The sequence below is a fragment of the Varanus komodoensis genome, unplaced genomic scaffold (assembly GCF_004798865.1).
Source record: "Varanus komodoensis strain SLA01 unplaced genomic scaffold, ASM479886v1 scaffold8, whole genome shotgun sequence".
In the NCBI taxonomy this organism is placed as follows: Eukaryota; Metazoa; Chordata; class Lepidosauria; order Squamata; family Varanidae; genus Varanus; species Varanus komodoensis.
In genome coordinates, this window is record NW_025336481.1 from 18961605 (window position 1) to 19026352 (window position 64748).

General features: G+C 42.0%; 4 protein-coding genes across 7 annotated transcripts in view; 3 read left to right on the forward strand and 1 right to left on the reverse strand.

The window, feature by feature from the left end:
- The window catches only part of SEPTIN3 (septin 3), an 11494-nt gene extending 1425 nt beyond the window's left edge, over window positions 1-10069 (forward strand). The window contains exons 3-9 of the mRNA XM_044455177.1: window positions 964-1045; window positions 3053-3190; window positions 4906-5023; window positions 5140-5235; window positions 6733-6829; window positions 8128-8179; window positions 9934-10069. Of these exons, the coding sequence (XP_044311112.1) occupies window positions 964-1045; window positions 3053-3190; window positions 4906-5023; window positions 5140-5235; window positions 6733-6829; window positions 8128-8179; window positions 9934-10069 (719 nt within the window). The remainder of the gene's footprint in view (window positions 1-963; window positions 1046-3052; window positions 3191-4905; window positions 5024-5139; window positions 5236-6732; window positions 6830-8127; window positions 8180-9933) is intronic.
- Window positions 10070-20090: 10021 nt separating this feature from the next.
- WBP2NL (WBP2 N-terminal like) lies at window positions 20091-33259 on the forward strand. Its single transcript, XM_044454801.1, has 8 exons — window positions 20091-20174; window positions 23693-23801; window positions 26718-26853; window positions 27709-27801; window positions 28116-28328; window positions 28980-29114; window positions 29888-29964; window positions 31488-33259. The coding sequence occupies exons 1-8, from the start codon at window positions 20116-20118 to the stop codon at window positions 31533-31535; spliced, it is 870 nt and encodes a 289-aa protein (XP_044310736.1). The 5' UTR covers window positions 20091-20115; the 3' UTR covers window positions 31536-33259.
- Window positions 33260-35014: 1755 nt separating this feature from the next.
- NAGA (alpha-N-acetylgalactosaminidase) lies at window positions 35015-49810 on the reverse strand. 2 transcript variants are annotated; one of them, XM_044454800.1, is made up of 9 exons: window positions 49741-49810; window positions 46474-46648; window positions 43744-43918; window positions 42607-42784; window positions 39825-39919; window positions 39195-39356; window positions 38831-39028; window positions 37988-38131; window positions 35015-37229 (listed from the first exon to the last, which is right to left on the reverse strand). In XM_044454800.1, exons 2-9 carry the CDS (start codon window positions 46629-46631, stop codon window positions 37047-37049), a joined length of 1293 nt encoding a protein of 430 aa, XP_044310735.1. In that variant the 5' UTR covers window positions 46632-46648; window positions 49741-49810; the 3' UTR covers window positions 35015-37046. The 2 variants fall into 2 exon arrangements, with proteins under 2 accessions (XP_044310735.1, XP_044310734.1); XM_044454799.1 differs by lacking the exon at window positions 49741-49810 and having other exon boundaries at window positions 46474-46898.
- On the forward strand, window positions 38114-60431 carry PHETA2 (PH domain containing endocytic trafficking adaptor 2). Of its 3 annotated transcripts, none has more exons than XM_044454803.1 (2): window positions 38114-38212; window positions 56780-60431. In XM_044454803.1, the coding sequence occupies exon 2, from the start codon at window positions 56796-56798 to the stop codon at window positions 57600-57602; it is 807 nt and encodes a 268-aa protein (XP_044310738.1). In that variant the 5' UTR covers window positions 38114-38212; window positions 56780-56795; the 3' UTR covers window positions 57603-60431. The 3 variants fall into 3 exon arrangements, with proteins under 3 accessions (XP_044310738.1, XP_044310740.1, XP_044310739.1); XM_044454805.1 differs by lacking the exon at window positions 38114-38212 and adding an exon at window positions 54275-54530 and having other exon boundaries at window positions 56781-60431; XM_044454804.1 differs by lacking the exon at window positions 38114-38212 and adding an exon at window positions 54556-55987 and having other exon boundaries at window positions 56781-60431.
- Window positions 60432-64748: the final 4317 nt, after the last annotated feature.

The window sequence follows — 64748 nt, forward strand, 5'->3', positions numbered from 1 at the left end:
GTGGTGGCACCCTGATTGTGGAATGGGCTCCCCTGAAAGGCCCACTTGGGACCTACATTTTGGGGGATGGGGGCATCAGGTGAAGACTTTTTTTGAGGATTTTTAGTTCTTCAGTTTGCTTTAGTTGTTGTGTTATGTCTTTCTCTGCCAGTGGTTCTTGCTACAGTTTTATTTTGTTTTAAACTTTAGAAGGTTGTATATTATGTTTTATGATATTGTATTTTAGGATTCCAATATCTGTAAAGGCTAAATGGGTAGGAAGCTTGGGAGACATTCACAGGTCTCAAAGGCGTAGCTGGGATAAATCTTGAAAAGGCCAATCTGCTTCATTGCATAGAGTCAGTGCACCATTCTGCCTCTATCATCTCCAGCTGTACCCTCCGTGGAGATAGTCTCCTTAATAAAATCCAGTTTTCATTGACCATAGCTGTGCAGTCAATACCTGGATTTTAAGTCAGAACTACTATGTGCTTTTTTGCCTACCTGGGCAAGATTTTATGGACATGGTGGCTGTAGTAGCACAGACTGTCCTCAGATGGATGTCTAGACATGGCACAGTAGCTCCATGTGATGGAATTTCTCTGTTCTTTGGGGTATTATCCAAACTGGTCCAGAGTGCTAAAGTCAAGATTGTCTCAGTGTGCTGAGAACTAGTGGCTGTTCACTTGGGCCAGCTGCGGTCTGGAGTGGCTAGCTTTCTGGACTTAGCCTAATAGTAGTACGTGTGTGTGTGTGTGTGTGTGTGTGTGTGTGTGTGTGTGTGTGTGTGTGTAAAAAGTTAGACTACTTATACTGTTGATATGAGGTGTCACACATAAATGTTTGAGCATGTTTGAAAATTCAGGATATTTGCTTCTTACTTAGGGAACTTCCAAAGGCTCCATGCTTCACTGAGCTCCCCTTTCCTTGTGCTCTTTTACCAAGAGCAATAGTTCTGTAGTAATGGGAACATTTCTTCTCCAGTTATTGAAGAAGGGGGAGTGAAAATGAAGCTGACCGTCATTGACACACCTGGCTTTGGTGACCAGATCAACAATGAAAACTGGTGAGTGCTTTGCTCTTTCTCCAACTCCCAGTGTCAAGCCTGCCCCCCTCCATTCACTCCCCCACCTCTTTCCCCTGACACGGAAGTGGAGGGAGCAGGGAGCAAGATGCATGCAATGGCCTTGCTTGGGGTGGGGGTGGAATGAGACCAGTGCATGCCTTGCAATTCCAGTTATGCAGACCTATGGTATCATTAGGTACCAGTCAAGTGCCAGCTAAGAATCTGTACTGACTACATGTAAATTTAAACTCTAAAAGCAGACTTGTTGGCTGTACAAAAATGGTAAGGTGATACGTTGCTCAGCAATTCCTTTAGATGAAGTCAGGCCCCATTGGTGTGCTCCAGGGAAGCTTCAGTGGGAGTCATTATGATGCCAAGGTAGGGAGGGCTGGAAAATCATAAATCTTCTAAAGACAAACTTACACTGAAGGATCCTCCTCAGGTATTGAGACTGTTAGTTTTGTTATTTTGGAAGCAGAAGGCCTGCAAGCTCAAACGAATCCTGGCAAATTTGGAGATGGTTCTTTGTTTTCAGGTCTGGGAATGCTATGCTGCTATGAATACAGATGGTCTGAATCAAGGCAACCCAAATTCTATGCTCTGTGTTGTCAGAAGGGCATATTCTCATTGATTAGGGGAGTTTCTAGCTGGAGGGCTCTTAGCAATAACACTCAAAATAGCCTTATGCAGCCTTATGCCTTACGCAGCTATACCTTCTTGTTCCCTTAACAGATTTTTTTCTGGCAATAGAAAAGTTGAAGGAAGGGGTGGGAAATTGCAGGAGGGCAACAAGTGAAGATACTATCAGCTCCATGAAGGAGGCAGTGTGGTTGTACAATAAAAGCTTTGTCTGGAAGCATCCACAGAACCCAGCACTGCTGAAAGAACACTGGCTTCTTAGACTAGCACACACATACCAACATAGATAAAGAAGACCAGATGTTATACTGGAACGTGGACAGTTTATTCAGAGTACTTCATCTTGTAGAATAAAATGATGAAGTCAGATCTAAGTATTTCTTCTAGATATCTGTTCCACAGTGCTACAAAGTCAAACAAAACTACTTTATATGCTATGCAACTTGCCTCTTGGGCCATACAACATGTAATGATAAGTGTCCCTCGATCCAAAGGGCATCCAAATGTATAACAATAACACTTTACTGGGAGGAACCTTGCAACAGGCCCAGTGACTCCCAATTCAGAATGCCACAGTTCTGGTTTCCTCTTCTCAGCTCAACCTGAAGTTCTCACTTTCCTGAAGGTAAGTTGTGGCAGGAGTGCACAACCCCCAGCTCAGGGGCTGCTTTCCAATTTGGAGTGGCTTTTGGGGACCGCACTGTTGGGTAGGCAGAGCAGAAGGCAAAAGTGGCAGGGACAAGCTACCACAATAGTTTAGGTTAGAACTCTTACTGCTGGCACGTAAGCATTGAAAGAGGCATGCCAGCCTTTCAGGATGTGGGAAAAACTGCACAAAAGCTGGGAAACTACCAGAAAATTGGTGGCTGGTGGAACGAATTGCAGCCATCTGAAGGAGCTGGGTTGGTTTCCACTCTCAGCAAGCACCAAATTCTATATTGTAGCACAACCGCCTGACAGTCCAGTAAATGCAGATCCACATACAAGCAAAAAGTGAGTAAGTCATACTATTAGTATACAGTCACTTGTATAATATTGTGGTTTAAATATGCAGAACTGAGGCTTCAAGCTCAGGTAAATGTCACACCCTCTTCAAAGAAGGTTAGTCACTATCCTACCTTTTTCAGATGTCACCTTTCCTCTTTAAAATTGTCAGGCTCAGGTTTATTTAGGATATAGCAAGGGGCAAATCTAATCTGAAAATGGTTTTGGTCTTGTAAAAATACCCATGTTTCTCTCTTCATTATCCCAAATTAGTATCCTTTAAGCTGTGAAATAAAACCCTAATTAACCTGCTTTGGATTTGTGATGAAAATATATCTGTCTACCTTTTACCTCCCAACCTCCTTTTCTGCCCGGCCCTCCTAGCTGGGAGCCCATCGAGAAATATATCAACGAGCAGTATGAGAAATTCCTGAAGGAGGAGGTGAATATTGCAAGAAAGAAACGAATCCCAGACACGAGAGTCCACTGTTGCCTCTATTTTATCTCTCCCACAGGCCACTCGTAGGTATCTCTTCCTAGTTCGTGCGCATACCCATAAGATGGTGGGTGGGGGAACTGGCACCCGTTTGCTAATTAAGCCAAAATTAATCTCCACCAGCCATTTGGCAATGCACACAGGTTGCCCAAAAATCTGCAGACCAAAGGTTAGCACAGTATACAGCATGATATCTGTGGTATCGCTTACACAAAGTGAGGGTGGCTTTGATGAAAATAAAATGCACTCCTTGCCAGAAGTCACCTCTAAAACTTACAATGATCATGGGGCCCTAGAAGAATGTTTCTCCTTTGTGTGTCTATTCCTGCCCCCTTCCATCACTGTTAGAAAGCTCTTGTGGCAGGATGCTCTTAGCGCTGGTTCAAACACTGTGCCTTCTGAAGATGGGTGTGCACTGCTGAAGGGGGTGTGGTGGAAAAGCTCAGTACGCAAAAGTAAATGGCTCCAATGGCTACTTGGATTGTGAGTAGCTACAAAGGGATCTCACCAAAACAGGGAAAATGGCATCAAAACAACAAATGTGATTCCATGTAGGCAAGTTTAAAGTGATGCTTTTTGGGGCAGCCCCTACCACCACCTTTCATAGATACTGGGCTGATCTGATCAAGAAAGAGACCTTGGGGCTGAGATGGGCTGTTTAATGAGAATGTACATCCAGTGTGTGACTGCTGTGAAAAAAGCAAACTCCATGCTAGGCATAATTACAAAAATTATTAAAAATAAAACTGCCAATATCACACTGCCCTTGCACAAATCTACGTAATGTGTGGATAAACTTGGAAGCCTGTGTACAGTTCTGATCACCACACATAAAAAGGATATTGTAGAACTGAAAAAGTACAGAAAAGTGCAACATGGTCAAGGGGTGGAACAAATTCCCATCTTGGACCATTTAGCTTAGAAAAGAGATGAGTAAATCCAGACATGATGAAAGATACAAAATTATACATGGTGTGGAAAAAGTAGAGAGATATTTTTCTCCTTTTTACAATACAAGAACCCTGGGATAATCTGATGAAACTGACTGATGGGAGATTCAGCACAGATAACAGGAAGGATTTATTCACATAACACACAAACTATGGAATTCACTTCCCCCAGATACAGTTATGGCCACCATTCTGGACAGCGCTGAAAAAGAATTGGGCAGATTCGAGGAGGCGAAGGCCATCAGTGACTACTAGTCCTGATGGCTTTATGCTTCCTCCAGTGTCAGAAGCAGCATGCCTATGTGCACTAGGTGCTAGGTGCTGTTGCACTCATGTCCTGTTTGGGGGCTTCTCTGAGCAACTGGTTGGTTACTGTGTGAGCAGAATATTGGCCTAGATGGACAGTAGTCTGATCCAGCACAGCTCTTCTTATTTTTGTATGATGGTACATTGGGGGGTGTGTGGGATTTTTGTCTTATACCTTGTCCTTTTGGCCCTAACAGTCTCCCTGCTTCCTCTTCATTTCTCTATAAGTGCATCTAGTCGCTGTTCAATGCCATGGAGAAAATGTTCAACAAGAGATGCAGACCAGCAAATGAGAGAAATGCCTCTCCCTTTCCCCACCCCGTTTTGTAACCTAGGAAATGGGGGTGCTTCCAGATGGAAGAGTCCTACCAATCAACTGAGCAAATTGAGGGAACAAATGCTGTGAAGGCCAAGAATAGCAGGATGTCTTGTCTTGTATTCAAGGTGGTGATGCTTTCCTAACTAATCTTTTTCCTGGACTGTAGCTTGCGACCTTTGGATATGGAATTCATGAAACATTTAAGCAAAGTAGTCAATATCATCCCAGTTATTGCCAAGGCAGACACTATGACTCTGGAGGAGAAGACTGAATTCAAGCAGAGGGTAAGGATTTCATTACCTGGGGAACATCCAGTAAACACATGCACATACCTTTCAGTTTTGTGTCACATAAACTTGGCTTACCATAGCTTTTCATTTTGGAATGTTTCCCCCTTTAGGTCCGGAAGGAACTGGAAGTCAATGGAATTGAGTTTTATCCCCAGAAAGAGTTTGATGAGGATCTTGAGGATAAAACAGAGAATGACAAAATCAGGGTAGGATCCTTATGACTGTGATTGCTGTGCAGATGTTGCTACCCTGCATTTGAAATCACTGGATTTAATGGGCATTTGACTTTACATTGCTTGATGTGACCCAAATGTTGAACTAGATGCAGCTGACTCAACATTATGGCTATTGAGGAGGTACAAAATGTGGAATCTCTTAAATGAAACTGTAACTCTGGTGTGGAAAACCAGTGGCCCTCCAGATGGGTTTTAACTACAAGTTCCATCCTTTCTGGCCATTAGCTTTGCCAGCTGGAGCTGATGGGAGTTAGAACCCAACATGTGAAGCCAGACAGCTTCCCTATGCATTACCTAAATAGCTATTTTTGGTGGTTCCTAAGATTAAAATTAAATCAGATGTATCTTTTGGTGACTTAATCAAGAGTTATTGTATAATCTATATCCCCATAGAGTGGGACAAAAGTAGGTATATAGTACTAATCAGGTCATGTTTAGTTTCTTAGGTGCTTGAAAAGTCCTCCATCAATGTTGCAAGATTCCTGGAACCTGCTCCTGACACTGTGACACAAATTCCAGTTGGCACCAATGTTGATAAATGCCTACAAGATGAACTCCTTCAATTTGCCCACTGTGCAAGGTCCTCCATGACTTGATCAGTACTGTACATCTACTTTTGGCCCACCCTGTATATTTGCATTTGATAAGTTTAGTGGGGGAATTTGACTCCCTTCAAGCTTTTATAGATGATGTATTATTTATTGGTTTAAATTATATTTATATGCTGCATTTCCATTTCATAAGGTTTGAGGTGGCTATTAAGTGTTCAATATAAAGAGCACCTATATGGATTCATGTTGCACTATATTGATTAACAAGGGCTTGCTAACTAGTTGTACATTATGAATATTACAGTTTTATTGATATCTACTAAGAAGCCCATCCCAGTGAGTTCAAAGGCTTACTCCCAGGTAGGTGTAGACAATTGCGGCCTATATGAATTTCAGTTGCCACTGGCCCACATTAAACTAGTCATGTAAGCAAGCTCATTGTGTTAGGTTTAATCAATATTGACTCAACTTGTTGCTCAGTCCTAATTTATAAGTCTGACATGTCTTTATGAAATATTCTGCTAAAAACAAATATTACATGCCCAAGAAAATTCCTAGACACCTACTGAATGCATAAGAATAACAGAAGTTTTCAATAATATGCAAATGAGATGACAGTCCCAAACACATTTACTAGGGAGTAAGACCCATAGAACATGGTGGAAATTATTTGTAAGAGAATATGGCTTAACGTTTTGCCGTAAAGTTATGTACAGTCTAAAGAATTGACTCTGATAATATTTTGACAAGAAGTGGCAGTGTGGAGGTCCTGTTCTATGAAGGGAAGTGTGTTAGAAATGTGGACTACTAAAAGGTCCAGAAACAAGTATGAAACAAGACAGGAAAGAAACAAACTACTGTTTTCCTTACCTGTTGCACAGAGGAGCATATTCATTTCACTGTGTATTCTCAGCAGGAAAGTATGCCATTTGCAGTGGTGGGAAGTGACAAGGAATATCAAGTGAATGGAAAAAGGGTCCTTGGCAGGAAGACGCCCTGGGGAGTCATTGAAGGTAAACAATCCTGCAGTTCTGAACAGTCCTGTTTTTAGGCACCAACAGGTTGTAGATGCTGAAATGGCAAAAGCAAGTCTTCAAATGGTACAAGTAATGTGTCTGGAGGTGCCTAACATCCTTGCCATTATCCTCCCGGGAATGGTCAACCACTCTTTCTCTCTCCTTCAGTAGAATCCATTAGCTATTAATTATTTGGATGAATGAGAAGTAGGTGTGCTTATCTGAATTGTGGGTGGTGGCACAAAATTGGAATGGAATGTGGATACTTTCAAGAAATCTAACATTTCTGTAACCAGAGAACTTAATAGATAGCAACAAAATGAAAATCTATAGGAATAGGTATAAAGTTTTAAACATAGGGAAGAACCAAACGTCTATGGTAAGGGAGTACGTTGATACATGATAACCTGATATATACTTGGGGCTCTTAAACAGGATGTGATGCTGTGAGGATATGAACCATGCCATTTATGCTTTATCAGCAGAAATATCTGCTAGAAGCCTAAGATTACTTAAGTTAATGGAAGGAAATCTTTTCATCTCCTCCTTTTGCAACCACCTAAGCTCCTTGAAAAAGCCTTTCTGGATGATCAGGGGTTGCAGATCTGATCGGTGGGGATTCTTCCCTCCCTGAACTGCTGGCCTGTGTCCCATTCCTCATTATTCAGGAGATACTGTAGGGAGGAGCACACGTAGCAAGTGGGAGGCCAGAAGCTTTATTTCTCTAAATTGCCTTAAGTTAATTTCTCTTAAGATCCAAGTTGTTGTTTCTAAATTTACCATGCAATATGATTGCTGTACGAAATGCCAGCAAGATCTCATCTATTGTTAATTTCTGGAGACCACTGTTCAAAACCTGGAATTGAGACAGAGGACTATGATCATGATAAGAAAGAACTGAGAAAGCAATCGAATGCGGAAATAAAAAAGGAGTACGTTTAGAGAGGAGACACTTGATATTGATGCCTCAATAGTTTTCAAATGTTTCAAAGAATAACATTAAGAGGGGCAATTAATGCTAAGCTGGGGATAAAACAAGACAAAGAAGTTTTAAAGTGCATAGGTCTTATATTGCAGGGAAATATTTTACCCAGTTCACCACTGAGCTTACGTAATAACCTAATTTAATTAATTAATAATTTAATAAGCCAAAATTATGGGAACTCTTCCAAAAAAAAGTTATCCACTTTCAGTAGTGCTGCTTCAGACAGGGGTTGGCCTCAATTGTTTCCTTCCAGTTGTGTGTTTTTATTACTCAACCCATTTAAAGTGTTTGTTTTGTTTTTAATTTACAGTGGAAAATCTTGGTCATTGTGAATTTGCTCTACTCCGAGACTTTGTCATTAGGTGAGTCCATTGTGCATGCTGACTAGTGAACCGAAAATAAGTTGCTTCTAAGAACTAGCAAGCAAGCTGAGAACACAGCAAAGCAGTTACAGCTGTTGAAATAGCCCAACATTTTTGTAGGCTAGCCTTTGCCCGCCTGTTTCAGCATTCCTGATCATCTGCCATACTAACTACAGCCAAAGAGATTTGAAGTCCAAACCATCTGGAGGGCATCAGGTTGGGCAAAACACTTTTTAAGTGCTTTAAAGCCATATTGTTGTTTGTTCCAGTGCAAGTAATCCAAGCTAGAGTAAACAACCTTGATGGGCTTGAACTGCTGGTGAGTAATCAGTAAAGAGCTCTTGCAGTTGCAAACAGGCTAATGAAAATATCAACACCATGTACAATGACAGTAAAATAGTAATTCCGTTATGATATCATAATGCTTCTATAGAAGTCTGTGACACAACCACATTCAGAGTAGGGTAAATACAGGGCAGGTTTGCACAATACAAAAAACCATAGTGATTTATTGTGCAGGGAGAGCAGTCTGTTTTGTCATCTGAACCCTGCTGTGGTCGTTCAGCTTGGTACATTTGGTTTTTAGAAACCATGGCAAGAAACTATCATCATTTCTACAATTTCCATGCTTCACCATGGTTTCACTGATCATCTGAACCTGTCACCATGGTTTGCATAGTTCTGGTATGTAGTTATCACAAGAATTTCATGGAAAGATTGGCAGCAGCTGCTGCCAGCCTAGAAAACACTTAATCATCTGTAAGGCACATCCAGGCAAAAAGCTACACACCATGGAAACTATGTAGGGTTTGACATGATGTGTGAAACCCGCCACTATATAGGCTGATGGGATCTGAAATAGCTGTGAATCTTCATGAAGTGATTTTGGGAATATTCTTAATGAAAACAGGCAGTTCCATGTTAATGATAATTAGGTAAGGGATTAAAAATAAAACAGCTAGTATGATATTTCCCTATTTAAATTTATAGGATTTGTGATTGGAATAGTACATACAGGTCAGAAATCTCAGAAAGAATGTCATTTCAATAAGATCTAAAAGAATTGGAAAAAGAGTGCTAAAATGGTTAAGAGGTATGAAGAAAAGCACTTTAGGTGCCATCTATGCATGCTTAGACAGAGAAAAGGTCATGCTGAGAGTTGCATACTTTTTCTTTGTCTAAACATATATATGATTGTGCTCTTAGGCTTTTTTTAAAATTCAGAAGAAACACAAGTAAGGAGGATATGATAGAAGATTATAAAATATGTGCCAGGTAGAGAAGGGAAATATACAGACATCTTATTCCCTTTGTCTCAAAACTAGAATCCAGGGCTACCCAACAAAATCTACCAATAGTAGATAATAGCACAGAAAAAAGAAGTGCTTCTTCATACATCACACCACCAACATATGGGATTCACTGCCACAACCCATCGGTTTACATAGTTTTAAAGGGAATGAGACAAATTCATTGACAGTAATCTTAATGTGTAGAGAAAGGAAATAGCTTTGTGCAGGGGGATAAAAACAGCAGAGAGATGTGTGCTGCAGTGCTGAAGGAAGCCTTCCAACTAAAGCATGTGAGTAAAAGAAAAGTTATATGAAATGGTGAACCAATGCTTAAGGGGGGAAGCCTTGCTGTTTGCTTTCCACACCCTCTTTGTTTAAATTGAAGAGCTGCCTGAGTGCTCCCACACTTGCATCATCCAGTAGTTTCCTCTCTTTCCCTTCTTCTTTTCTCCTTTTCCTCAGGACCCACCTTCAAGACCTGAAGGAAGTCACGCACAATATCCACTATGAGACTTACAGGGCTAAACGACTGAATGACAATGGGGGGCTCCCCCCAGTGACCATAGAGACAGAAGAAAACCATGAAAGTAATATGTGAACAACCCACCTTGTTATCTGCTGTCTCAGATTATAGCCACTACTATCACCCCATCCCTTTATTTGAGTTCAGGCCTCTCTTTGAAGCATGTGGGATATCCTTTGTGTGTGCATATGGGGGCAAGAATAAGGGACGTGGCCCCCCAGCTTTCCCCAAATTTCCCCATCTTGTTGTTTTATTTTGAATTTTGTATTTTGCACAGCAGACTCTAGTCTTCCATTGTGTTCTACTATTCAGTCATGCATCCTGATTGCGGGAAAGTTGAGGGAATTTTGGATGTGGTGCAATCTCTAGAGTCACATTTAGTGAGTTTGTAAGGGGAAATGAGATCAGGATAAGGGAGTTGTAAACACTATGGTGGGAACAGAGTGATGTATTTGGATGCGACTTTCAGTGGCCTGGAAGAGACTGGGTTGCTCTGCACTGTGATGGTGGTTTGTTGTCATAGGCTCACTTCTCATGTAGAAGCAGAAAAAGTAGAGTTAGATTGGGATCCTAGGTAGTATGTATGTTAGTAAATTCCATTAAAATTGGTGGGAGGGATTGGTTGCCAAGTAAACATGTTTTATTAGAAACAATGTGCCAGTGTGGAGAAGAGAGACAGAATTTGTGCCATTTTGCTTCCCATAGACGGATTGTAGGTTGTAGAGAGAAAAATAAGAATTGAGAGTTGATGAACAAGTATTGGTTTTCTCAGTGTAGAAAAAGAAGAGCATTTTATAGAGGAGAACTCCTTTCAAATTGTCATTCAAATAGTTTTTGTTGTTGTTGTTGTTGGGAATCAAGTCCACCCTTAGGACACCATAACACACTTGGATTGCTTGGTCCTGTCAGGTGCTTAGCATTGTCAAAGATGCCCTAACATAAGCATTACTGTACTAACAGATCCCCTTGGGATTGTTGCAGGAGCTAGAAACACAAAGAGTGCAGCATATTCCAATTGTGCCTTTCCTCCCTCTGATGCACTGACTTGAGGAGAAAGCTTTTTGCCAGGCAGGGAGCACCTTAGGCTGGGGAAGTTCCCCACCAATTGCATACTGAGAGGTCAAACAGCATGAAGAGGCTCCTTAGGGCACACTCTCTTTTGATCCCATACTATGGCATTCTTAGTCTGACTTTGCTCATTTCAGGTCTTGTTCAGGTAGTCTAAAATCCATGCGACTGCCAACCACTGCCAGTTACACAGTTTGGCCACACCATCCCAATCCTGATAATGTCAACTCCTTATTTTGAAAAACAAGAACAAGTGCCTAGCTTTCACAGTTATGGAGAAAGGTGTGAGAACACCTTTGGAATGCTTAAAAAGCAGATGTGGATCACATGGGACTTCCTTGATGGCCAGGAGGACTTCATTGTCCCACGCGGGTTACAAACTGTCTCTAGGCTTCTCCACAGGGGACTTTCAACCTGCCGCGTTACTGAAGCTTCTCCTGCCAAATACTCTCTCTTTGCCGTTCAGTATGCTCTACTACACAATTATAAAGTGGCAACTGCTTGGAAAGCATGAGAGAAGCTTTGGAGGAAAACAATATTGTGTAAAGCACCTCCAAACCACTGTGAGTGGTGCAGCACGCAATAAATGTCTTGTGTGGAAAAGCCCTCTATTCTTTGTTACTTCACACTGCCTCCCAAAGTGCCATAAGCAGTAACCAGTGTTGCCCCTTCTTTTATAGAAAAAGCAGCCGTGGCTCATTTTCAGATATGTATATGCTTGAATCCAGATTCAAAAGATCTTTCAGCCCAGTATAATGTACTGATTTTAAAATGAAACCCCAGCTTTCAAGTGGAAAGCTGGTCAAGAAGAAATGCAAGCTACAACACAAATAGGGAACAGAGGAATTGGCCTTGTACCTAGTCCATCTTTCTCAGTGCTGTCTATAGGCTGACTGGTTCTCCAGGGTTCCAAGCAGGAGTTTTCCCCATCGCTCCTGGAGATGCCAGTGACTGAAACTTGGTCTTTGTGAGCTGTGGCCCTTCCCTGTTACAGCCTTCATCTTCAAAATGTAAGGATAGAACAAAATCTGTTACCAGAGCTTTGTAACCCAATTCTTGGTAATTTACATATTATAGCAAATTATAAAAGACTAATCACAGAGTTATTTTTCCAGAAATTTGCCTGGAGATTCAGGTACAGGAGGTCCTCCTTAAGAAGGGAGTTTCATAAAACAATGGCCACTGCTGCATGAAGTCCACTGGAAGCTCTCTTTGGTTGTATAAATGGACTAGATGCAGTCTGGAATAGGTCTTTCTGAATGTACCACATGAGAATGAACGCACAGGGTGAGGTGCACTGTAATCAATGAACTTTAAATGGATGAGTGACAAACCCCGGTGCAACTGCCAAAATCTAGTCAACTAAAGTTGGTCAGGAAGTTATGTATCCTTGTTTCTTCCATGGGGGATGCTTCGTTTTGGAAATCGGGCAAATGTATAGAAGGTTCTGCACTCAGTGTCAGTTTTTGGGGGCACTATTCAAATCTATCCTATAAACGAGAAATAACAACCAATATTCTGAAGCCCTTCCTAACAGATTCTCCACTTCAGGGACGCAGATCCATCTGCTGATGTAACTTAGACTGATGTAACTTTACAGCCTCACTATAGCAAAAGTGAGCATGTATGGCTGTATATGGTTAAAAATAAAATATAAACTTAATTTAAGAAGAAATGCTTTAAGTTTTTAGCATTATGTTTCTTTTTCACTACCCCAGCTTAGCTACTTTGATTCCTCAAATAAATTATATATATACGGGTTGCTTCCAGATGGACAGCTTTTAGGGCCACCAATAAAAAGTCAATGTGCAGTGATTCCATCTTTTCATCTTTAACATTTTTTTCTAGTGGAAAAAAGATGGAAGAAACAGTAGAAAAACACGGGAGGGTGACAAATCAAACATGACACCTGGATCCCTCCTGTTAAAATTCGATAATTAAGACAAAGCAAAGGCATAACAAAAAATTGTCTAGAAGTGCCCCTTCCACTTCTGCATTCCTTAGCTGCTTGTTAGCAAACAATATTTGACTGAGTGTGCACTCATTCCTATACATCTTTAGTCAAAGAAGTCCTACAAATCTCAGCATTCCCCAGCCAGCTATGGTAGGAGTTCTAAGCCTTTTTTCTGTCTAGAGATGCATTGGATTGCACCCTTAGTAAACAAGTCAAACATGAGGATTACTGCAGTGATTGCTGTCTTGGTCTTTACAGTGACAATACAGAATGGTGGTATACTAATATATGAAGAGCCAAATCTTTATAACTCAGGCCAATATGCAAGGTACTTTATTTCTCATATTGCCATAGCACCAGAATAAGACTTTGAACAAATAGCTTACTCCACTTGCAGGGGAGGCCTACTCAGCGAAATGCAAATTAGCCTGACATGAAGGCAGGCTTTTCTGTGCAGAATGTCTTACCTTTCCCTCTATCTAGTTTAGCTATTGAGAAGCCAGAGAGACAGGCAGATTATGAATATGCCTAATCAAAAATAACTTTTCATAGATTAATTGAACGTGTGGACCTTAGTCTGGCCCTGAGAGGACTTCTGTGACCTAGGGTGATTTTAAGCCTTCCATAATATTGTTAGATATAATGGCAGAGTGTTTCTAAAAAGATGGGTAACCAAAAGACGATGTTATCTGAAGGGTGTTCCAATATAGCTGTATTTATAAGTGTTGTAAGCAAATGAAAAAAGTATAACAATAGCATGATGCTATGCATGTATAATCAGAAGTAAGCCCTATTAATATCATTGGGAACCTGTTGAATATTTGGTTATACACAGGTTCAGCAGAAGCATTAAATAGCGGATTTAGTTAAGAGGCTGTTGCTTGCACCTGGATCTGTTAGAATCCACATTGAAAGGCTTACAACAAAGAGAAGCTTATTTACTCACATATTTAGTATGTGACTTGCATGAAGGAGGTGTTGCTATGTTCATGCAGAATGTCTTGGTTAAAAAGAAGGTCCATTGTTAGATGGTTGGCTTAGAAGAGGAGAGAAGAACATGTTCAAGGCAAAAGAGTGAGAGCAAGAGAAAGTGAGCAAAAGGTCCGGTGACCCTTCTGCCTTTCCAGGGGAGATGGGGGAACAAAAAAAGGGCAGGACAGAGGCAGCTCAAGCAGAGATGTTGGTCTCATCTTGTCCTGCCACTCTGGTTAGTGGACAGAACCATGCAGTATTAATGCAGGCAATGTTACATATAAGACTTATATGTTCAGTAAGACTTATTCCCAGGTAAGTGTGTATAGGATTGTGGCCTAAGATGCTCTATTATCATGGCAGAAGCATATAAGGCTAGGTAGGGTACTGGCATAACAGTAAGACAGAGATGCCAGAGAACTGGTGTGCATCAGACAAGGTTATCAGAGATAGGACTTTACCTGAGAGGAGTCTTCTTCAAGATAAGCATCTGAGACAGCACTTAACATCTCTGTCAGAGTTGCTTCCATATCTGCTCATTTTTCTTTGCTGGAGGCCAGGCAGAGCAAACTTGATGAACAGGTTCTACTGCCCTTTAACCAGTGACAGCATAATTATTTTCCCCATGGAGAGGAAAACCTCAGGAATGGTACTTGAATGCATGCATATCATCTGTTTTCCACACACATGCAGGCAAAGGTCTTATCACTAACATATCCTTTTATTTCATTTGTAAGCAAACTGCAGTGCTGCTGGTGGTCATCTCAGTGTCTGTCAAATGTTTCCTACTCAGTTATTTTTAAAAGCCTTTTTGGTGGTAAATCTGTTTAGGCAAACTATCAGCCTTGGCAGTGTTGGGCTATGTTCATAATTTCCATCTTCACAATCCACAGCTGTTTAATTTATCAAAACTATTTCATAGTCCGTAATTTCTTCCCAACCATCTAGATGATGCACAGTTAGGATCGGTGCACTTTGTACAGCTGCCATCTGGAGACCACTAAAGTACTGCCTATATTGAAATTAAAAGCAAATTTTAAGGGTTCTTCTATATTATTAGTCTATAGGCAAGATAATTGTCTACAGAGTCATGCAACTTATGGCTTGTTAACCATGGGGCATTTGTGACAGCAGCAGAGCAAGCAAGTAGGCTGGTTCCCACCCGCTTGGCTACTTTTGCTTTCAATTACCAACCTAGAAATTATTATTGTGACATTTGAACTGAAGGTTTATGTTGGGTTGATCTGGGCTATTTAACCACTAAACAAGCAAGCATTTCAAGATTTGCATGTCATAAACAATCCAAGAATGGGGGCATTCCTGGGTTGTTAGTTGAAAGCAGAAGTGGTGAGAGTGTAGGAAACAGTACACTTACTTCTGTGTACTCCTGCCAGTTCCTTGGTTAAAAATAACAGAAATTGCTCATGACCTCTGAACCAGATCAGTGTTGAGGGGAGAAGCCTAATATCATTATAATTAAAGCAACTAAAATATAATTGGCCCTGTACAAAAATAACATGAACAAGTCCTACCATCTAAGATGGTACCTGTTTACAGGCCTTGCCATCTAAGATGTCTGAGATGAAAGGGAACGGGACTTGGAAGCAAATTGGAGAACTTCATACTAACTATGTAAGATTAAAAGAGTTAAGTAACAGTAGAGTAATTAACATATAAGTATATGGACAAAGTGCATCGAAGACATCTGAACACCACAAAGGAAATGCAAAAGAAAAATTGAGTTTTTAATAATTTCTTAAAGTCTGTCAAAGAAGCTTGATGAATATCTAAAAGGAGGACAATTGTGCTTGCTACTGCTTTAAAGAGTTGTAAACTAGTTTTAATTTGATGATTTTTTGTATATTATAATGGTCTTTATACACTGCTTCAGAAGGGCAATTGTGCCCTTAAATGCAGTTTATAAATAATCTAATCAACAAATACATAAAAGCCCAGAGAGGATATCCCTTCCCCCACACCCAAGATATAAAGTAATACAGAGGAATGAAGGTTTAAGAACATAATAAGCAGCATATTGGATCACACCAAGGGTCCCATCTAGACCAGCATTCTGTTAACACAAGCTGGGCATGAATGTGACAGCACCCTCCTGCCTATGTTTCCCAGCAAGTAACAAGGTTATTGCTTGATGAATTGATAAAAAGGTTTTTCTGAAAGACTGATAACATTTCCAAAGAAGACTGCACAGATCTGGCCTAGGCTATTACTGGATTTTGCTTAAAGCAAAATCGAGAGGCAATTGAAAAGCACCTCCTCAAGTGAAGCATCTATGGAGGCCAAAAGTATCACAATGTAACTAGTAAAATGTCTCATTTGTGGATATGTCTAATTGGCTGCCACCACGTGGCAAACCATTCATATGTCTGGTAACTTACCATGTGGATCACCAGTTTTCACCATGGTCACCACAGAGGTTTTTTGGAGCAATCTGCAATATGATGGAAACTGCCAAATGGTGAATGGTGTCACACAGAGTAATCTCAGCCTTGAAACAGGTCAGCCTCCATGGCAGCTGTGCCTTGTGCCTTGCTTATTTTAATTCTGTAAGATGTTTGGTATATCCAAGACTGCAGAAGCCAGTAATGCTAAGCCATTTAAGATTTTTTCCTTTCAAGTAGAGGGATTAAACTAATAACAATACAATGAATTTATTGGATAGCATCATCCATTGACAACAAACACAGAAAAACATGAAGTAATCCCTTCAGTCCAGTGAAGGTGTGGTCTACTCCAGACTAGTTGTACAAAGAGGCAATATTTTATTTCACTCTACTTACTCAATTATAGGAGTATGTTTTTTCTTTTACTATCTAGGGGTGTGATTGAGAAATGTAGGTTATTCTCTTTAATGGAGGAAGTCTAGTCTGGTGTGTGGATCTCAAATCAGAGGAGTTTTGATGGGTGCCATTTTGTTGAGTGATTTCTGTGTGCATCACTCTAAACAGTAAAATATGCTTGTTTATCCATTTATTTTCAGCATAGATTAGATTTCGAATCCCATTTCTGTGCTAAACTGAGTGGGTCCATTTATTTTGGACAAAATTCTCTAGTAAAAATAGCTAAAATTTATATAATCTAGTAGGTGGTATCCATAATAGGTTGGAGCAAAAACCTATATGCACTTTTTGCCAGTGTAGATCTTAGCCCTTTTCAATCAACAGTGAGAGCATCTGGCATTAATGCAAATAAACACAAAGGAAATAGTATGCTAATACTATGCATTATTGTGAAATTGTCACCATTCCAGTATGCCCAGTTCTAATAACACTTGATTCCTAAACTACCTAAGTAGAACTCTCTTGATGCTGATAACTGTAATAAAGGAAATGCCCCATAGTAATATATTAACTTCCCTCTTTTTGTTTGTTTGCTTTGTCTTTGATGCTACAGATAGATTTGTATCATAACACCAGACCACAATAGATATACAGATACAGAGAAGGGATCAATCGAATATTATAATATTCTCTGAAAATTGCATATTATCATTGTGCATACTGAGATGTACTTAAGGCTGCAATGCTATAGAACTTTACCCAGAAAAAAAGCCCTATGCTAGCTGGGCAAGCTGGGAGTTGTGTGTTTTCTGTCTAAACTTACACGGGATTGCACCCTAAAGCATTTTGGAAAGATAGTTCCTCTTGGAAGCAAGTTCATGGAAAACTGTAGATTACAATTAGATTCTCTTTTCTGGCAGAGAAACTAATACATGCATGAATGATGCCTAGATCCTCTTGGTACCTCTAGCCTATGAAAGTATCTTAATGAAGCCCTTTTGTAATCTGTCCAGCCCTTGATTGAGAAAAATGACAATGATGTAACTGTTGCTAGACTTAACTTTCTGTGTTCTGTTGTCTGATTAAAGAAATTGTCATTTGAACAAGTGGTTAGTTAGTTTATTTGCACAAAATACATATTTCTTTCTCATGTGGGTCAGAGTTGTACACACAGCACAGAAGCTGGGTTTGCCCAATCACCTGGGAAATGAGGCCACCATGCTGTTCCCCCCCCCCCCCCCCCGGTTATTGTGCAAATGTGGTAATATTTTCAACATAATTACATCACCTACTGTAATACTGCACTTCACCAACTCAGAGAATAAGAGTAAAGGCCTGGTAGTATTCTGAAACTCAACCCTTGTTCTGCCGGTAAAGAAGGGCTTTGGACAGAATGCTAAATAGCTAACATTCCAGTGCAGTGTCACAAACCAGATTTTAAAAAGGAGTTTTTCTGGCATTATGATATGTTAGAGTTATTATCTGGATTTAAGAAAATACCCCTCCTAGTTTTATAATTTTTTAAATAACAGAAATACTTACTAGTAGGAGTCACTTGAAAGCAAAGTGAGGGCCTCTAGTTGTTCCCATTTTCTTTTCCCATGAATACTGTATATGTAAGCTCAGACACATTCTTTGGAAAGGAAGAGAGCAGGTGGTTGCAGGCCACTGTTTTCTTCTGTGGAATTTGCATTTTGTCATGGTGCCCAGTATAGTTAATTGCCACGCGTACCTATGGACCCAAGAAAGGTTGCCAACCTCTGCAGTACTGGGTCTTCACCAGTGAGGACCAGGATTTTAACTGATATAAACAGCATGTTTGCCATAGGGCTAAAATGGGACAGATTCAACTTAGATAAATTTCTTTTATTTGTTCCTCCAAATGGGATATAATTTTTAAGAATTGGTTATCTATTCCATGGTGTTATTGATACTTATATGATTTAATAGTCATAGATGTCCATATGATGCATTTTCCAAAGTGGCTGCATGTGTGATCTTTACTGTAAAATTATTGTTTTCAGTTACCCCTCCCAATTGACTTTCAACATCCTAATTTTCAAGGTTTAGTTTTTAAAATTATTTTTAAATATCTTCTACATAAGAACAGTTCTGTTGGTTCAAACTAACAGTTCAGCTAGTCCAGTAACCCTCATCTCACAGAGGCTAAGAAAATATAATTGGGAAGACAAGCCATCAACCATCTCAAGGTGTAGGAAAGGACGACCCAAATGATTGAGCGGCTGCAGCATCTTGCCTATTAGAAAAGGTGGCCTTTGGAGATTCGTGACTTAGGGAGAAAGGAAAGCAAAGGGGAACATAAGAGGTATGTAAAATTAGGCACAATAGGTGAAAATTGATTTCTCTCTCTTATAGTACTAGAACTTTGAATGATGGAAGATTCAGGATGGATTAGAAAAAGTAATTCTTTACATAGCATATAGTTACACTATGGAATTTTCTTCTACAAGATGTAGTGATGCTACCAGCTTGTATGAAAAAGTGATCAGACACCTTAAAAGAGAAGAAGGCTGTCAGTGGCTACTAATCATAATGGCCACTTATTTGCCACCTCCAGCTCAGTATATGCCTCGAAATATCCTTAATGTGGCAAGTTGATTAGAGGCTTGGGCAGGAGATTGGGAGACCTGGGTTCTAGTCTTCACCAGACCATGAAACACGTGGGTTATTTTGGGCCCTCACAGACTGACAGCCTAACCTACCTCACAGGGTACTTTCTGTGAGGATCAAATAGAGTGGAGAAAGGGACTTCGGGTGCCTTGAAAGAGGAAGAAAAGTAGGGTATAAATGTAATATACTAATAATGGGAGTTGAGCAGGTCACTACTGCCCTCATGTCCTAATAGCGAGCTTTCCCTTGGCTATCTGGTTTGCCACTGCGGGAACCGAATGCTGAACTAAATAATCCTTTGATCCAGCGCGGCTGATAGGTTTTAAGCACTGTGAAGGGGAAGAGGAGATGGAAAGTAAAATGCTTTGCGACGAGGGACGCCTTCACTCCTAGTACTTTTCGCAGCCAACATACCGGTAGGAACAGTCAGAACAATTATACACTTCTACTCTGCCTTTAAAATGATGCGGCAACTCACAAAATAAACCTAGCAAGGTGATGACCCACCCAGGGCTAAAGGGCCAGCCACGAAAGGCCAGGAAAGCCAGGAAGAGAAAACACCGCCCCCCCCCCCCCGCCAGTCTACTGATCGGCGGGCCTGCGCGCAGTGAGGTCACGGCCGCTACGGGGCGGCGCCGCGGTATTTGCCAGGGGCCGAGAGGGAAGCCCCGCCCCTGTTGGTGCCATTGGCCGGGAAGATGGCGGTGAACAAGAACCACTCGGGGGGCGGCGGGGTGATCACGCCCAACGGGGAGAGGTAATGCGAGGCGAGGCAAAGCGGGGCTGGGCTGGGGTGGCCGTGAGGGAGGGGGGCTCTCCGCGTTGCCCACTGTCGCCGCTCTCGGCGCTCGTGCTGAGCTTAGCGTCGGCGAGCGCTGGGAAGTGAATGGTATAGTGAGCCTCGGGCTGCCCCCTCTTGAGAGAAAGTCTCCCCACGTTCTGTGCGGAAAGCAGCGCCGAAGCTCCCTTTCCACGGCACCCAGCGCAAGCCCCTCTCCCCATATGGGTACGTGATTGTGACGCGCACCCTTTAGTTAATAGCCCGTGTGAATGTTACGCAGGCAGCCCCCCTCTTTCCTTGGCCGTGTGACCTCTTGCGCTGTTGATCTCCATGAGGGCGGAGGAGTTAATGAGAAAGACGCCACTAGGGGATGCGCTCAAGCGTAGAGCTGCTTCGGTTTCACTTGGAAAGGAGGTGTCTATTTCCTTACGAACGAGTATACAGTCGTGGTCTTCTATCACGCAGTTATAATTGTGACAGACACACTCTCAAGCCCTGCCTTTAGGTGCCTGCCTAATCCATGTCTCTGTCCTGTGCCATGCACAAGTACACATTGATGAACGAAAATTGTCATGTGGGAAGAGAATGGAGCCTGAGCTCCTGATAAATTGCTTCTTGAGTATTTTTCTCTAGGTTAGTCACTTTAATCAGTAGTACGTATGATGTAGCTAGCCTGCAAGAAAAACGTTAAGGAAGTTGTACTGATGCTATCTACACCATTGGCCCTCCTTGTGTAGCATTTCAGGATATACTGTGCAGAAGGCTGTAGAGCTGACAGTCAAATGGCTTCTTTCAGGAGATGTTTGGGGCTATGGAGAGCTCTGCCATAATCAAAGCATAATCAGTGCCATAATATGTCATTTTTCTTATGGGAAGTCTAGTCAAAGTTGGGTGACTGCAACTAATAAATGCAACTGGGAAACTTCAGGTAGTGTCATAATTTCTGCAATACCAGTGGGAAAGCCCAACACCATGTAGAAAAAATTTTCTGTGAGGTGATGAGACACAATCTTTGTATGTGTCAAACAAAAAATGCACAAATGGCATCTGCCACGAAGGGTAAATGCTACTTCAGAATGGGAGCTGATCTTGCAGATTGGGTGTTGGTCTGATGGACCTCATCATTGTCTTTTCATGAGTATAAATACTGCCTGCCCAGAACATAAGTTGGAAAAACTACCACGGTCCAGCAGTGCTTCACAAACTAGCATCTCTTTCTGTTATCCTTCCTGTTGTTGCTGGAATTGATATAGCCACAGTTTAAACCAAGTTTGACATGTGAAAAATGTAACTTGAGACATTCATTTTAGGTGTGCTGTTCAAGTTCACATTGGGATTTTATAATTTTATAAATCTGCTGATTTAAGCTGATCTTTAAATTGCTTCTATTAAATAGTTGTTTGATCAAGCAAATTAGAATAATGCTCAAATAAAGTCAAATATGTCTTCATCTGTACTATAATAATAAAACCAAACTTTTGCTGAGTAGCAGCCATCCAAGGTTGGGGAAAAATAAGTCTTCCTGGCAGCAGGCACATTTACCTGTGTTAAATGGTAGATTGCATAGTACTGTAGGGTTTCTGTAAGGTGATGGGAACACGTGTGGATTCTTTTATGAAGTACTGAGCACTTCTTTACTATGAAAAGGTATGCACAATCACAGTGGCCCTCCATAGCTTCTCTGTGTACCATGGGTTGTTCTAGGGTTATGTTTGACCCTCACATATCCTATGACAGTTGGGTTCACATGGCAAGCCACGGTACCTGTCCACTTGCATGTTAAAAATGGTGACAAGTGTACACCACAACCGACTGGAGCTTAAACAGAGGCTGGATTCAGGGTGTTCAAGCCTTAGTGGGCTTGTGATGATCACACATACAGGCTCACTAGTTGTGAAGGCTTAATCCAGCTTTTCCTAATCTGTTTCACCAGCTTTCATCAGTCCCTGTCAGCATGGTCATAGATCAGAAAACTGGGATTTGTAGTCCAAGGACTGGATCCACATTTATTCTGGATCACTTGCACTGATGGCAATAAACTTTCCTGCCCTCCTTCTGACAGAAGTCCCTTGAGCCTTCTGAAAATGCTACAAAGACAGTCAGGAGACCCAGGGAAAACTAACCCAAAACTGCATGGAAGGACTTTCCACAGGCAAAATCTGTCCAAAGCAGACTCCAACTCCAAGTTAATAACATTTGGACATTGTGGAAGGCTGGCAAGTTTAACTTTCCACTCTACTGACTGATGCTGTATCACTTACTAGCACTTGATGCTTTATTTTTATTTTTTACATTTTTATTCTCTAACTTGAGCACATTGTGTGGTTTATAACACAGACTAAATGACAATATAAACCATAAGAGTGCAGAATAGACACACCTTGTTAGCAGAATGGAATCTTGTTGGTTTAGAAAATTGGTGCTAATTTTCTTAAAGCTGACACAGACTTAGAGGGAAAGCAAATGAAAGCCAAGAATATAGTCACATGATTCCTAGTTGGTCACAGCCACAGCTAAAATAGGCATCACACTGCTCTTTTGTAATGCAGTCTTGAGCAACATTAGTAGGTCACTAGTAAACATTTCCTGTGCAAGACTTAGTCTAAGGATATTTTGATTAAAAGATGCAAAACCTTTTGCAGGAAGAACACATCATGTACTGATAATGAACTACTCTGTTTATAAGGGAGTTATAGTATGTTTTTGAAAGGTAAAAAAGATACATGCTGTAAAGATTGTTACCTAACCTTAATATTTTCTGGTGCTTGTCACACTTAGAGGAATAAAGAATGAGAGGGATACAGAATGAGAGCCAGCTCTAAGGAATATTGTGCTCAATTGTCAGCTAAAAGGTTATGGCCAACAATTGTGCTTATTTTTTGAGATGGATAGACAGGCTATTTTTCTGGGCTCCTGTATAGTCTGAACCTAGGCATGTTTATTCAGAAGTCAATCTCACTATTTTCTATGAAACGTATAATTGTGCATAATATTGGATTCACACTGGGAAGCATGGTATTTGACACACTGTGACAGATAATTCCCCTCAAATAGATTTTTCACAACAGGAACTGTTTGCCTACAAGCTTTCCCCCAAGCAATGCTGTTAACTGGTTTGGGAAATTTTAATGTAGGTATTCCTTTTAGAAAAATATCTATAACAATAGAAATCCATCAGAATATATTAGGCCTGGAGCCAATTCCTAAAGGCTTATTACTGTGAGTAAAAGATAAGATTAATTGCTGGGATGTAGGTAGAATTAATCACCAGATTTTTCCTCCATTCTGCTAATCATAGGGTTGAAAAGCTCAGGGAAATTGCAGTCCAGCATAGTGTCTGAAGGCTATTGAGTTATGTTTTCCTGTCCAAAATTATATTTGGGTTTGCAGTGGCTCTGTCAAGTATTGTAGAACTGATACTCACCTGCATGGGATATTCTGCAAAATTTACTGAAATACACTATCACATCTGCATCTTGTCTCCTTCCCTGAAGTATTCTCAAGTATTGTAAAGATGTCGAGCTGACCTTCTCTGATGTGACTAACAAGGCAGAGCTCTTCAAAGGCACTAAGAAAGGCATGGTGTTCCTCACTCCTTACAGGGTAAGTCTTGGAATCTTCCATGATATTGTTTAGATCCCCTTTATTAGGGCAGGTTGAGAGCTGTGGGCTTCTTTCTGGCTAAATTGGTATAGGGTTATGCTCTTAAATAAAGACAGGAGTCAGCTTCTCCATCTCACCTGCACCCCCCAGACTATGGCTATCTTTCATCATCCTTTGTCTAGCAATAGCTAATGCAAGACCTTCAGCACAACTTGTTTTGTGCACATTTTGTATATATTTTTCTTTTCCCCCCCACTAGTTAAATCATAATGTTGGTAAGAGGTTGGCTGTGTTCTTAATGTTCAGAATGTTTACCGCAAGTTTGTTGTCAGGTTCTAGATTATTTTTTGAAGTTTCATCATGCTTCTGCTGATGGCTGATAATGTGGGACTCTGATTGACACAAAATAGAAACTGGCTCTGTGGATTGTGTACATTACAGCCTCCTCTGCAAGAATTAGGATTTCCTGCCATCTTTGAAGATAGTACTTATGATCATCTTTGGGCTGTCTAAGTTGATTAGTTTGTGAGGGTTTTGGGGGAAGTACTTTTATGGTCCTTCCTGATACATTCCACAAAATGGAATATTTTTTTCTAGCAGTGAACTTTTCTGTGGACTTTTACATGGCTTTGTTCTAATGCTAATCTTGCTTTAACCTCTGCATTGACTGGAATGGAGGACATGTGTCTCTCCACATGTTAGTGGATGGGTATTTACATCTGCCCTGGAGAGCTTAGTCAGTGGTGAGGGGAACAGTCAATTATTTGATGATCTGGTGTGTGGTGATGTCATATTCTGAAGACATCCACCTTGTCTTTATTTGAATAACACTGAGGATCTGGAGTTTGTTCTGGAGTAAGGATGTTGTGAGTTAGCTGGGATGGTTGAAGGCAAAGAGCTGGAGAAACTGGAGGTACTAATTGCAGGGGGACTGCTTGAAATTGAAAAGGTACATTTACCAGTCCTCAGTGGGATTCATGTTTTGTGAAAGATGGCATGTGTGGCTTCATTCCTTGATGTGCATACGATCAGTATAGCTTTTCATCATTTATATTTATCCTTTCCTGGAGAATGAGGGCTTGGCAATCATGACCTGTGCCTTCTTTACATTGAAGACTAGCTGTGTGTAGTTTCTTGGCTCCCATGTTTAATTACAGCATACAGCTCAAAACCTACATTTCATTTTTTTACTGTTTACATCTGTCTTGCTTCTCCTTCTCTTAGAATGACTAGATGAAAAGAAGGGTAAAGCTTCCATCTCATTCATACTTTCAAAACTTCCATACATTCAAAGCTTCCAAGAGGCATTTTTTTTTGCAAGTGCAGCTTTCTGCATCTGCACAAATTCTATCAAATATATATACCAGAAGTAAAGTGTTTGCCCTCTTCTGGATGAGGATAAACCAGCTTAAAATTACTTCAGATAAAATGGAAGTACTGTGGATTGGGAAATCTACTGATCTGGACAGGGTTGTGTTCCCCCTGAAAGGCCAAGTTTGCAGTTTGGTTGTTTACCTGACCTTGATGCTAACTATGAAGATCCAGGTAGTGTGTGTGGCTAGAAGTGTCTTTTACCAACTTAGGGGCACATTTTGCAAGCCAGTCTATCTAGAGAATGAGAACCTTGCCTAAGTTGCACATGCCCTGGGTACCTCCAGACAAGACTACTATAGCACATGTCTTTCAGAAATGGTCATAGAACACAGCCACTTGGATGCTTGTGGGAAGCCAGCACTTTGGAGCATGCAGCACTGATACGAGATGGACAGGGTTTTTATTTGTTTCAGCACGCAATTTCAAGAACTGTTGCTGACCCTTAAAGTCCTAAATAATTTGTGACCAGGTTGTACCCTGTTTTGCCCTTAAGTCTGGCCTCTGTTGCCTTTCTCACAGGCCTGCCATTGAGATCCATTGGATTAGCAGACCTTTTCCATAGTGGTTTTGGGCCCGTATCTCTGGAACTGTTCCAGGAGTGGTATATATTGCCACTTCATTTTTAAGTAGAGCTTAAAGATTGTCTCAGTCTGTGTCCTATTAAAAGTTTGGCGTATTGAGTTTTAAATAGCTCCTGTATTTAGTTTTTGATACAGGTTATTATTTTGATATTTTATTGTGACAACATTAATACCATTTTAGTTATCCTCTATAACTAAAGTTATCCTTTATAAGCTACCCTAGGAGGACTTTGCTCTGAAAAGTAGCATGCAAGTACTTTGGTTAAATTTAAATGTGCATTTGATCACCTTTTCTCTTAACATACAAATACACAGAATTAAAAAAGTGGCAGTGCTGCTGGTGCAACCTCCCTTCAGTTGAGAGGCACATATTCTTGCTTCCAATGGATAGCTGAAAACTAGGATGCCACTGCCAAACATTCTACATGAGGCTGTTTAGAAACTTCAGTCAGCTTCCTGTATGGGATAGGGGAGGAGGTTGACACCACTCTTCCATTTTCTGCACTTGTTCCCATTTAGATTTTGGACCACTGTAACTCAGAGTGCTGTGACTGTGAAGCCTACATAGGTTGGGTCTGGCTTACCTTTTTCCTTTAATAGCCCCTGTCCTCTATTACTGGCCTACTTAAGCTAGGAGAAGAACACTCTGAGCACTAGGAACACAACAAGAGAAAGTTTGGAGGGAGACCTCCATGCTGGAACTGCCTCCCAAATTCTTGAGTTCAGTGTCAAAGATGTTTAGGAAAGGGTGAACATTTTCATTAGGTTTCTTTGAACAAAGTCTGGAAGTTTGGCTGGTGAACTGGCTTTTTCTTGCCTTGAAGTATAAGCAGTTGTTACTTGATCATTTAATATGAAATCTAGTGTTATATATTTGTTTTTATCCCTGCATGATCTGCTTTGGACCTTTTATAGGAGAAAGAAAACATGCATAGAAGTTTGATGACTCAGTATCTTTCAGGTTATTTTCGTGTCCAAGAGCAAAGACCAAATGATGTCCTTCATGATGCCATTTCACCTGTTGAAAGGATGCTCAATTGAACAGCCAGTATTTTCTGCCAATTATATAAAAGGAGTGATACAAGCAGAACCTGGAGGTCTGTATTACAACTCAGAGGCAAATTAATGTCCCGGTTCTTTGATTTTAGTAAAAGAGCCATGTGCAAAATCTAGCTGAGGGATCCAGTTTTATATTTCTGCCAATTATATTGTTTTTGATCAGCTTATATAAAAGGGAAATCTGTGCATATAGATTTGAAGATGTTCACACTGAAATTAGATCACATCATATACCAACAATGGCTTTTACTATTGTGTGTTTACTGCCCCAATATCCCATAAACAATTGATTTCCTGTCAGCAGATGTAGTCTCTTTGCTTACAGGTGCTTTGTTCAGTGAAACTACTTTAGAATAAATAATGAGGGTTTCCACCTTAGTTTTATTATTCTTTCATCATGATCTGGGAAAAGAAAAAGTTGGGTTTTATTGTGGAAGTGAATTTCTCAGAATTTTAGCTTAGAATTTCTTCTAGCTGGAATAAGCAGGTGAAAGATTCTGCTGGTAGAAATTTGTAATGGGCATTCTGATGAAATTCCAAACCCTGATTCAATTAGTAAATCAGCAGAAAATATTTGATTGGGCTTTGGATTATGTTATTCACTTACAGTCTTCTCAGAAGAAATGCAACTTCTCACACTGACATTTTTAGAGACACAGAATTCCCATATTGTTAAAGTAGTAGGCATCTTTTGATGACTTTGAGGAGAAAAAAAATAATCCAAGTATTGCTTTTAAACAAAACACATTGTAGAAGAGGAGATTTCTATCTTTTGTGAAACTTCTCAGTTTTTCTTTTGCCATGAAGCATTTGAGGTAACCCTAACAATATTGTCTTGACAATCTTTTTGGAAGATGTCCTAATTAAGACTTTTAAATTCATGTTTTTCTTAGGTGGCTGGGAAGGAGAGGCTTCATTTAAGATGAGTTTCTACAGTGGAGGTGCCATAGAGTTTGGGCAGATGATGTTTAGACTTGCTAGTGATGGTAAGATTTCCCCTCACTACCCTGAATTATTCTGTAGATGCTTTCTGGTTCTGATAGTGATAATTGGTAGCTGTACCTCCAGATTAGCCCTTCGACTGCATCTTTCTGCACATTCCTAGATGCTGCCCTCTCCAGCCCATCTTGTTTATTTTCAACCTAGTCTTCCTCAAGGTGCAAATTGGCCAAATATTATCAGTGTGGCATGAAAGGAGATAGTTCCACCTAAAGTCAGTCTCCTTTTAATTGAGGGCCAGTCATTTGAAGTCCAAGAGCTCATGTGCAGAATTTTGCTTACAAAATATATTTATGTTTAGCTTCCAGAGGAACACCTACCCAGAGCTTTGGCTATGGGTATGCACCTTTTCCTGGGGCCTACGGCCCTCCACCCTTTCCAGGAGGATATGGACCTGCACCAGGGAACTATGTTGTAACACCACCTGCTGGAACATATGTTTATGTCCCTGCACAAATGAATGGATATGGACCTGCTCCACAGCCTATGGGATATCCATATGCACCTCCTCCAGGTAAAAGATTTGCATATTCTTTGTAAAATATTGCTGCTCAAATCGGGCAGAATTTTAGTTTTTCTGTAGAACTGGATAGCTCTTCTATCTATCTATCTTTCTAGAAAATTTCTAGGCTGCCCCATTCGCCGAAGCCTCGGGGCGGCTTACAAACAAATAAATTAAAATACATAAATAGCAATATAAAATACACGTAACTGTATATACATGGGATGACTAGAACTGCTTATTGAAATCTAACCAATGTAAATAGGTTCATGCACAGGTTTCTCACAGTGTAGATGACCATATTAAATCTTAACTGTTTGGAATACCTTAAATATGGATAAGGGTGACTTTTCTACACAAGATACAATTAAGGCTTGTCTACATGCTGAGATGCAATTGTTTGGCACATCCATTCCTGACAGTAGGTTTGCATAGGGTGATTTATCTCTTTGGTGCCATGCTACCCATACAACTGATGGGAAGAGTTGTAGGACCAGCACAGGCAAGTGGTCACATTTTAAATGTGTGTGTGTGCTGGGGAAAGTTTCCTGGAAGGGAAGATGAAATGTAATGTAGAAAAAAAATGCCCTGCTAAACTGCTCCTAGTTAAATACTTAACTGAAGTGTGTGTGGTCAGAAATGGAATTAGTTTTCTTTCTTCAGGGATGTATCCACCACCTCCTGGGACATATATGGCACCACCTCCTCCATATCCAGGTCCCTCTTCTGCTCCAGCACCTTCAGCCCCAGCTGATGGAGGATCAGCACCTAGAACCTGGACAGAGCCAGGAATGCCCGGTATGACCATAGGATAGCTTGCATTAATTATGAGAATAATTCCATCAGACTCCTAAGTCATCCATCTTTTAAATTTTGAATGCGTTATTTGAAGAGATACGTACTGTCAATGTATTGTGATATTACCTCTCTTCTGATCTACCAGGTCTTGTTTTCTTTAAAGCATGCCTGCCTTAAACTGAAATCCCGACCTGTCTGAACTGTAATTTGCAGAAGAATATATTTTCTAGGACTATTGTCCAGAAACCATCAACTGATTTCCTTAGGTGCATTTTTATGCTGAGGACTTACTCCGTTCTAATAGCCATTGGAGCCAATGAGGCTTGGGCTAACTTCTGGGGGATGTAAAATGCTATTTGTGAAAGATTACTCAATCTCAAAAAAAAAAAAAAAAAAAAAAAGGATCCAGGAGTGATTAAGAAAAATGCAGTTTGGTTAAAGCCCAGAAGGCTAACTAATCCTGGAGAAAGTGCTGGGTCTGCCATCTGTATATATGGCTTTTCTCTCTTGCATTCTCTCACATCATATTTCTGGATTGCAGTTTCTGTGCCTACTGTGAGATCTTCTCTCCCATTACCAGGCTCTCCAAAATCATTGCTGTTCACAAGTCAAGCTGCTTCTGCATACCTAGTCATGCCCTACGTCTTTCTTGCCGAGAAAGCAGAATCTGCCCTCCTATTTTATCCAGAAAATGATGCAAAACAGGGATATAAATAGTATGTCTGTCATGCTTTGTTTAAAAAAAAACCCCTGACGGGTTTGTTTCATTGTAGGTGGCAACAAAGCAGCAGAGGCAACTTCCAGTGCATATTATAATCCAGCCAATCCTCATAATGTCTACATGCCTATGGTAAGAATTTCAGTAGAAATGATCTTCTTGTTAGGGAAACAAGAGAGTAGAAGCAGGTGGATTTCTTGCTTCCTTAGCATTCATCTGACATAACCTGAAGCCACTAAAGTTATGGAATCCAGCCTTTTACAGCATGTCTGCTATCTTTGCTTTTTGCTGTGTTGGAGTATGGCAATGTGCAGAATTTAAAATGCAATGTTAAAAAGTATTGAGAAGGCAACAATATTACAACATATCAAAAAAACCTAGTGAAAAAAGCTGCCTTCTGAGCCAAAGGCTTGCCTTGCCTTTTTACTTACAACCTAGGGAAAAGGGAACATTATAAGACAAATTCTTGACTGTCTAAGGCCTTAGACTGGATAAAACCGGAGACTAAATTGGGAAATCTCTGTAAAACTCTGTAAGTAAATATCAGCAATATGAATAAGTATGCAGTGGTAGGATTAAAAGAGTATTGTAGCCAGAAAGATAGTAAGTATGGTTTAATCTCTGTGAACAGTAAACTGCAATTGTATGTAAACATTTATTATGTTTTAATTTCCTGCTTTAAACTTTGTCAACAAGTACCATGGTATCATTTTTATATGCCCAATAAGTATATTTGCTTATTCTTAATGTTTTAAAATATAATCTATGAGCATCTATTTATAAAGTAACTGGGGCCTGGTCACAGTTCATAACTAGTGACCATAGGCCACAAGTGAGCTGATGTTTTAAAAATGCAAACCATGACAGGTCATGTCATAAGAGTCCAGGTAATGTGCATTATATGAGGGTTAAGCAACCTTCACAGATCCCTAGAACACCCCACAGTGTCTTAGCATGACATGCAAATGAAGTCACTGTTGTCTTTGTAGGACTGAAAACCCAAGCCAGATACGAAAAGGAAGCAAGTGCTTGTCATTGATAAGCAAGGCATATAATTATTTAAATGTAGTAAAATTTCCCTTTACAATAGCAGTGTTGAAGAGGAATGGAGGAGTTTTGAATTTCAGAGAAAAATAGGTGCATTAAAAATAAAAACCATGATCAGTTGCATGATGCCACCTAGAGAGTCCAGAGTGTATCCTTTCTCCTATTAGTTTTAAAATAGAGCAGCTGCAACCATGTCTAACTTCTCTCCCACCCCAAACAAGTATCGTAATGTGTGCTTTGACTCACAAAATACTGCTAGATGACACTGGCTGCCTCTTTGGTTGTGTGGGAAAGAGGACGACTAAGAAGAAGAAGAGGAAGAACAAGAAGAAATACTAATTGTGTGGTTTGAGGGCTCTTATTTTAGATGTTGTATCCATTTTGGAACACAGTGGATCACAAAGGATGTGGATTGAAATGGTTTAATTTAGTGGAGCTTTAAATACAACTGCTTAATCTTAATTGCAGACAGAAGCTAGAAAAACAGACAAAACTTGGATATACTGCATAAAAGAGCTTTAGCTATTGGGTGGTATAGAAACTAAATAAAGTGGGAAACTCATGAACAGTAGATATGCCAAGTTAATACCTTCTTCCTTTTTTTTAAGGATCTGCCACCTCCTTATGCACCACCTGAGGAAAAGAAGAACAACTAACAGGAGCCCAGGAGCCGTCCTCCCATGTTTTTTGTCCTTGGAAGACTTTTGCTATTGCCGTCTCCTCCTGGTCCTTCCTGTCTAGTCATCCTGTGTTAGCAACACCCACCACATTGTGGGACAAATGCCCACTGTTCCTAAACTGTTAGCATGGCAGTATAAAAGGGCAGTGACAGCAATGCTTTCCTGACTGCTTTCTTTCTCTCTTGAGGCTAGGATAGAACTGTTCGAGCCCATAGCTTTGAAGAAGAGGTGATGCAGATGGAGCCACCTCACTTGTAGGAATAAATCCGAAGCAAAGCACTTTCACAATGGGAGACGGATACTTGTGTCTGACAGGAGTATTACGCTTTCATGCATCTCTAAATGCCTGCTGGCATCATGTTACAATTCTCACTCCATGCTGTTAATGCATAAGAGGGACTTCTGTACATATGTGACGGCTTGTATCTCTCCAGGGAAAAGTACCAGGGAGGACTTTAGAGGAAATTCTTCAGTGATGTTTAGAGCAAGTGGCCTGGAGGTGGAGGGAAGGGCAGCTCACCACAGAAGGTATATTAGTAGCCATATTTTTAAACAATTGTTACTGTTTCTTCAGCTCGTAAGTTTCAAACCAAGCTCTGAAGCAGAGAATCTCTCTACACTTCTTAAAACCTTAGTTTTCCCTTGAAAAGGGGTCTTCAGGGGTATGTGCAAAGTATGTAGTAAGTTCCTCTGTTTCTGTTGGTTAATGAGGGTAAATGGCACTGGGTCACATATTGAAACAAGGCCTATTGTTACCACAAATGGGAAACATGGGAAGCATCCCCTGGTTGAGCTGGAACCAAAGATAAAGGCTTTCTGAAAACAGTGTGGAGTTAAGAGGAACAACATGTAGTTAACCAAAGCTTGTGGAGTACAGTAGAAAGACCAAGCAACAGAGAGCAAATGTTCTGAGCACAGGACCCAAGCTGAGTGCTTTGGTCTATTAGTAATGGGCTGATTCTTGCCCAGAACTCCACTGTGCCAGAGAGGAGTATATTGAATAGGAGAATACATTTGCTTTCTGCTGCAGAACATTGAAATAATTCTAGCAGTTGCTAAAATTTCAGCTGGAACATGAAGGCTACTTTTTAGGCCTCTGTGCAATTTCACTGAGGTCGTAACATAATTAGAAAGCACTACATGGGGGATAATAGGGGTGGGACAATATTGTCTTATATACTGAAAGCCTTGATAGGAGGGTTTTCCCCCAATGGAACAATGTTGGAGGAGATGGCTTCAATTGAGTAAAGTTGGCTAAATAATATTTGCCAGCAAGAATTGCAGAAGCAGTTAGCATTCCTGTATTGATTGTTTCACTTTCTAATGGATACTTTTCACATATGTCTTTCCCATATATTTATTCTAAGGAGAACTGCTCCACTGTTTTGAACTTGTCCTGCACTGAGCAGGAAATTTACATAAAACTTGATAATTTAGGGTATCTTTCCTTCTCACCTCCTGGATGCTAGGGATGTATTTCGCAGGCAAAAGCCCAGACCACACACTGATATGTGTTGGTAGGACCTTTTCTTTCTATACTCCCTCTAGTACCTGAGCATATTACTCAGCAGGCATAGGAGGAAATTCTCTATTAAATTGTTTTAACCTGAATCCAAGAAGCTTAACTTTTCATAATTTAATATTTAGCTATGTTTGTAATATTTTTGAATTGCACTTTAATACAGAAAAATTGAAATACCTGTCCATAGTGCTGTGTTGATAACTTGATGGATTTGTGTTTTGCAAGAATCATGGAATGGGAGGTGGGATCATTTTTTGCTAATTGAATGAAAAACTACCTTAAGTTGATCTGTCTCGTAACTTCACAGTTCCAACCATATATTAAAAGATACTGTTTCTCAAACTTAAGTAGAATCATCAAAGGAGGTATTCTGGAAAAGTTTCTGGAATGCACACAACAGAAAGGCACAGAGTGCCTTGAAATGGAGGATGGACTGCTACTGGAACTTTTCCTGCAGGGGTGGGGTACAGAAAACATGCTGCCTGGGTCTGATGGGATTATAGGCATGACCAACACTGAAAGTTTAGGGTAGCTGTAGTCTAGAGAACCCCAGATACTCCACCTCACTTTTAATTTTTGTTCTTTAGCATATCAAATGTTGGAAGATAAACCACAGAGGATAGCCATAGTAACTGCTGGCTCATCAAATATAAGCCTCTTCCAGTAATATTCACATTAGATGGTGACCTGTACAAGTTCACTTGTAATAGCAGTAGCAATTCACCTTTTCATCTACAGTGAATGACTTGTACCTCTAGATATTTAAACTGTACAGAACTGAAAGGTACTGGAAGCAGAAAGTGAGAACTGTATTTTCCCTCTCTCCTCTCCTTACCCCACATTTTTCCTATTCACAAGCAAAGGCAGGAGGGTAGCATCTAATATCTGCTGTCCAAATAGATTAACTCTTCTTGAAAGACTGCTCTTGTCAGGTTTCAATTTTTTGTGAGGTATTCACAAGCATCACTGAACCCAAAGTTACTGTCACCAAGCCTCTAGTTTGCTTTAGTGCTGAAGCCTCCTGCTGTCCCTCAGATGTTTGCCTCATTACTTATTCCTTGACAATAGTTTCTTTGCCTGATATCATGCAGATATACTCTCTAGCAGAGAAAGGACAGTAGCCTGTGTAACATGAGTGCTGATGTACATTGCACTGAACTACCAAGGGACCTCTAGCACAATGCCAATAGATTAACTGGCGTGACAGGTTTTCTGGGAATCCTTTTGCACTCCCTACTGCTACTGACATTCAGAGTGAGGTTACTTGTGCTAGCACAGTGTAATTAGCACAGGTTTCAAAGGAGTGTTTTGTTTAGTGAAATGACCCCTCCTGAAGCATACCATTAAGGAATGCAAGAAACAGTAAAGGTGCATCAGAAGGTTGCTGACAGCCCATGTGCCTTAACAGTTCAGGTTTATGTATCCAGAAAGAGTAACTTGCATACAAGAAGACATTGTGAAGTAGCCCTCCTGAACTTGGTGCCCTCCAGGTGTTTTGCACTTCCAACTCCCATCACCCCCGATTGTTAGGAGTTAATAGCATACAATACCTAGAGGGTACTACACTGGGGAGGCTTGTTCTGGATATTACTGAATGGCTGAATCACTATGTGGCTAATGTAGAAGTTGTTGGTCCAGCAAGCCTTCTGTCTTTGAAAGTTCTTGTTTAGGTTGATTTTGCTTTCCTGCTTCAATAAAAAGGACCCAGCCTAAGTGATTAGTAACAAGCCATGATTTCTACACTAAAGAGCAACCTAAACATATCCTTTTTCTTGAATATTGTAACAATATCAGAGCTTAAGTACTGAGTAGGGAGTTAGACTAGATAACCTCCAAGGTCCCTCTGAATTCTATACTTTATGAAGTATAGTATTTCTGAATTGTTCCACAATCAACTCATCACTTGAAACAATATGCTTTATTCAAAACCTGATTTAATTTAAAATGTTTTTATTATGTTGAAAAAAGCAGGCTATAGAGTAGATCAATACAACAAAGTAAAATAATCATAAGAACAATTATAAAAACAAAATTCACCTTGTAATAGTTAGAAAAATCAGGGAGAAATCCAAGAGACCTACAAAAAAGAGACTGTTTATGGGCTTTTCAGATGAATGGAATTGAATGATTCCAGAAGAAAGTCATTCTGAATTCCTTAAGCCCATGAGTGTAAATAAGAGCTTCTGTTTATTTAAAACATTTTTATCCTGTCCATTCCGATAATGGCTCAGGAAGTCTTCTAGGGGCAGCTACTGCTATTTCAAAGAGTTGAAAACTGATTCAGGGCTTGATGCATGAAGACAGCAGGAAGATTGAGAAAATACAAAAGTCAAGTCCTAATGGAATCATTATGAAGTGATATATCAGTTCTGGCATCAGAGGTAGTGCCCTTCCACATACCACTTGCTAGAGAACATGAGTGATAGGGTGCTGCTCCTTGCAGGCTTCCCACAGGTTGAACCCTCTGTGAAGAGAACACTGGACTTGATAAGCCTTTGGACTGTTCCAGCACAGCTCTTCTTACCTCCTTATGACAGGGAGATACAGGTCTCTCCCTATATAGCCCTTTCTGTGTCAAAATGGATTCTACCCAGAAGCAGAAATTTTGCATGCTCCCATCTCCTGTGTAATGCATAATTCACAAGCATGAGTTAAAACATGGGACCTAACATCTGTGACAGATTCCCTGTAAACCTGGTGGGTAGAAGCCACTTTCGTATAAGCATGCTCAGGAAAGCTACACAGTTGTATAACTTGTCTTTATATACACACAAATATTTTTAAATTTTTGTATGAATGCTGCAAGCTGCAGCCCATTCCACTTTCTCAGTGTGTGTATACAAATCTCATGTGCAGTTGGGTAGCACACAATTTCATGTTTATGCACATACACAGTGCTTTCTGATTAGCAGTTTTGTAGTATATAAATAGGCTACTTTACAGCTGGAGGGTATATTGCCTCTGAATACTAGATACAGGAACAAACTACATGCCCAGGTTGTTGCCTTTGCTTGCAGTCTGGGCAGGCATCTGGCCTTTGCCAGGAATAGGATGTTGGAATAGATGAACCTTTGATTTGTTCCAGCAAGGGATTGATACGTTCCTAAAATCAAAGCCACACTGAGCAACATGATAGAATTTTGGGAAAGTCTATAATTGAATACAGATGTAGGATACCCCTCTGTTAATCATCCCTTCCTGCAGATACAAAACTAGCAACTCGGGAGCAGGATAAGCAAGAACCCTTTTTCCTGACATTACTGCATTTGATTTTGTTTCCTCTTGCATTCTGAGGTTGCACATTCCTGGAAGAGTGAGTTTTACTACTAATACATTCAGATTGGTAATTTGCCTTTGTGAGGTACTAATTAGTTTCTTTCCCTAGTAAGATGTGTTGCCATGATTCTATGCTCCTTCCTTTCTCCCAGATTAGTTCATGAGGTGAAATTCAATTTAGCTGCCACTGAGACCAGCACAGTTAAAATACTTGCACTGCATGGAAGGAAGGAAAGAGGAGTAGAGCTAATTTGAAGTTCATTTGATCAGCAAAGATTTTTTCAATTGCAAGTAATCCAGGGCAAATTACTTTTCTGCAACCTATGGAATATCCTAATTTCCTTCAACTTAGGTTGATCTGAGCTTACACTTCTGCTATACAGTAGCTTAACACATCTGATTGTTTCAAATTATCTGGCCATCACTGAAGCAACTATGCAAACTTATAGTGCATATTTACACAAATGTGCATATTTACACAAATGTAACCCCTACGGAGTTCAGTGGGACTTATTCTAGCCTTAGTAATCCTTCCAAGTGAATCCACAAAATAAGGCCACAGAATTGAGCTTCCCCATAGCTCTTGGAGGTAGATAAGCAAGACATTTACCCTGCCTGTGTAAGATCACCATTTTGTACAATTGGTTTGCCTTTTCCACTTGGAGTTACCAGCAGTAATACCAGGAGCATCACAGTGTCACAGGGCTGAATTTCTTGACTTTCAGCTCCTGCTTGGCAAAACTGGAAGACAGGTCCAAGTATGCAGTTGGGTAAAGATACCACATGACTACTCCAGAGGGATTAATGACCACTGTGAAGTTGTCCGCAGTCTTTAAGCCACTGATGATTTCACCGGTATACACATTTTGTGCCTGCAATATGACAAGAAATAGTTGCTTAAAAGTATATTTGGATAAATAAATTGCCATGTATACATCCACTTGAGACCTGGCCAAAGATCGTGAGTAGCTATTTCAATGACACTATACAACATGCAAAAAAAAATCTGCAAATCTATTAGCTGGATTTTGAAAACAGCACCACCTTATCCCATCGAACCCTGCATTTCCTAAACAGCCTTTTGGAGGAAAAGGTTGCTGGTTCATGGTCTGTCTTGCTGTGTAGTATGATAATTTTCGAAAAGCAGAAGCAAGACTGTCCATAGTGCAATAATGCAAATGCTGCTCTGCATGAAAACAGATAATGGGTAAACAACACCATGTGGAGCTGGATCTCTTTATCATAGCTGCCTCCACAAAAAACGTGCAGCAGCAGAGCGAACAATCTCCTGTTCATGCAATGCACTACTGGACAGCGTGAGCTGCCCAAAGGTGGCTGCATTTAAAACAGCTTACAACACTGTGGACTGGTGGTGTCAATCAGACCTAGCCCAAGGGTGGGTCAGTGGATGGAGCCTAACTGCTGGAACGCCAAGAACGAAATTTCTCAACAGCTGCTGAGACTGCAAAGCACTGTTATTGGCAAGGGTGGGTTCTTGGAAGTTAGGTCTAGTGGAGGCCGCACCCCCTGCTGCCTGCTCCCAAGGACACCAGCACTGCTGATCCTGAAAGTGTGGGAATGGATATTAGATATTTATTCCTGCCCCTGCACTGCTTTTTGTTTTGCTTACCTCATATACAGCGTTCTGTGTAAAATTGAGTTGGGCAAGTGAGGTGGTGTAGCGGTACGGCATATCGGTCCTCCGGCTGAAGAAAACCAGAGCACTGGCTGAATGGGAAAGTGGCCGCAGAAATACATCTATGTAAGATTTCTCCTACAGAAGCAGATGAAAGGGCAGTAATCAGAAGACTCCTCTGGACATATACAGTACAGCAGAGCACCAGCAAAGACTAGTGTGTTAGTGTGTGTGTTACCCATGCATTTGGCTCTAGTTATTGATCTCTCTTCTACAAAAAAATCACTAAAGTCCTCTAGGTGCTTTTGCCAGATAAAATGAGATAGGTGGCTACTAAAGAAAGGACCCTTTCAGTAGTGGTACCCATCTATGGAATCCCCTCCTCAGAGAGGACTACCTGACACCAACATCGTAGTCATTTTGTTGCCATTAAAAACTTATTTCAGGCATTTTATGAATGACCTTTTAGTTCTTTCTGAAGACTTCCCTTTTATTTTGTTGCAGGTTTTACTCTGGTTTCATGTGCTACATTGTTTTTACTTTTTTTGCTGCTGAATTAATTTGGTTTTATCATGTGCTGGTTGTACTCAAACATTTTATTGTTTGAATTTTATGTTTTTAATGCATTGTTTGCAACCCAGAAAATTTGGGGTATTGGTTATTAACCAGAGCACTTGCTGAGTGGGAAAATGGCCCAGGAACACCTCTATGAGATTCCTCCTACAAAAATAGATGGACCTAAACAAAAGGTTCAGAAGAACATGTGTGTTCCAACCTCCAAAAGGTTCACTGGATATGTTTATCTAGTCACAGAATCCAGCCCTTGACCTCCCCTACCTTAAGGATTCTGCGTCCTTGGATTCCCAGGGGATCTTGGTTAATTTTGATCATCAACTTGTTCTGTAGAATCTCCAGGAAACTCTCTGAAATAGTGCGGAGATCCGTGGACATGAAGAGAGGAGCAGCCATCACAGTCCATAAGGCCATCTGGGACCGGGACTGTTCATAGCTGAGGCCAAAGTTTCCAATGATTAACTGCAGAACAGAGGAGTAGTTAAGACCGAACCTAGGAATGAGGGGCAATAAAAACAAAAGGAGAGACAGCAGTAGCTCAGCTTAGAAAAGGCTCTCATTGTTCTTTCCTGAGGTGTTGTCTCTCTTATGCCTAACTTTCAAATCAATCCCTTCTGCTTAACATTACCATGTCTGGGTCATTCCAATGGCCAGGGCCTGCTCCAGGCTGAATTACATCCTGATTGACAGAGAACCACTCCACAATGGAGAGGACGCTGTTCCAAGAGTCTTGTATGTCAGCATAGTTTCGCCAGAGATTACATATGTTTGCCAGAAAAGTGTAATTCACCTGAAAAAGATATGGAACAACTTTGTATATTTTTCTTTTGGGGATACAGGAAGCAAGGTGCAGATAAGTGTCAGAGAGTGGAAGAACACAGCACTACTATTGTAGCATCAGTTAGAACAATACTTAGATACTTAACATGACAAAACAAGCCACCATGAATGGTCAGGTTGTGTGAACCCAGTCTCTGTGTTGGATTTGGAACAGGAAGATGCAGATTTGGATCCTTCCTTAGTTGTGTAGTGTACTGGGTGACCTTCAGCAGTCATCAACCAATTTCCAGAAGCTCTTGCCAGTATGGTCAGTGATCAGGAATACTGAAGTCCAAAAGGTCTACTTTCTACCCATCCCAGTGTGGTTCCTTGTTTGCACTACCCAAATGATCAAAATGGAGTTGGAAAAATTCTGAAGAAGCTTCAAAGGAATGGTGTAACTACTTGCAGTCACAACACTTTCCCAGATATGCCTCACCTTAGGTGGGAGTCCCCCTCGATAGGCTGGCCAGCTACAGGAATAGGCAATAGGACGGCCTGTTGCGTTCAGAGCCTTGGTCATTCTAGGATAACCTTTTAAGAACAATATGGCACCGAGACAATTGACAAAGTGAATTATTATGTGAATGAGAGTAACACCTTGTATTTGGCTTAGAGAGAGTGGCACAAATTGAAAACAAAAGCATTTTTTAAAAGCAAGAACTCAAATGGGTTCTTACTCTAGGCCTAGAATCCATTCACCAGGACCTTCTCCCACAAGATAAACAGTTGTATAGCATTTTATAAGACAAACTCTACATGGGTTGCACATGTTGGTAGAAACATAGTCCCCCTTTCTTTTGTTGTGATATTTTTAAAACCACTGCAACTCTCTTAACTGTTTGCACTGTAAATATTAGGGTCCTTAGGCCTCCATTTTCATATCACAGTTGCCCCTATTTCATAAAAGACCAAATGTAGCATGGTGGTTAGAGCACTGAGCTGGGGCTCAGAAGATCCAGGATCCACTTGGCCATGAAACTCACTGGGCTCTCAGCTTACCCTACCTCACAAGCTTGTTGTTGTGAGCATAAAATGGAGAGGAGGAGGATTATGTAAACTGACTTGGGTTCTTTGCAGGAAAAGGGCAGGATACAGATATAAATAAGTAAATTATAAATACAAGCTGATATGACAGAAGGTCTCCAGTGGAGAGAACTGGAACCTATAAGAATATATTTAGCCACTGAGAAGCTGTTCCCTTATCAGAACTGTACTCTGCGTGAACATATAACAACTTCTTGGCACTGTTCCATCAGCAAGCATTTCAACCAAATGCACTTAGAAAATTCTGTGAAGAGATGATTAATCACATGATTGGCAAATGCACACACTTCTGTTGACCTTTCAGGATGGTTTAACATGCTCTTGACTCCATAAGGGAAGCCACAGCCTGAAGTGCATAAGAGCTGAGCAGGGCTGGGGAGGCAGAACGTTCTGGAGGGCACTCATTTGTAGGGTTGCCGTAAGTCAGAGACGACATGACGGTCCATAACACCAACAACGTGGCATTGATGGCATTCTCCTTCATAAAGGAGATCTCTAGAAACACAACTGCACTTATGTTTTAAGGAGAAGATGACTGGGAAATGGAGCTGGATGACATTTTTTCCATGTCACAGCCATTTTCTCCTGGGGTAGCAAGTTCTGTAGGATACGTCTCCATTTCAGCTTAAAAGGACAGGAGCACAAGATCAAGATGGAAAGCTTAAAATGAAATGTCTCATCTCAAAATTTGTATTGCAGAACAATTGGTTGCTATAATGAAACAGAATGGTTTGCAACTAGTCAGAACCTTTATACAACATAAGCATATGCAGCTTACACAAACTGCAAAATGGTACCTGCTTAGGGATAAGTTGTTGGTTGTTAGAGCTGGGCCAAGGTATTTTGTAGTCTGAGACAAAGTAGCTAATGCCCTTGTCTGCATGGGCTCAAGGCCAGGCAAGTTACTTGAACACATCTTCTACTCCCTGATGGAAAAACACAATAGTACAGAAGAGGCAATCTTATGGCAACTGAAACAGCATCCAGAGGCCATAGGATACTTTGGATTCCCAGATTTCAGGTTGAAAACAGAGCTCTGACCTTGGAGCGTGGGATCCATACTCCAAATCTTTCCTCCCCTCACAACTGGCACAAAAAGAACTCCCCTGGCTGCTTCTCTGAGGTCAGAAAATTGACCTTGGAGAGGAGGAGACTGGGACTGCCAAGATTTGAGGTATCCTGACGGCACGCCAGTCCCCGACCCCACACAAGGTGCCTCATCTAAATGGCTGACAATGACTGCCTAGCCGAATTGCAGAGTGGAGGGTGCGGGCAAGCGCTCTGTCCTGAATGCTCAAGAGCTTCCAAGTTATAATGCTTATAAGCAACAAGGGTGCTATCAATAGGACTGTTCCTAAATAGCTAACAAACTTGCTACCCTTTCATAACATCTAAAATCATTCTACTTGCTTGATGGTTAGATTCCCCCCGTTTGGCCCTCTCTGTACACAAAAGCAAAGATACTACACAGGATCACATACTGGAAAGTTAAATTGGTAACTCTGTGCACATATGTAAGGCTTAGCAGACAGATACATAGTAAGTAACCAGAGCTTTTAAGAAGCAAGAACTGGTAGGTACTGGGTAAAATGTGTTTTTCAAAGAGAGGAGAAGTCTCCACAAATTTTTGTAGTGCCATAAGCATTCATAAATTGAAGTCTCCACAAGTTGCTGAGATTGAGTACACAGAGGGCATGAAATACGTGATCCATATGAGTGCCAAAATGATGAAATGCATGAAATCTTGAAACAGCATGACATCTCCTAGATTCTAGTGTTTCTAAAAATGTGCTATTCCTTGGAGCCAATAGAAAGCCCACAGTAACAGATGCACTAGGGGACTTATTGTGTCAAGCATATTGTATAATGCTTCAGTTTAGAAATGCTTAATTTCATCCTGCCCCACTCGACCTTTTGCTTTTTTTTTCCTATAGAAGAACTACTTCTGATGCTTTAAAACACTTTTTAAGACTATAGATATAAACATGTTTGTTTAGAGTCAGTTCACCTAACACTAACCCTTCTGGAAAACACCCATATTTAATTAAAGGATTTTAAAAAACCATTAATGTTTATTCATTCTGTTCAACACCAGGTGTCAGTCTGGGCCCATGCATAATATGGAGCGCTGAAAGACGGAGCAAACAGAGGCAAACAGCAGCCTCACTGCTTACCTTGGGCTTGCTCATCTGCTGACGAGTAGCAGCCATCTAGCTTCAGCATGTCTACTCCCCACCTAGCAAATGTTGAAGCATCCTGTTCAATCTTGTCCAATGTGGTACCTGGGTACCCTGCACATGTGTGGGTGCCTAGATCACCATAAATGCCGAGTTTCAGCCCCCGTGAGTGCACCTGGGAAAATAAGTCAAGGCTTGGAGAAAACACCCATGGAGAAACTCTAAAGACAGGCAGTGTTCTCAAGTCAAAGCCATTGTCCTATTTTGTTAATTTTCAGAACTGGGGCCATGAGTGGGATGATATAAATTGGTGTCCTGCAACTGCAGGGAGTTGGACCCAATGGCCTTCATGGCCCCTTCCAACTCTACTATTCTATGATTCTTGGCATTTCAGAGGATCTTTTCTCATCTCTGACTGGAAAGCCTCCTCCAAATTCTCATGTGCAGCACATGTTCAGAGTTCATCAAAACCAATGCCTCAGCAACACTGGCTATAATTGATTGTAGCTACTTTAATCGATCATGGGTACAGTAATCCTCCCTGTGAGGGTAGGCACCCTGAAGGATGGGTATTAAATCTATTAAATAAATAATAAATCACCAATATGTCAATGCATGTGACCCAATTCTCACTGTAGCCTTTTCATCCCTCTTGTGGCTAGACAATACGGATCACAATGAGCCAAAGGGGGGTGGGGAGTTATCCACCCTTTTAACTATGTTGGATACATGCATTCTAACTTGTGCAAAGCAACCTGCTGAACTACATACAGATATAATAGCCCATCACACCCCAACCTTCATTTTTCTATGACAACTCACCCTCTACTTCTTACAAAACTCGACTGACACCACCCGCCCCCCCAACATACACACAAACTCCTTATTCCCCATCTGCTGCTGCAAGACACCTAGCTGAAGCCAGACTCATTCTTCCTCCAAACCCTTATCCTGGCCCACATGTGCCCTTCCCTGTACCACCCTGCAGGGTTGCTCTTCCCTCCAGCACTTTGGCTTGATTACCATTCCCTCCATCTCACTCTACAGCCAACTAAACAGGCATTTATTATTTATTTCAAATCACAGAGGGAAGATCACCCCGATCTCATGTCTGCATCAGGGCAGTCCACTCACATAATCTGCCAAGGCTTTGATTCCACTAGGGAATCTCTCTGGATCTGGAACCAGCTGTCCTGTTGCATCACGCTCCTTTGCCATCCAGCAGTCATCTATATTCACATACACATAGCCCAACTCCCTCCATCCATCTGTTGCCAGGCGGTCTGCCATATCCTTGAAGAGCTTCTCACTGTACCACAAGGAGAAAAGCAGGTGTTAAAATCATACCCATGTCCCTGGACTACCTGTGGCCATGGGAAGCATAGACCATCAACAATGGGGCAGAGCTGCTTAATGGACGAACGTGCTTTCCATGCAATATCTTATTTTCCCGCACAGATAGCAGCTTACCCCCTCTCCCCCCAGTGTTCTAAGTTTCTTCCAGACTGCCTGGGTTCATACAACACAGTAACTCACACTGAAGTGTTGAGTGTGGGTTATCACTGAAATGTGTGGATTGTCATGTCGTCTGCACTCAGAAGCAATAATAAACCATAGTTTTTTTTCATCACAAACCATTCACAGTTCGTAACCCAGCAACAAACTAGACTCTCTCCATGGGTTTTTCATGGTTAAGAAACCATGGCTTGTTCTCACTGCTGGATTGAGACAACACAAGAACCCATGATTCAGTGGCAACCCATCATATTGTGTGAACCCATCACTAGCTCTCCAGCTTTGTTCAGCTTTTTCACAGGAAGCTGGAAGTGGAATTAACGTTGATGCTTCATATGGTACTTAACATAGCAGCAGCACTTCATGAACCAACTCCTTCTAATATTTACTCGTAAATAAAAACCCCATCCACAAACCCTTTCACTGTAACTTAAAAGCTTTCTGCCCTTTCATTGCTTCCAGTTGAGCCCTGCACTGGAAAGCTTTCATTGCTGATTTTCCCAGCATTTTGTTTCCTTTCTTTTTAAAATAGTGAAGCTGTTCAGCAATAATCACATAAACAGCCAGAAGCCATACACTGGGCAGAAGGCAAAAACACAAGCCTTTTGATTAAGTGCCATGGCACTTAGCAGGTGCAGGTCCATATTGAAGTACTTTAATTTTCAGAATTTTACAGTGCTTTGAAACAAATATAAGGGATAAATATATTTCATTATTATTACATATTAAAAACTATCAAAGAATTTGCTAATAATGATATGTAGGTGGCAAAGTCAGAATTAAGTAAAACAACCTCCTTAACCCAGAACATTGCAACAGGGTATGACAAAAGCTTCTAAAATAATGAATAATGGTCAGCACCATGGTCTTATGTATGCACTGTAAGACTGGTAAACCAACTGCAAAACAAAGACAGGTTTCAGACTTACTGGTTTTAAGTGCAATTCCTTTTTAGAATCTTTGTAATTAAGAAAAAGAGCCCACATCTTCAGATAAAAGTGGAGATAGGGACAACCTGGTAGATATTGATCCAGTTCACAAGGCTGAACAACCCACTATGGCTTATTCAAGCTTTGATGGACTGAGGAGTATGTTGGCAGCCATTTTGAATATTCACTCTCCAGACACAGATACTCATGCAAAGCTGGTTAGAAGCACAGAAACAAGTTAAAGTACAGGAGGCAGAGGGTTGGAAGAACAAGAACGATAGGAAACTACAGTTCTAGGGTATAAGGATTCCTCAAGGAACTCCACTGGGAGATTTTTAACTTTTTCATAAATGGGTAAAGTGAGCAATGTAACCAAGTTTACAGATGACACTAAATTAGTCAGGCAATAACAACAAAATAGGATTGCCAAGAGGTCCAGAAGGATCTTACCAAACTGAGTGAACAGGTGCTAAAGTAGCGCCACCTGCATCCCTCTTTACACACGTATCTTTACACAGATCTATGATACATGGAGTTCTGCTTGTTGCACTTGAAAAAGAATGTTGTAAAACTGGAAAAAAGTGCAAAGAAGGGCAACCAAAATGATCAACGGGCTAGACTAGAGGAACTGCTGCATGTGTAACATCTGGGAGCTATTTAGTTAGAATTGAGGAAAACAGTGAAAGAGAGCATGATGGAGGTGTATTACATTATGCATGGTATAGAAAAAGTTTTTTCTTCCCATCTCAAAATTCTACAAAGAAAATGGTAGGACATTCAGGACAGACAAAAGAAAGTAAGTCTTCACACAGCATATATTTTTAAATATGCCACCTGCTTCTGCAAGATGTGGCACTGGCCACCAACTTAGCTTCCTTGAAAGACATTATCAAAAATCCTGGAGGACAATGAAGCACAATGCAATGAATTGTCAATGCTGTGGATTCTCCACAACAAGTGAGTAAATGAAGGATGTGATTACAGAGAAAGGGGCTAATATGGAAGGAACTCTAATGTCTCCTTCCTATGGAATGGAAATTCTCTCCTATACTCCCCATGGAAAGCCTTCCCTGTGACCCCAGCTTTGAACAAAACAGGCTGTGACGCAATTAAACTAAAGGATCTCATAAGCAAAAGTCTAGACCAAGAAATCTGTTGACACTCACCCATGCTCTAGGCTTGTCACTCCCCATCAAACTTTTCCCAGTTTTTTTGTGAAGTGGAACTCAGTTAGCAGAAAGTACAGTGCAGAAAGGTTGAAAGTAGCATATGTTGGAAGGGGAAAATAAAATTGGGTTTGCTCCAAGGTATCCTTCCAACCAGACAAATTTAGCCTAGTGTGAATTGGGTACCCATTTCTTCCTAGCTTTCCTCACCCTTGCCACATTTATAAGCTGCATTCCTTAGTTCCTCCACTTACCTGATGCAATTATGAGGATCCGTCTTGCAGTCAACATTACAACGAAATCTCTCCCATGAAAGCCATCCCATTGGGGGCGTTCTCATAAGCCCATTCTCCAGAGCCAAGGAGGAGCTGGCTAGGGCTAAGAGGACAGAGACAACAAGCTTCATGACCATGGACTGATGCTTCAGTGCTGCAGGGAAGGGAAAAATACTTTTCATCAAGAAATGGGAAGTCTCTAATTAACTATTGTTTCCTGTTTGACTCAAATGACTCAACTAACATGCTTCATTTCATCGCACAGTGCCACGAGTTCTCACCAACACAATCTTTTTCCACACCATCATTAGACACAGACTGTGCATCCTTCTCAACCTCACTCCCATTTCCATCCCTGTTCATTGTCACATCAACTCTCTTCCTCTCTCTCTTGCTATATGAGGGTATATCCTGGAGACCCTATTAAAAGTTCACAGCAACATAGGCAAGTTGGTGTTCAGACCCTTTGCTTTCTTTAAAGCTCGCCACCACTAACAAAGAAATGTTAATAAATAGGGTGCTAGGAAACGACTGGTAAAGAAGCACCATGAAACACAGCAGGAGCAGCTGCAGCCTAGAAGTGAAAAGTCTAGCGCTTGCTCTCTGGTAGGTTGCAAATTCAATCCAGGCATCTGTGTGGAAGAAAATCTCATTAGCAGGGCGCAAGTCTTTTGCCAGGGCCCCAAAGAGCAGGGCATATCAATACTGTATATGGAGGCCCATTGGGCTGACTCAGGAGAAGACAGTTTCAACTCAGTAGTTAAACCTCTCTGCAGCATTAACCTAGCATGCCTAGGAGTGAGTTTGTGTGTAAATAAAGCCCACGCAAAGGATCAGACCCTGATTTCATATTCTGGTTGGTAATTAGCCATTAAACCACAGTTCCCTGGTTTTGATGTAACAGGAAATTCCAGCTTAACAAACTAGGATGGAAGTGCCAAAGTGCCACAAGAGCAAGAGCAGAAGGGAGGGATGTGAAAGTGATTTTGAGGCAACGCAGCTCTTTCTCTCTTGAGATGAACTATGTTGATAAGAATAACTATTACCCAACTCTGAAATCCAGTCAAAAACTATGTGCAAAACCAGGGGCATTGCTAGGCCTGGGCCAATGAAATCCCATCTATTTTTCCCAGGGCCTGGAGAGTTGGTTCCTATTAATGGAAGTTTTTCCATTTTTCATTTTGGCTTTGTTTAATTGCTGCACAAGTGGCAATGTCAAGGAAGGTTTTGCTTAGGAAATGACAGACTTACTTTCCCCTTGCCACATACCACAACTTCTTCTCTGCCTACTCAAACCTCTCTCTATTATTATTATTATTATTATTATTATTATTATTATTAAACATTTCTATGCCGCCCCTTGCCGAAACCTCGGGGCGGCTTACAACACGAATTATTTGTTCACAAATAACATGCAGCAGGGTATGAATTAGTCACCTGGTGCCTTCCTTATATTCTTTTCAGTACCAGGCAAAAACCTTCCTTTAAAAAAAAAATAGTGTCACTCGACCATATTTTATTAACACTGTATTTTAATAAGTTGAAGTTGGTATTTATTGTGTTTTATCTTGTGACTGTGAGCTGCCCAGAGGTGCTGTAGCACAATGGGGCAGCATTCAAATGTTTTAAACAAATAAATAAATATTTTACTTGAGATTATTTGGATGAAAAATTAATTTCCTGGTTCTGCCTCCTGTGAAATTTAAATAAATCATACTAATTCCTATTTTTGCATATACTGAAATAAATCAGCACTAGCAAATTGTATGCCCCAGATACTTTGTGGAAGTGTCTATAGTAGCCATGGAAATAAGTCCGCAGATATTACTAATCTTGATGTGACCTCACTTGTCCACGTTAGCCACTGGCAGCCTAAAAGGAAATGAAACCAGTTTCCCAAAGTTCTTCTGCCTCACCTGGTTACTAAGATGCAAATCTTGGACAGTGCAGGTGACCAAGTAAACGGTCACATACAAGTCTGGTTTAAGGACTGAAGCTGACTTAATACAAAATTCCTGTGTATTGCATATGCATTTGCTGGCAAGCCAGCATTCATACATATGCATGAGGAGCAGCTCATTTTTTGAGGGGAAAATATTCCCCTTTCACAAGGAACTGAAACTTTCCTACTTACGTGTTGCAGTTTCATGCAGTGCTCTATCTTCATGATGCGGAAGCCTAATGGCAGTGCACTCTTATAAATGCTTACTCAGACAGAAGTCCCCTGATGAGTTCAGTAGTACTTGCACCCAAGCTTAGTTTGCAACCAAACTACTCCAGCAAACTGAGGTCTCCACAACATAATCTCACACTGTTCTGATGCTTTCAGAGGAAGGTGAGTCCATGTTCTTGTCATCTCCACCTGAACTGGCCCAAATTAGGCATAGTGTTTTCTGAGCTATTGCCAAGTGCTCCCTCACCGGCAGAAGTCAGAACAGGTGCTGGTGCTCCATTAGAAGATGCATGGATTGCTCGAGCTTGAAGAAATAAAGACTCCTTCATCAAGCACTGCATGCAAGCAGCCACAATGCTGTTGGTAGCTGACCATTAGGTTCCCTGCCTTACCAACCACACTAAGTATGAGTCATGTAAAGTCAAAGCACCCTGTAAAGTAGCCCTTAGTCACACCATGGCCAACAGACCTGGAAGGTGCATGAGACCAGTGTGTAGGTTGTAATCATTTGGACATGGATTGTGCAGGCAGGCAGGAAATGACCTTAGGAATCACACCGGTTCTGAGGAAGGCAAAGCACAATCCAAGTTCAAGGAAACAACCACCAAATAAATTCCGTTTTAAAATGAATGGCACTTCCCCCTTTCATAGTTACATTTTATCTCTTCCTTGGTACAAAGCAACTGCCTCAGTGCACACGAAGAAGCTAATCTATATTCGCCTACTTCCAAGCACGAGTTATACTGGATTAAGAGGATGTGGAAATAATTGTGGATAATGAACATTACGATAATTTTACCAGTTCCTATACGATCTAATCAATCTTCCGATTCTACAGTAAATGGTTGTTTGCCAAAGTTAGTGCACAGCAGACGCGGTGAAAAAGACTGAAATCATCCTCCCGATAAGCAACAGATACATTCTTTATTCGCCTATTTGTGTTGCGGGAAACTGCAATCGTGAGGAATAGAAACGACTCATCGGAAACCACTCTGTACACCAGCTTGAAAGCAGCATCCGCGGAAGCACCAACAAACACGGGCAGCAAGGCAAGCCACACTCGGATCACTTACCACGTGAGAAATCCACCTCCACTAACCACTGACGCCCCCCAGACTGCGCCGCTTCGCTTCCGGAGAGGCTGCTAATCACGTGTTTCCACTGAGATCACATGAGCAGCTTGAACATCAGCTGATCTTGGTACTTGGCACGCTGCCAGCAAAGACCGCCGGTGGCTAGTTGAAAGCAAAAGAGGAGTATCGAAGACCTCAAGGAATAGTCTGATTCTACATTCAGCTGTATAGACATATAGCATTAAAGCATGCACTGTAGAACCGGAGGAAATGTGTGTGTCTTACTTAGCTCAGAGGCACAAACAAAGCAACCTGAAAAGAGTTGAAGTTCGTACACTTAGGCGTTGCAAAGTAATTTTTAAAAAGAGAAGACCAAATAACGAGATGCATTGACTCTATTTGTTGCTGTTAGTTGCGAAGTCGTGTCCGACTCATCACGACCCCATGGAAAACATTCCTCCAGGCCTTCCTGTCCTCCACCATCCCCTGGAGTCCACCCAAGCTCACACCAACTGCTTCAGTGACTCCATCTAGCCACCTCATCCTCTGCTGTCCCCTTCTCCTTTTGCCATCTATTGTTCCCAGAATTAGGCTCTTCTTCAGGGAGTCCTTCCTTCTCATTAGGCTGCCAAAGTATTTGAGTTTCATCTTCACTGTCTGGCCTTCTAAAGAGCAGTCAAGGTTGATCTCCTCTAGGACTGACTGGATTAATTGCCTTGCAGTCCAAGGGACTCGAAGGAGTCTCCTCCACAATTCAAAGGCCTCAATCCTTTGGTGCTCAGCCTTCCTTATGGTCCAGCTTTCACAGCCATGCATTGCAACTGGGAAAAACACAGCCTTGACTATACGCATTTTGTTGGCAGGGTGATGTCTCTGCTTTTTACTATGCTGTCTAGATTTGCCACAGCTTTCCTCCCCAGGAGCAAGCATCTTTTAATTTCTTGGTTGCAGTCCCCATCTGCAGTGATCTTGGAGCCCAGGAAAATAAAATCTGTCACTACCTCCATTTCTTCCCCATCTATTTGCCAGGAAGTGAGAGGACTGGTGATCTTAGGTTTTTTAATGTTGAATTTCTTCACCCGCATCAAGAGGCTCTTTAGTTCCTCTTCACTTTCTGTCATTAGAGTGGTATCATCTGCATATCTGAGGTTGTTAATATTTCTCCCAGCAATCTTAATTCCAACTGGTGATTCATCTAGCCCCGCCTTTCTCATGATGTGCTCTGCATATAAGTTAAATAGACAGGGCGACAGTATACAGCCTTGCCGAACTCCTTTCTCAATTTTGAACCAATCAGTGGTTCCGTGCCCAGTTCTCACTGTTGCTTCTTGACCCGCATATAGGTTTCTCAAGAGACAAATAAGATGGCCTGGTACTCCCATCTCTTGAAGAACTTGCCACAATTTGTTGTGATCCACACAATCAAAGGCTTTAGCATAGTCAATGAAGCAGAAGTAGATGTTTTTCTGGAACTCCCTAGCTTTCTCCATGATCCAGCATATGTTGGCAATTTGATCTCTAATTCCTCTCCCTCTTCGAAATCTTTTCTGTACTTCTGGTAGTTCTCGGTCCACATACTGCTGGAGCCTAGCTTGTAGGATTTTCAGCATCACTTTGCTAGCATGTGAAATGAGTGCAAGGGTGCGGTAGTTTGAATATTCTTTGGCATTGCCCTTCTTTGGGATCGGAATGTAAACTTTTCCAATCCTGTGGCCACTGCTGAGTTTTCCAAATTTGCTGGCATATTGAGTGAAGCACTTTATTGCATTGTCTTTTGGGATTTTGAATAGCTCAGCTGGAATACTGTCACCTCCACTAGCTTTGTTGTTGCTCAGACTTCCTAAGACCCATTTGACTTCACATTCCAGGATGTCTGGCTCAAGGTCAGTGACCACCCCATCGTGGTTATCAGGGACGTTAAGCTCTTTCTTGTATAGTTCTTCTGTGTCATCTTGCCACCTCTTCTTAATCTCTTCTGCCTCTGTTAGGTCCCTGCCATTTTGGTCCTTTATCATGTCCATCTTTGCATGAAATGTTCCCTTCATATCTCCAATTTTCTTGAAGAGATCTCTGGTCCTCCCAATTCTATTGTTTTCTTCTATTTCTTTGCACTGTTCATTTAAGAAGGCATTCTTATCTCTTCTAGCTTTTCTCTGGAATTCTGCATTCAATTGGGTGTATCTTTCTCTTTCTCCCTTGCCTTTCGCTTCCCTTCTTTCCTCAGCTATTTGTAAAGCTTCCTCAGACAGCTATTTTGCTTTCTTGCATTTCTTTTTCTTTGGGATGGTTTTAGTTGCTACCACTTGTACAATGTTGCGAACCTCCATCCAAAGTTCTTCAGGCACTCTGTTTATCAGATCTAATTGCTTAAATCTATTTGTCACCTCTACTGTATATTCATCAGGGATATGATTTAGGTCATACCTGAGCGGTCTAGTGCTTTTCCCTACTTTCTTCAACTTAAGCCTAAATTTTGCAACCAGAAGCTCATGATCTGAGCCACAGTCAGCTCCCGGTCTCGTTTTTACTGACTGTATAGAGCTTCTCCATCTTGGCTGCAGAGCACATAGTCAATCTGCTTTCTGCGTTGACCGTCTGGTGATGTCCATGTGCAGAGTCGTCTCTTGGGTTGTTGGAAAAGAGTGTTTGCTATTGAATTGCATTGAATCTATAAACGGAGCCAAAGCCTCGAAACTGGAAGAACTGAATGGAGCTGTCATGGACAGGGCATTTTGGAGGGCTTTCCTTCATAGAGGGTAGCCAGGAGCCAGATGACACATAGCGATGAACAACCCAGGTCCCCATGAGCAGGATACTTTCCCCTTCCAGGTGCCTTAGCAAGAGGTACATTCCAGAGCTTTTTTTTTGGGGGGGGGGTGGAGGCAGGCAGTTTACAGTGAGCGAAAGAGTACAGGGAAGAATACGGTTGGTAAGTGGCATTAGGAGAGTGCCTTATTCGAAAATAAAGTTTTGGCTGGGACAAATTGCTCGGACAACTAGACAGTCTTGCAGAAGTGAATTGTGAAGGGTAGATGCTTATCACGGCTATCCTTTCAGGTGCTCGCAGTTCTCATCTCCATGGGAAGCAGGGCTTTTGTAAAGCGAGTGAGTCTAAGTTGCCCATTCCAGACCAGGTCACCCCAAGCTATTTTGCATAACAGTAAGGAACATCGGTAGCATGATGAGGGGCTAGAATGGGAAGAAGCCCCGGTGGTGGTTTTTAAGCCACTCCTTGTGTGCGCCTCTTTGGGTTTGGATGGCACTGGAAGCAGCATACTGTAGCCAAATTGTGCAGCGCATCACTGGCATGTCCCCACTCCCGCAAGATCGAGTGAACCTGCCGTTGTTGCTCAGTTAGCGTGAGGGCGTGGAGGCGACCGATGGGGTCAGTGTCCCTGCTAAGAAAAGCTCCTGAGTCCTGCATCCCTGCGAAAGCTGGCTCTGCTGCTGCTCCTCGAGGAGGCTCTCCTGGTGGATGAATTGACGTGGCTTACGGCTTGCTTTGGGGAGTTTAGGAGTGTATTCAGGCTGCTTCTACTTCTCTGCATCTGAATAAGTAACTGGGATCCAGCAGCTGATTTCAGCCATGTAAAAAGTTGCAGACACATCAGCGTTCTGCTCAGAATGGCTGCCTTGCTCCCCACCCACTTTAAGGAGAGTATGATACGTCCTAACTTAATTAGGCCTAACATGGACTTTGCCTATTTTCCCTGCAGTCACACACTGGGTTGACACTTTCATCCCGCTATCCACCAGAATCGCAAGATTGCCTTCTTGGGCCATCGTCAAGAATGGTCGCCGTGAGTTGGAGAGGACTTGACGGCGCACAGCAACCACAGATGCATGGGACGTGCCCTTGCTTCCTTTCAGCGTTTATCGCGATGTGGTGCCCTCTTGTGGCTGCAAGTTTAAGTAACTAGGAAGCTTTAAGGAAAAGGACTGGTTTTGCAAGGTCTTTGTTTACGTTTTCGCGCAACAGAACTGTGGCACTGCACCATCAGCAGCTCCTACCAATTTTCTTTTACTTGCTCCTTATTCTCCACGATCCTAATATAACAAGAATTGTTATGACGTAGCACAGAAAATAGCTTGGAAGAATTGTATTTTCTAGAGATTTTGTTCAGCCTGACCTTTTGCACCAAGTTGTAATCCAGACAGCCTTGATCTTGAGTTGAGCGGGGGATTCCCATGGAAAGTGACAAACACCCTCCACACACGAGAGACACCCCACCCCCAATAAAAATAGGATTCTGGGACAAGAAATCCTGGAGGAGGAAACGGAGGAGAATGCAGACACGGGGAAGGGAGGAGTTGGATGTAAAGTATTAAACCTCGTACACAGTGTGAAATGAAAGATGACACTGTTAAGAAAGCCTGGGAAACAACCAAGAAGCCATAAAGAGTACCAAAAGTAAATCAGTTCTTCCGCGCGGACACACAGTAGGATTCTTCCATACGTGGCTTTTAGGAGCTCGAGAGAAAGCAGTGTGTGGCGGGTGGGGGAGGGATCAGATAATACAAGAGCGTGATACCTCCTCTCCGGGATGAGAGGCTGCTGGAAAACCTGGACTTCTAAAGAGCTACTTCTGGAGGATCCCAGTACTCCAGCGATGATCCTGAGTTCCGGGTTTTGCACTACGAAAACCCACACCAATAATACTCGGAGTTCAGCAGAGAAAGAGGGAGGACAAAACTACCTCTTAAAACAAGATGGAAAAGCAGGCAGGGCGAACTGCCTAAGGCAGAACTGAGCGACAATCCAAGAGATTAGTTTCCTGAAGTTGAGCAAGGTAAGATACGTGTGTTCCTCACCTCCTTTTTTTGAGCAAGCCTGCTTTTGAACACAAAATCGTCTCCCACAAACTGCCTTAACAAAATTATCCATTTCGCTGCCCCACATGCCCTCAGTCTGAGCTCTGGGCCTTTAAAAGGATCTTCATGGGGAGCATTTAGCTCTAAGGATTCAGTTCAGTGGTCCATTGATCAAACGCCATGTTCTACCACGCCTGCTTCATGGGATTGTGCATGATAACAAACCTCTCCAAATTCCAGTTGGCTTCCATTGTACTGCCAACGTGCAGAAGAACCTCCAGATAACATGGAAGGGAAGATCTTAGTCGAGGCGAATGCCTTCTTCCTCCTTGGATGGACAGTTATAGATTGTACAGAGGCAAACCCTGTCACTCGATCTTACTTCCGGCACTTGATTCAGGGTTTAATGTGGGGGTCTTTCCTAGTCCTATTGAAGATGCCAGGGATTGAAACTACAACTGTCTGCATGCAAATCCTGGATCAGTGGCTGGACTTAGTGATGGACTGTATCAATAAACTGAATCTGAATCCTGGAAAGATGGAGGCCTCATGGGCAAGTTGTTTCTGAGTCTGAGAGAAAAGCTTTAGGCCTACTCTGGATGGGATTTCACCCCCACTGAATGGTCAGGTGTGAGGAAGCAGACACAACCCAGGCACCAACCAAACAAGGGCGCCAGTCACTGCCTTTGCCACTGAATCATCAGGATGGGTTTGCACAAAGTGGCTTGGGCTTGGATGAAATATAAAGATTTGAGCCAAAATACCTAAACACACTCTCAGAAAGCAGGGATGGACAACATATTGGTAGATAAGCCTCCAGGAGCAAAATAGCTTTCTTTGACTCTTAATCCCTTGTTCTTGAAGATTGTCTAACGGGAGTAGTGCAGCTCTAAGCCTGAAGCAGCAGTGTGTTTATGAAGTTGAAAATGAACATGTAGCCAAGAGCAGGCCAACTGCACAAGTCATCGAAACAGTGACTTGGATAGTAATACCAATGAAACTGCTTGCAACTGAAGAGGATGTTCACCACCCAAGAGTGGAGCTGTTGCAGAAATTCTGGAAGGCTGGATATAGCACTGAGATTCTGCACCCCTATTCAATGAGTGAGAAACTATGAAGGATTGTATTTAGTGCATGGCTTCTGTCCTGTTCTGTTTCTGGGTCATATGTGTGTGTCCATGTTTTAAAATTGAAATGTTTGTTATCTGTTTCAGCTGATATTCAGCATTTTTGCACTGCCTGACATCACTAGCCAGGAGAAAAGATGCTTAGCAAATCCTTGTGACTAGAAACTGTCAAAGAATTACAGCCTAAACAACATCAGTGTTGATCCTTTCTTTGCTTCATGCACTATTCCTGTGCCAACAAGAACAGATTCACCAACAGGGACTGGGCTACACTGGAGTTTACTTTTCTCAATGATGAATAGGGGCAGGTGAGAAGACAGAGCAGTTTCACTAAGTGAGCAAAGAAAAAGCTACAGTCAGGTGCTGCTAAGAATAAAAATCTTCCATGGAGTCTGTTTCCATCACACCAGAGCAGGGAGGTATTAAAAAGTACATGGTAATACTTGGAGGAAAACACTATTTGGGCCACTTGTGGCAACATCAGTGATGCTTAATGAGGTGCAAAAACAGCATGCAAGCTTGCTTGTTACATTACAAGCTGCTTTGCAGAAGGGACCCTCATACTGTCCTACCACTAGTTGCCTGCCCATTTTAAAGCAATGATGTGGGGACTGTGCATTTCCCCAAATGGATCTGAGAGAAGGATTCTCTGTTTGTTAGAATGATTGCTGCACCGGCAGTTACTTGGCTGACTAACGCCCCTGCTTATCATTTCCACATAGAAGTGCCCACTGGATGACTTTTTAGACCCACAAACACAGAACATTACACTGAAACCAGCACTTCATGTGCACATGAATAAAGAAATGTCTTTTGTAGCTTACACAGATCATGTAAACATTTTTTTAATCCCTTGAGGAAATCCATTCCTTTTATTTTTGTGTTGTTAAGCACTAGAACTAGCTAGTCTGCTCCTGGATAGTTTAATCAATATTTAGCATTATAAGATGCTTATAAAAACGACTCAGAACTTAGGAACGTAAGGGCCTGGCCCAGCAAAACTGTCAGCATTTTATGGGGCTGATTTTGTAGACCTTCAGAAACAGTCTTGGGCCTGTGTTCCAAGTGGTCATTCAAGATTTCTCTCTTCCTCTCCCCCAGGGTAGGATTACAACAATGAAGCTGAATGAGCGCAGTGTGGCTTATTATGCCACAAGTGACTCTCCCACAGACCATGCCGGCTTTCTGCGCAAGCGTGTGGAGCGTCACCACCACCACCACCACCACCACACCACCTCCTACCACCGCCACTGGTTCATCCTCAAGGGTAACTTGCTATTCTATTTTGAAGAGCGGGAGAGCCGTGACCCCCTGGGCCTGATTGTGCTGGAGGGCTGCACTGTGGAGCTCTGTGAGGCTGCCGAGGAGTTTGCGTTTGCCATCCGCTTTGATGGCACCGGTGGCAAGGCCTATATGTTGGTTGCCGACTGCCAGGCTGCTATGGAAGCTTGGGTGAAAGCACTTTCACGGGCCAGCTTTGATTACATGAGGCTAGTGGTTAAGGAACTAGAGAAGCAACTAGAGGAGGCCCGGAAGAGCTTGGATGCCTGCTATAAATTGCCAAAGAAGTCCTCCACTGGTCGGAAGAGACACCTTTCTAATCCCATGATGGTACCTGTACAGGAGCACCCTGTCATCTTGGAGAATGGCTACTGCACGTGGGACAGCGGTGGCACTCCTGCAGGAATTGTTCCTTTGGACACTGATGGGGGGCATTTGAAACCCCCGCCCTTACCTCCTCGTCGAAGGTTTGCAAGCAGCAATGTAAACACAGCACTTGCTGCTGGCCCTGTTGTTGCTGTACAGGAAAGTCCTGTATCTCCAGAGACAGCCTGTTTCGCCAAGTTACATGACTGGTACGGTCAGGAGATTGCAGAGGTGAGAAGGGAATGGCTGGAGAGTCAGAAAAGAGCAAGCATGTGAACACAACAAGGAGAGGTGTGTGTTGGGGGAAGACATGGACCCAGGGTGTGCAAGGGTGAGGAGAACAGAGAAATGGACATCAAGCAGGTTTTCGCAGATCTCTTGTTTGCTGATTGTTCTCCCCGCTAACAAAATTGCCAAAGTACTGATACTGCTTTCTGGAATAATTAATTGCAGATTCTGTGTTTCTTACTACCACAACTTGATAATTCCAGGGGATATAAAAATGACCACAATATCCCTGAAACCTAACTATGTACTATCTGTAACTCAAGCAGAAGGTGTATGCAAGAGGCTATGGTGTACTTTCACATATCAGTGTGAGACACAGGGCTTCTCTACATGAAGCTTTTAATTTGGCACTTTGTTTCCAGACTCTTTATAGAATTAAGATCTGCTCTTTTATGCATTCTTTCTTTCTCCATCTTCCTATGTGTTCTATCACACAAATGCAAGGTGGCACTGTGGTATAGCAGAATACCAAAAGTAAATTCCACCATTTCCAGACAATGCTACACTTTTCTTAATCTAAAAAAGCTGCAGAACTGCTTGGAGAGCACAGGAAAAGTCCTGGAAGATGATGACATTGTGTAAAGCACCTGCAAATTACTGTGAGTGCAGAATAATGAGCGCATAATAAATGCCTCATACAAAGAAGCTCTCAAAATAGTGCTCTGGTTCTCTATGTTGGAATAGTAGCTTTGGGATATATGAGAGGATTCTCTGATCAACATTCTCTCCCTTCTTCCATAACAGTGTTATTAAGGGACTGATCCTGGAGCCCTGAGACATTGTCTGGAGCTGGTGGGGAGTACAGGATACTTTGGATTCCTTAGTTCAAGGTTGGAGACTGAACTCTGATCTCAGCCCTGGGAATCTGCACTCCATGCCAGCTGCTTCTCCAGGGTTCAACTTTGGGAATTCAACCTTGGAGAGGAAGGAAGTGGAAATGGAGATATTGCAGAGGGAGGGATACAAGCTTGCTCTCTGCCCCCTCCCCGAAGTGTTCCAGACAAAAACTGACTATCTAGCAAAATAGTAGAGTAGGAGGTGAGTGGAGGTGGAGCTTGCCTCAGCTGCTCTAAGTTTGTGGGGGGCTTATAAACACTGAGGACACAACCCATAGGATTATGCCTTTAACGGTATTTAATCTTGATATTGCAGTTACTTTATGACTTATGCTGGAGAGTTAAACTGTGAGTTAAACAGCATGATAGTTAGGTATCTTGCCCTATTCACTAGAACATCCAGCACCTGTAGCCCAACTGGAATATTCTATGTGCATCACATGCATTATGTAGACGTTATTGACAACAACCTGAAATGGTAGACTAGTATCACTATTCCCTCACTGCAGATGGAGCAAAGGTGAGAGAATAGTAGCTTGCCAGGACACTTAGTGAGTTCTCAGCCAAAGGGAAAATGAACCCAGGAACTTTCCAGTTCACTTTCTTAGCTGCAACATTGCACTAGCCCTCATAAAATAAAAAGGCACTAGCTGTCCCAGGTCTAACTCTGGCTGACCTCAGTACTTGTGCTTTTTTCTACATTTGAGTCAGCATTTCAAAACTCCCATATTTCTCCCATACTATTAGGTAATACTAAGCAACCTCAGATCCTCAGCATCACCATCTATACAGTTGTTTCCTAATGATGGCCTAAAGCTGCATGTGTTCTCTCTGTTCAGCACGTTGTTCTTTCTCACTTCTGTTCATAACTCTGCACAGGGCTGCTTCCAGATGCAGCTTATATTGTGCAATTCCAGTGTTGTTCATGGAATTTTACAGGGAGTTTATACATCAGCATCATCAGTTTGTAGCCCTCTCATGTATCCCCATCACTTTTACTTACCAGAAAAAAATCCATTAAAGAAGAAAAGATGGATTAGTCCCACAGTGCCTTTCGATTGATAGTACTATGGGCTCTTTATCTGGAAGCCCCCAGGTAAATTACACTGGTGCTTCAAAACTACATTTCAGAATGACCCTTTTGGATATTAAAGCACATCTCTTGAATGTTTACAGTTCAGTGTTTGCTTCACTCCAATTCTTGTGCAATAGTAACAATGCTAGGAAATGATTGTTACCTGAGAAGAATGAAAGGCCCCCATGGGCTGGACTATGGTTAGAGTTTAAAATTCTAAACCACTTTAAGTACAGTCACTCAGTTATGAGTTTCATGATTATGAATCTGAGAGCTACTACATATAGCAAGCCTGCACAGTCTATAGTGTGCAGTGTTACACATTAGATTGCAGTGTTACTGATTTCTGATCATTGAGATCCCGTTTGCTTTTCAATGGTCTTGCACATTAGTGACTACAATTAATAGTTCAGCCAACAGAACAATTGTTTACCACTCCTTGATGGCTCAGACCAAATCAGTGCTGGTAATAAGCATTTTGTCTGTTGTTAGACTATGGGCAAGTGCAATACTTTAATAAAATGACTCTTCCAGCTGAAAGAAAAGAACCACTCTGTTTTAATTAAGACAAAATTAGGCTGCCATGACAAATAGCATGGCAGTTCCAACAAAAGTGAGAAGTGGTGATTATCTGAAAGGTGATTATACTACATCTGACCCCAAAGGCAAACTTTCCTCCAGCAGTGCTGACCTGGAATATTGTCATCGGTAGCTCATATATTTACTAGTTTCAAACAATAAAAGAAAGCTAACATTTTCATGGTGTTTTACATTCTGGTAATGTTGTATTACATGTATATTGCATGCCGTTATTATTTTTAAAAGGATCTTTGCATGTGTTGTATTTTATTCCTAAAACAAGAATGTGCAGTATTATTTCATAGTTATTTGTACTTCAAACTTAATCTTGAATAAACTTATTTTTTCAAAGGTAGCTTTTGCTTGGACACTTACTCTACAGTGCCTTTTTTGCATGCTAAAGCACTTACTTCTAACGTGCTGTAAGAGCAGTCCTGCTGCATCAGACAAAAGGCCAATCTGGCCCACATCCCATTTCCCACAGTGACCAACCAGATCTTTCTGGCAAGGTGACTAGGAGACTGATGGAATCCAATAAATTTATGAATGCTTTTGGGGGTTTTCCAGTGGAAAGAGCTCACAGGCATTCTGTGAGAAATCGCACTGTGAAACGGTGAGCCGTGAAGGGCCATTGATTCAGTTGCACATGAGTGTCCTTTCTGGCACTGCACAGCCTGCTCTGCTCCTTGGTGTAATGGGGAGCTACAATCCATGAAATAAGCTGAATGTCAGCTAGAGCACCAAGTGCAAAAGGTGCAGTGAAGATGACTGAAGGCACCCTAGTGTACAGAATTGTGCCTGCCACACACTGGGGGCAGCAAAGGCAGCTTACTTTGGTGCTTCTTGCATCCTTGAGTAGCTGTTCGGGGGTGGGGGGCAGCAGGGGCTGTTAACACTCTTCACAACAATTGGGGATCTTGTCCCCCTGAGGATATGCTGTGACCTTTTTACATCACACAAAGGACAAAATCATGTGTGTCTGCAGCAAACTTGGAGCCATTATTAGTGCAGCTCCAGTTCAGATGTCTAACAGTGCCATCCGTCTGATTCCATGGGATCAGTTGCAGTTGCCATGGCCTCTCATTCTGGATCTAATGGCATTTAATAACTGCAGCCCAGATGCAGATCTCCCTTTTTAGCATAGTTGTTGGTCATGGCAGGACAGTAACTCTTGAAGAATACTGATTTTCTAGACCCATTCTAGTCCCAGTTTTGAACTGGTTATGGAACCAGATTGACCTTTGTTACCTTATTCCGGAGAAGGACAAAGGGAATGCAACCCTATTAATTCTGTTCAGTCTCTCATTAGCTTTCATTACCATCCAGCACGGTATTCTCCTGAATCCTCTACATGGGCTGGGCACTGGAAGCACCGTTTTACAGTGCTTCTGGTCTTAACTGAAGGGTTGTTTTCAGGAGTCACATTGGATGACTATGCCTTGGCTCTTGAGCTATGGGGTTTTGAAAGGTGCCATCTTGTTCATAAAGCTGAACATTGGCTGTAATGACTGGCATCCATTGACTGCTTTATGAATGTGACTAATTCCCATTTAAAGGAAGTGACTCCCAAAACCATATTCCCTTGCACTGCATGTGAAATAACTTTACCTGCAATAGATATATGTGACACCCACCCTCTTCTCCTAATGAAGGTACAAAATTGGAAAGGGATCTCTACAGGGTGGGTAAAAGATGGGCCCCTTGGGATCAATCCTATGTACCTTCAACAGGAAAAAATGTCCTACGTGGCTGGTCAGGGAACACTGGAAGTTGTGGGGTCTTTTTTTGTCTAAAATTGTGCCCTTGGCCTCTCCCATAAAAATGTGACAGGGGAAGGATGCTCTGCATGCATCGGTTCCTGTGCATTGACCACTCTATGTTCAAGCCAGTACATCAACCAGAAGGGCCTGCCACGCAGAAGCAGTGAGCAGGAGCGCTGCTGCACCCTTTCTTCTCAAGCCCTCCAACTCCAGGTGGCAGTCGGCAACTGTAGGTCTGAATGAGCATGGCAGGAATTGTAGTAGGCCTGCTTGTGTTCTGCGACAAACACGCTCCTCTGGTACCTCTCACTGTGCTGTGCTTGGAAGGCTGCCCGTTCTGCCGTGTATACTGGGTTGGGCTCCAGTGATGAACCAACCAGGGTCTATTGCTGTGCTCCACCTTGGGTGTGATGCTGCTTTGAAAGGAGACTGTGAAATGCTTTAAAAAGAACATGCAGTAAACTTAATAAGCTGAGGATTTTCTCACCCATGCAGATGGTTCATACCTTCCCCCCTTGCTGCTCTGACTGTCCGTTGCTAGATGGGGAGCAGGCAGTGGCAATCAACTGCATGCAGGACTTGGTAAGGTGGACAATAGGGCCCATGAATTCCTTGTCTGCGTGTTAGGAGTTTCTGTGTGTAAGTTGCAGACAGTGTGTGGGTGGGCAAACTGGTCTCTGCCTTTTTGTGGGTTCCTACTTGCTAAAGAGTACTGAGGTTGTAAGTTTATACCAACTTTTGGGAGTAAGCGCCATTGATCTCAATGGAATTTACTTCTAAGCACATTCCTTGTGTTTTTGACTCAGTTCACTATATGCTAGCACTGTTTCAGGGTTCTACACACTTCATCTTGACCCCCAACTTGAAATATTTAGAACTTCACTGCACTGCTGCTGTAAGTCACTCTCTCTTATCCACTCAGCCCCCTTATCTCACAGACAACAAACTGTATAGAAACATAGAAACAGAGCAAGTCAGAAGGGGCCTCCCAGGCCTTATGTATGTATTTTCTATACTTTCCTACAGCAATAGCTTTCTGGGCAGTTCGCAGCAGCACATTTAAATACAATATCAAATACACCATATTAAAACAAATTAAAACATTTGCAGTACAAAATTTAAAACGAAAACAGATTTTAAAAAATGGGGGGGGGGGGAATCTTAAGACCTGGTTTAAAAAAAACCCAGCAGATTCTAGTAGGTGAATTGAATTCCCTGCAGTAGAGGGCAGTCTTTACCTGGTGCTCTAAAGATAGTAAAGTTGGTGCCAGGGGGGCCTCTGTGGGAAGCTTATTCCATAACCACTGGGGGGCACCACTGAAAAGGCCCCTCTCCTTTGGCATGTGGGTACTGCGGTCCCACGAAATTAGTCCCATTTTTTCCCCTATCAGAAAAAAAAAAAGATCTTGATTTTGTTTGATTCGCTCAATCCCAGCTACATCAAATCTAGGGGTTCCTTCCTTTCTTTTTATGGGTAGCTCTCACTCCCGTCTCTGGACGACTTTTGAAAAAGGCTTCTTTATGGAAACTGTATGGGACATGACCACATCAGACAACGAAAACGCTCTCCCGCTCCTCATCTCTGCAGCTCTTCCTCGGCTGTATCCGCAAAAGTGCCGAAGATTTCAGTCTTCATTCCCGTATCGCGGTATTTGAAGAAGCACCGCCCCCGTGCCTTGACCGCCCGTCGGCGTCGCTATAACGGCCGCCGGCGGAGAGAGAATCAACGCAGAGAAGATGGCTGGGCGCCTATGGGCAACGGCCGGGTCTTGGGCACGGGCGAGGCCTCTGGAGAACGAGAGGGGGCCTCTGGCGACCGCTGCGCCTTCGCGAACGGTGACCGTGACACGGAGCGGCGCCATCTTGCCCAAGCCGGTCAAAGTGAGTCTCAGAGGAAGACACAGGTCGTTAAAGAGACGCCGGCGGGGCAGGAACGCGTCTCTCTCTCCGCAGGATGTGCCCGGGACAAGGGCTGATTGGCAAGTTGTGCCAGCCAGTGGCTTATAAGGATTGTCTTGAGGGGCGGGGTTTGGAACTTGAGTGGCAGATCGTTATCGAGTAGTAGACTGTGTCGCGAGGGGAGCGCCTTCGAACACGGAAGCGCTGGTGGAAAGAGTGCGCTCCTTTCCTCCTCGGCTTGCGCTGTAGGTGAAGAACGAGCCCAGTTTGCCCCCTTCTCAGATACGAGTAATTTTAAAAAGCCGGGAGTGTCGGCTTTTCCTGCTCTGTCAGTCAAAATCAGAAGGGTAGAGTATCTTCAGAAGATTCCGTCTGCCGTTTGTGTCTCTTGCATTTTCGGTGAGATGAATTATTAGTAACGTGGGTGACCATCTCTCACCTTGCTGGCCCTTCCCAAATTGGTTTTGACAAGCGTAGGGTGGAGTGCACCTGGCAACTTTATCAGGCGATCTGCAATTTGCGTTTCATTATTCTTTTCCCTGCCTGCCCAGCCCAAGGCAAAGCTGTAAGCCTAGCCCCGCAGTTTTTTCTTAGGCGTCCTATGCCTTTTGACCAAACAGTGGTGAATGAAGGGAAAGGGTAGAGGAAAAACAAAGCAGGGCCAAAGGGTATGGCAAAGGACTTTTGGAGAAAGGGAATTCCTCCTGCTGAGACAAAGATTGCACTGCTGTGTTTGTAGTGAATTCCAGATGCAGTGGTACCTTGGCTCACGAACTTAATCCGTTCCAGGACTCTGGTCGTGACCCAAATTGGTCGTGAGCCATGTTAAATTTCCCCATAAGGTTCAATGTAAATAAGGTTAATCCGTTCTGTAACCATTTTTTTAATCAGAAAAATGTGAAGCAAAGTGACAACAACAGATTGTGGCCATCTCCCCCCACCCTCCTGTGCACGAGCGTGGCCATCTCCCCGCCCCTCCCCCCCC

Excerpts from the sequence above, each read along its gene's own strand:
- WBP2NL (XM_044454801.1), top strand. The coding sequence starts at position 20,116 with ATGGCGGTGAACAAGAACCACTCGGGGGGCGGCGGGGTGATCACGCCC. Across the intron at positions 26,854-27,708 it reads GATACAAGCAGAACCTGGAG|GTGGCTGGGAAGGAGAGGCT; the intron begins GTCTGTATTACA and ends TGTTTTTCTTAG. Across the intron at positions 29,115-29,887 it reads GACAGAGCCAGGAATGCCCG|GTGGCAACAAAGCAGCAGAG; the intron begins GTATGACCATAG and ends GTTTCATTGTAG.
- NAGA (XM_044454799.1), bottom strand. The coding sequence starts at position 46,676 with ATGAAAAGTATTTTTCCCTTCCCTGCAGCACTGAAGCATCAGTCCATG. Across the intron at positions 43,919-46,473 it reads GATCCTCATAATTGCATCAG|TGAGAAGCTCTTCAAGGATA; the intron begins GTAAGTGGAGGA and ends CTTGTGGTACAG. Across the intron at positions 42,785-43,743 it reads TCAAAGCCTTGGCAGATTAT|GTGCACTCACGGGGGCTGAA; the intron begins GTGAGTGGACTG and ends TTATTTTCCCAG.
- PHETA2 (XM_044454803.1), top strand. The coding sequence starts at position 56,796 with ATGAAGCTGAATGAGCGCAGTGTGGCTTATTATGCCACAAGTGACTCT.